This window comes from Aegilops tauschii, chromosome 3 (assembly GCF_002575655.3).
Source record: "Aegilops tauschii subsp. strangulata cultivar AL8/78 chromosome 3, Aet v6.0, whole genome shotgun sequence".
In the NCBI taxonomy this organism is placed as follows: domain Eukaryota; kingdom Viridiplantae; phylum Streptophyta; class Magnoliopsida; order Poales; family Poaceae; genus Aegilops; species Aegilops tauschii.
In genome coordinates this window covers 18,197,676-18,269,764 of record NC_053037.3, presented here as the reverse complement: position 1 = coordinate 18,269,764, position 72,089 = coordinate 18,197,676, and the positions used below count along the sequence as shown (strand labels likewise).

At 42.3% G+C, this 72,089-nt stretch overlaps 5 protein-coding genes across 5 annotated transcripts; all 5 read left to right on the top strand.

Moving 5' to 3' along the window:
• Positions 1–22,007: 22,007 nt before the first annotated feature.
• On the top strand, positions 22,008–24,364 carry LOC109738382 (uncharacterized). The gene has a single exon (XM_020297481.4). The coding sequence runs from the start codon at positions 23,647–23,649 to the stop codon at positions 24,079–24,081; it is 435 nt and encodes a 144-aa protein (XP_020153070.1). The 5' UTR covers positions 22,008–23,646; the 3' UTR covers positions 24,082–24,364.
• A 5,715-nt stretch (positions 24,365–30,079) lies between these two features.
• LOC109738381 (16.9 kDa class I heat shock protein 1-like) lies at positions 30,080–30,817 on the top strand. The gene has a single exon (XM_020297480.4). It carries the CDS (start codon positions 30,188–30,190, stop codon positions 30,644–30,646), a length of 459 nt encoding a protein of 152 aa, XP_020153069.1. The 5' UTR covers positions 30,080–30,187; the 3' UTR covers positions 30,647–30,817.
• Positions 30,818–48,163: 17,346 nt separating this feature from the next.
• Positions 48,164–48,907, top strand: LOC109738375 (16.9 kDa class I heat shock protein 1). Its single transcript, XM_020297470.4, has one exon. It carries the CDS (start codon positions 48,265–48,267, stop codon positions 48,718–48,720), a length of 456 nt encoding a protein of 151 aa, XP_020153059.1. The 5' UTR covers positions 48,164–48,264; the 3' UTR covers positions 48,721–48,907.
• Positions 48,908–54,798: 5,891 nt separating this feature from the next.
• Positions 54,799–55,580, top strand: LOC109738376 (16.9 kDa class I heat shock protein 2). The gene has a single exon (XM_020297471.4). It carries the CDS (start codon positions 54,903–54,905, stop codon positions 55,356–55,358), a length of 456 nt encoding a protein of 151 aa, XP_020153060.1. The 5' UTR covers positions 54,799–54,902; the 3' UTR covers positions 55,359–55,580.
• A 14,326-nt stretch (positions 55,581–69,906) lies between these two features.
• LOC109738378 (16.9 kDa class I heat shock protein 1) lies at positions 69,907–70,685 on the top strand. Its single transcript, XM_020297472.4, has one exon. It carries the CDS (start codon positions 70,017–70,019, stop codon positions 70,470–70,472), a length of 456 nt encoding a protein of 151 aa, XP_020153061.1. The 5' UTR covers positions 69,907–70,016; the 3' UTR covers positions 70,473–70,685.
• The last annotated feature ends 1,404 nt before the right edge of the window (positions 70,686–72,089 follow it).

The following is a 72,089-nucleotide window of genomic DNA, read 5'->3' as shown; positions in this document are numbered from 1 at the left end:
CTAGGTGGGCCTTCGTCTTTGGCTGAGCTCGACGCTTTCACGGTAATTACATGTCGCACCAACATATATATATAGAATATTCCATTTTCATTGCCTTTCGGATGTTTTACGCCACAGATATATGTGTTTGCGGGCCAAAGAAACCCCGTGCACCATACTCTACTTGATCAAAGGCCAGAAGATGGACGTGGGAAAGGGGATGATAATGGACCCCTTGCAACCCACGTTCCACAACCAGCCGATCCCCGCTGGGCACTTCAGGGTTAGCTTGTCCAGTGTGAAATCGGGGCACAAGGATTTGCCTCCTCCAGTACAACATGTGGGAGAGGACGACGAGACCCCGCCGCGGATTGGAAGCTACAGGGGTTGGGTGCTGCTATGGCCGAAGAATCTTATTCGTCTGGAGCCGGCCGAGAGCACACCAATAACCACACATCAACAAGCATGTGCGGAGACCACCACCCCGCCTACGCAATTACCAGCTCCTGTAGTGCCGGGTGAGAGCGGCGGACGACATGATGAAGGGGGTGCAATAGTATTGGCTGATGTAATTTGTCCTGTAGAACAGAGAATGGATGATGAGACGGAGGTCGACCCTATGGGTTTCCTCAATACAAACGTGTATGGCTGTGACATAGATATGATGAGTCAACCATATGATGAATCGGGCTATCAGCATGCCAATGAGGATATGGATGATATGCCCGGGCAGGAAGGTCGTAGCAGGGATTGCAAAAAGTCTCTCTTCATGAAATTCTCATAGGACACGCCTGAAGATGCCGCCTCAACACATGCTCAACTAGCCGGGTGCGAGGGTCGTACAGTACTTAGCCCGGGAACACTGGGGCAGGGGTTAAGGAAGAGTATGAAAGGTGTGCCCAAGAAAAAGGAGAGGAAGAGATCGGGGAAGATAGCTGCCTCCAAACAAGCCAGGGCACATAGCAGCCGGACGATGGATTCTTAAGAGCATGTACCTGTGAAAGGTGCGTCCATGTTCCATCTCACGGGCGAGCCGATGCTACCGCCGAAACCGCTGGAGGCACTATCAGGGCATCTCAGGAGACTGCACGACCATGTGCTGTCGACTGAGAAAAGCCTACTAGCCTCAAAGGATCCAGGATATCCGACATACGCGGCTCGTGTGCCTGAGGGGAAGTGCTACGTCGACACACGGCCTGTGGAGGTGTTCTTCCTGCGGTTTGACCATATCTTTGAGATGTTTCTGACAAGGCGGCTCGATTTTACAATCATTCGCCTTTTTGTGTTACATATGAGCTCCGTCATGAAGAGAGAAGAAGTCTCGCAAATCTCTGTGCCGGATCCGTACTACATGCACGAGTCTTTCTTGAGTCTCGGCGACCTTGAGCGTGAAACTGCTAGGGACTACCTCCAAAACTTCATGGTACAGAATAAGGACCAGGAAATTGTCCTCCTGCCTTATCATCCAAAGTAAGTCAGTTCCGGACAACCCTTTCGTACATTTCAATCATTCCTTCTCGCTCATATGGAGAATTGAAAGTGCGTTATATCGACTAGAGGGGGGTGAATAGGCGATTTTTATAAATTCTTCACTGAGGAATTTGTGCGTGAGGAAATTCCTTAGCGAAGAACTACTTGCAGCGGAATAAGTACTCAAAAGTATGCATAGCAGAACACAAGCATAGTCATCATGATGAAATGAAAACAAGCACAGAGTACAGAAAGCGTGAACACAGGGTGAAGACAAATAGACTGAGGAAATTGAGAAAGTCTTCAGTCAAAGTCTTCAAACACAGATATGAACAATTGCTCAACACAGGAATGACGAAATGAAAGAGTTGAGGAAATAGAACCAGTTGGCTTGGTGAAGACAATGATTTGGTAGACCAGTTCCAACTGCTGTCTCAGTTGTACGTCTGGTTGGAGCGGCTAGGTATTTAAACCTGAGGACACCCAGTCCCGGACACACAGTCCTCACCGTATTCTCCTTGAACTAAGGTCACACAGACCTCGTCCAATCACTCGTGGTAAGTCTTCAGGTGACTTCCGAACCTTCACAAACTCGGTCACTCGGCGATCCATAATTTCCTCTTGGATGCTCTAGACCATGACGCCTAACCGTCTGGAAGAAGCACAGTCTTCAAAGGTAACAAGCGTCGGATCCACACAGGATCAATCTCTTCAGTGATGCTCAATCACTTTGGGTTTGTAGGTGTTTGGGTTTGGGGTTTTTCCTCACTTGATGATTTTTGCTCAAAGTCGGAGGATGGGATGCTCTCAAATGACAAGTGTCAGTTTCTCTCGGAGCAGCCTACCAGCTAGTGGTTGTAGGGGGCGGCTATTTATAGCCTAGGGAGCAGCCCGCATGATAAGACATAAATGCCCTTCAATGATATGACTGTTAGGTGGGTAGATATTTTGGGACAGCTGGCGCATAGCACAGCAACGGTCGGAAATTTGAGGTTCAAATTCCTCAGGGCTATCATGTTCCTCACTGTGTAGGCAATCCGCACTGGCGAATTCCTAACTCCTCAGTCAGAACAAATTCCTCAGAGACCAGAAGAACTTCGTCTCTGTCACTGAAGAATATGACTGAACTGTATGAGATTTCCAATGGCTTCACTCGAAGGGATTGGTAGGTGTAGGATTTTGAGTTGAGCATCACATGGAAAATTTTCCTTAGTATTTCCTCGACCCCCTTTAACAGTATGGTGTTTCCTATGACTCAAGAAAGAGAAAATGAAACTACGAAAACAAAAGTCTTCACGCTTCATATTCTTCAAATGAATACCAAGTCTTCAAGGTCACACCAATTTCTTCACTTTCAAAGTCTTCAGAAAGTCTTCAGAAATCCAAAGTCTTCAGTCGAAGAACTTCATTTTTAGGGGTCGACTTTCACTGTAATTATCAAACTCCTCATAGACTTATAGATCTGTGTACACTCACAAACGCATTAGTCCCTTAACCTATAAGTCTTCAATACACCAAAATCACTAAGGGGCACTAGATGCACTTACAATCTCCCCCTTTTTGGTGATTGATGACAATATAGGTTAAGTTTTCAATGGGGGTAAACATATGAAGTGTAAATACTGATATTGAGGAATTTGATTGCAAGATATAGAAGAACTCCCCCTGAAATGTGCATAGTGAGGAATTTGCTTTTGAAGCAATGCACACTTGAAGAGTTGAATCATGGAGATCTCCCCCTATATCTTGTAATTCATACACGCATTTGACATAATATATGAAGAATTTGAAATGCATGATGAAATATGGTGACTGATGTAATTCAGCATGCGTGCAATAACATTAACGAGGAATGCAGAAGAAACAGCAAAAGTATCAGGTCACCATAGAGTTTAAGTTTACAACTCGATCCAGCAAAGTCTTCGAAAGAACGAGAGTTGCAACTTAAAAAAACGCCCATTTAAGATAGACCCACTTGAAGACTAACTCAAATTTCTCCCCCTTTGTCATCAAATGACCAAAAGGGTCGAAAATGAGGACTAACGCCCCTGAAGAATATCAAGGTGATGAAGGAGCGTAAGCGTTGTTGGGGTCGGTTGTTGGAGTAGGGCCTGCCGCAGTGTCGTCCAAATCTTCATGTTCATCAGTGTCACGTGATGAAGAATAGGAGCTGGCCACCAAGGAAGGAACCTTGACCTTCTTGTACTTCTTCGGAGGAGGTGCAGCCCAGTCAAGATCGTCCTTGAGACCCATTGTCTTCAGATCTTCTTCACTATAGACTTGAGACAGAACAGCCTAGGTGCGGTTGAGGATTTCATGAAGGTAGTAGTGGTTTTTCTTCACTGCATTGTGGGTAGCAGTCATGTTGTGAAGAATTGAACCAAACTGACGCTTGACCCATTTATGATTGCGATCAACCTTCTGGTGAAGACTGAGGAGAAGCTCACGGTCAGTCATCACCCTGGGTGTTGTGCCTTGAGGATTTTGCTTGGGTGCGTTGGCGGCAGAGTCATGAGTGGCAGAGTCATCATTGGTGGAGTAGGATGCAGCCTTGCGAAATTGTCCATCTAATGGACGAGTGCCTTCATCAATTACAGCAGTAGGCTTGCCCTTTTCATCAGCTGAGGAAAATGTCCGTTTGAGGACTTCAATTGGGGGCAAGTAGCTGCAATGGTTCAGTGTATCAGCTTTATAGTTGAGTGAAGACCTTGTCCGGATGAATCTCATAATCCAAGGTGCATAAGGCTTCAACTCAAATGGTGACATGGCGACATTAGCCAGAGTCCTCATGAAGAAATCATGGAAGTTGATGGGAATGCCATGAATGATATTGAAAAGCAGATTCTTCATGATGCCAACGACTTCTTCTTCATTTGAGTCGTGGCCCTTGATTGGACTCAATGTCTTCGTCAGAATGCGATAGACAGTCTGAGGCACATACAACAATTCCTTCACAAGGAATTTTGTTCTTGAGGTCTGACCTGGCTTCAAAGGCTTCATCAGCACTTGCATGTAGTGATCGGTTAGCTCAGGTTCATTATAGACGCAACAAGCACCTTCAAGGGGCGGACTGAGAGGTAAGGCACGAAGCAATTCAGTAGTTGGTGCCTTGTAGTGAGTGTCTTCAGACATCCAGTCCAGCACCCATGAATTCACATCTTCAGAATTTCCTGTGATGTGCAGCGTTGCATAGAATTGAAGAATAAGTTCTTCATTCCAATCACAGATGTCAGTGCAGAAATTTAACAGTCCAGCATCGTGAAGAACACTGAGGACTGGCACGAAGCATGACAGAGATTCCATATCCACGTGAGGAATGTGCTCATGATCGAAGACTTTGTCTTTGTCGAACAACACTGAGGAATAGAAATTTTCCTGGCTGGCAGTCCAGAAACGCCTCTTCCTTATGCGAGCAAAGTCATAAGGGTTTTAATCAGTGAAGAATACACGCTCGCCAAAGAAGGCATCAGTCTTGAATTTTTGCTTCCTGGAGAATGGATCCTTTGGTTTGGGCAAAGGAGTGTCAGTGAGTTGCATCACAACCTCAGGAATCGCAATCTCAGGTTCTTCAGGCTGAGGAATTTCTGGTTCCTCTTTAGTGGCAGCCTGGTTCTTGAATTCTTCATTTTCAGTTTCTTCAGCACTAGCGGCTGGAATGTCTTCATGAGCTTCATCAGATCCCATTTGAACTGTAGTGACTAGGGACTGAGGAATTTGCTGTAGTGGAGTGAAGAGTGGAGAATTGGGGTGCTGATTTTCCCAAAAGTCATTATTCATCACAGGTGTGGTACAACCAATGTCCACATCTTCATCTACAATTTCTTCAACGCCGGCCTCTTCAGCAGTAAACTGAGGCACAGGCGAGGAAACAACTGGGGTTGAAGGGATTTCATCCACTTCAATTTCTTCATCCATCTGCTCTGACGTAGGAGCAGAAGGAGTTTCTTCATCAGATCCGCTAGGGATCACATATTCTTCACCAAAAGGAACAAGGTCCTTTGATGGCATGGTTGAGATTGGAACAACATCAATTGGGTTTGCAAAAGAGTTGGTCATAGGCTTCATTTTCTTCTGAGCAGAAGAATCTGAAGAAGCTGATGCTTTCCTTTTCTTCACTGTTGCACGCTTTGCAGCCTTGGTCTTCTTCACATCTGATGCAGATGGAAGGATTGGAGTTGGAGTAGGCACAGGTGGAGAAGAGGAATTTGGTGCAGTTTCTTCAGGCACAACTGATGCAGTTGCCCTGACCTCTTCATTTTCTTCAGGCGCACCACAAGTAGGTGCCCTGGGAATTTCATCAGCGGCTGGAATGCAGTCATCAGCCCTGGAACTCACATTATCTTCAGCAGCCTGATTGTCATCAGCGGTACTGGCATGTTCTTCAGTTTGCTGAGCAGATGCTTCAGCCGGAGTGACTTCAATATGCACAGGGGCAGTGGCACTTGAAGTGAGTGTCTTCGTCAGATTGACGAACCTGACCTTGGCTCCTTTCCAATCAGCATAGTAAGCGTTAAAATCATCGCTGAGGACTTTGATTTCAGACTGGAGCTTTACGAGTTCATCAGTTGTCATAGAGACAACGCTGTTCTTCAGAAACTTCTCCTTCCTGTACTGTGCTTTCTTGAGTTGCCTGGCCTTCTCATATTTCCATTTTTCTTCACTGATGAAATGGGTCAGCAGGTGAGTTTGGCCAGGTGTCAACTTGAAATCAGGCATAGGAGTGTTTGGGTCCTTGTGCCAGAGATCAATATAGTCGAGGATCAGCTTTGGATCCAAAAGCAGTGGCACTTCTGTGCCCTTGGCTCTAGCGGCCCTGACTTGCCTGTCTCTGATGATTTCAGCAAGTTCTTCGTCATCAGCTTCGTCTTCATCAGACGGTACTTGGAAGGCGACCTGCTTCTTCTGAGGACTTGGGCGAGAGCCTCGTCCAGCAGTTGTCTTTGTCTTCAGCAGAGAGGGTCCTGTTGAAGACTTTGGTGCAGCTGAGGAACTAGCTGAAGCTCCTGAGGCAATAGAGATGCCTGTAGTCCTTTAGCACGTGGCGAGATGCACAGGTGCTGAGGATTTTGTCGGAGCAGCTGAGGACTTTGGAGGAGCAGGAGCGGCTTGAGGAATTTGCCGTGAGGGCTGAGCTGAGGAAATTGGCCGTGAGGGCATTGAAGAAGAGGCACTTGGCTTGTGTGCAGGCTTCTTTGCCATGGATTTCTTCGGCCGTACAGAGGCCTCAGCAGCAGCAGCAGTGGAATCTTCGTTGAATTTCCTCACTGCATCTTTTGCCTGTTTGGCCAACTTGGCCTGGCGCTTGGCCCATTCTTCAGGAAAATCCTCACCGCCCTTTATGCTAGTGGGATCTGCCTCTTGGCCAGGTGCCAATGGAGGTCTTGAGCATGGAGGAGTAATAGCGAATTTCTTCATGTATTTTGGAGTCACATACCTGTACTCCCTCCACTCTTTTGCCCATCTCCTTTCTATCCTCTGAATGCGCACCTTGCGCTGATTTTTATCTTCCTCAGGGGGTGTGCAGTACCCAGCATAAATGTCCTCAGGGATTTCAAAGGCAGTATTGACCTCAGGCCTCTTTCCTCCTTTCTGTGGCCTCTTTTCATTAGCCATTTTCTTTAGTTGAGGAATTTGAACAATTGAACTCTCTGAAGAAGTATGCAACTTTTCTTCAAGGAACGCTGCAAATGAGTTAAGTTGATGAGAACCTAGTGATTCAGCAGCGGACATGAGTACCTGTGAACAGAGTATAGTTGCGAGGAATTTGGAGAGGTCATATGCGTTCTCAGAAGGTTTTTCAATAAGAACAAGTTTGAGGAATTTGACCAGATGAGTCTTGAAGAATTTCACTAAGCGTTCTTTGTCTTAGGTTCCAGAGTTGTATAGATCGAAGATCCACACAATTGAGGAATCTTGAAGAAAAGTGATGCTTAGAGAAACGAATCAAGAGCAGATGACATGTGAGGTGTTTAGTGTGTGAGGATTTGAAGAAAAAAACACCTTTGAAGATTTTGTAGTAAACATTTGAATCAAAGTGGGCAGTAAAAGTAACTTTTAATTACCCTGAACGAAGAACACGACGAACTGGGATGTGGAGAAGTGAAGCTCGTCTGTGCAGATCTTCCACGCCCTAACTTGGCAGAGGAAGACGGCTACGGCGGCGGCTGAGTGAAGATTTCCGCGGCCGGCGTGAGTACGGCGGCGACGATGTCGAGGCAGTGAAGCTCTTCCTCACCGGCGACGATGATGTAGCGGCGGCGCTAGGGTTTGAGAAGCTCGAGCTTGGAGAGAGGTCGAGCGGAGTAAAAGAAGTGAGGAAGGGGAGATGGGGTATTTATAGCCACGGTGAAAAACGGTTCGCCCGAAGAAATTGGACGAACGTGCCCCTGACCCTTCTCATTCGCATGACATGTGTCACCCACGTACTGAGAAGTGGAGATCGTGTTAGATCATGGGTAAATAGATAAGTATATCGTGGGAAGCGGAACGGTTTGAGTGGCAAAGCCGAAAATTTGGATAAGATAAGTTAAAAGTTCCGTTCGCAAATTCTTCAGCTGACAAGGACACAGTGAAGATTTTGAACGAGTTTCAAATAGAACGCACATGAAGAATTTGTGAATAGATTGGGTTGAGTATAGCATAGAGGGGGAAGGGTCCGATCACATTCACTTAGCAGAAAAACCAACTTGAAGAATTATCCATAAGTGAATGCTGTAGAGGACATAAACTCATATATATATATAGCCAATGAAGAAAAACGATGGAAACAGTGAAGATTTTGCAAAGTTGAAGAATATGAACAACTGAGGAATTTCAAAACTGAGGAAAACTCAAATTGAAGATTTTCAACTTTTGTGGTGGCGTGACCCACCGTATAAGAATGATGATTTCAGACACCGCGTACAATTGTCGTAGGGTTCTGAGAATCAAATTCTTCATTAATTTCTTCACACTTGGAGTGTTATTCTTCATTGATTGAAGAAAAACGTTTCTTCATGTGTTGCACATCTAAGTCATCAATTTTGCATAAGTGTTAGGATGAGTGTCCTTTTCAAAGAACATTCGAAGATTCTAAGATATTTAGCTCACACCGCAACTTGCTAAATCTCTTCTCATCCAAGGGCTTTGTGAAGATATCGGCTAGCTGTTCTTCAGTCTTCACATGCTCAATAGAAATGTCGCCCTTCAACACATGATCGCGAAGAAAATGATGACGAACCTGAATGTGCTTTATCTTTGAGTGCTAAACTGGGTTGTGAGCAATCTTGATGGCACTCTCATTGTCACAGAAGAGAGGCACATTCTTCACGTTGACGCCGTAGTCCTTGAGAGTTTGCTTCATCCACAGCAATTGAGCACAGCAAGAACCAGCAGCAATGTACTCAGCTTCAGCAGTAGACAGTGATACGCAGTTCTGTTTCTTCGAGGACCAACAGACCAAAGATCGTCCGAGGAAATGACATGTACCAGATGTTGACTTGCGATCCACACGATCACCAGCATAGTCAGAGTCAGAATATCCAACGAGATCAAAAGCCGAGCCCTTGGGGTACCATAATCCTAGTGTTGGTGTGTGAGCTAGATATCGAAGAATATGCTTCACAGCCTTATGGTGTGATTCCTTCGGTGTAGCTTGAAATCGGGCACACATGCAAACACTAAGCATAATATCTAGCCTAGATGCACATAAGTATAATAAAGAACCAATCATGGAGCGGTATACCTTTTGATCGAAGTCAATACCATTTTCATCAGTGCACAGATGGCCATTTGTGGGCATAGGAATTTTGACGCCTTTGCAATCTTGCATGCCGAATTTCCTCAGTACATCCTTGAGGTATTTCTCCTGAGATATGAATATGCCATTGCGCTGTTGACGAATTTGAAGACCTAAGAAGAATTTCAACTCTCCCATCATAGACATTTGATATTCTTCACTCATCATATAGGCAAATTCATCACTATAACGTTGGTCAGTACAGCCAAAGATGATGTCATCAACATATATTTGGCATACAAACAATTCTTCATCATATGATTTAGTGAAAAGAGTAGGGTCGAGTGAACCGGGTTTGAAGCCTTTCTTCATGAGGAATTCCTTCAAAGTATCATACCACGCCCGAGGGGCCTGCTTGAGGCCATAGAGGGCCTTATTTAGTCTGAAGACTTTGTCAGGATGCTTAGGATCTTCAAAACCTGGGGGTGAGCAACGTATAATTCTTCCTCAAGCTTACCATTGGGGAATGCACTTTTCACATCCATTTGATATAAAGTGATATCATGATGGTTAGCATAAGCAAGTAATATGCGAATAGCTTCAAGTCTAGCAACAGGTGCAAAAGTTTCATCGAAATCAATTCCTTCAACCTGTGTGTAGCCTTGAGCTACTAGCCGTGCCTTATTCCTAACCACAAGGCCATTTTCATCTTGCTTGTTGCGGTAGATCCACTTTGTGCCAATGATATTGTGTTTGCGAGGATCTGGACGATTGACCAGTTCCCAAACGTTGTTGAGCTCGAACTGATGTAATTCTTCTTGCATGGCCTGAATCCACTCAGGCTCCAGAAATGCTTCATCTACCTTAGTGGGCTCTGAGATAGAGACAAAAGCATAGTGCCCACAAAATTTAGATAAATGTGAAGCTTTTGAGCGTGTGAGAGGACCTGGTGCTTCAATGTCATCGATGATCTTCTCAACTTGCACTTCTTTTGCAACGCGAGGATGAGTAGGTTGTCGTCGAGGAATTTGATCAGCATTTTCTTCAGCAATTTCTTCAGGTGCATTAGCTCGACGTTCTTCACGTTCTGGAATGAATTCTTCAGCAGATTCTTCGGTAGGAATGACATCCTCAGTAGCCTTGAACTTGATAGTTTCCTCAGGTGCTGGTTCATCTATCACAGAGGGTAGGTGCTCTCTTTGCGAGCCATTAGTTTCATCGAACCGCACATCTACAGTTTCAACAACCTTGTGAAAAACGGTGTTGAAGACTCTGTAGGTGTGCGAGTCCTTTCCGTAACCAAGCATAAAACCTTCATGTGCTTTCGGTGCAAATTTAGCATTGTGATGAGGATCTCTAATCCAACATTTAGCACCGAGGACTTTGAAATAACTCACATTGGGTTTCTTGTCAGTGAGGAGTTCATAGGCAGTCTTCTTGAAGAATTTGTGAAGATATACCCTGTTGATGATGTGGCACGCAGTATAAATTGCCTCAATCCAGAAGTGACGAGGCGTCTTGTACTCATCAAGCATAGCGCGAGCCATCTCAACAAGAGTTCTGTTCTTGCGCTCCACGACGCCATTTTGCTGAGGAGTGTAAGGAGCAGATAACTCATGAGTAATACCAAGTTCATCAAGATAGTCATCAAGACCAGTATTCTTGAACTCAGTTCCATTGTCACTTCTGATGTGCTTGATCTTCACACCAAAGTTGGTTGAAGCCCTCGAGGAAAATCGTTTGAAGACTTCCTGCACTTCATGTTTGTAAGTAACAATTTGTACCCATGTGTAACGAGAGTAATCATCAACAATAACAAGCCCATAGAGAGATGTGTCATTTGTGACAGCTGAGTAATGGTTAGGACCAAAGAGGTCCATGTGAAGCAATTCGAATGGTCGAGTAGTGGTCATGATAGTCTTTGCTGGATGCTTAGCCTTGGTCATCTTTCCAGCTTCACAAGCTCCACATAGGTGATCCTTGAGGAATTTGACATTCTCAATGCCAATGACATGCTTCTTCTTCGCAAGCGTGTGCAAATTCCTCATGCCTGCACGACCAAGTGGTCGATGCCATAGCCATCCTTCTGAAGCTTTTGCAAGTAGGCACACGGCTGGTTGCGGTCCTGTAGAGAAATCAACAATATACAAGTCTCCTCTCCTAAAGCCTTCGAAGACTTTGGAATTGTCAGCTTCCATAACCACAACACAACGATACTTGCCAAAGACAACTACCATATCAAGATCACAAAGCATTGAGACAGACATGAGGTTGTATCCTAAGGACTCGACAAGCATGACTTTGTCCATGTGTCGATCCTTTGTGATCGCAACCTTACCTAGACCCAATACCTGACTTTTGCCTTTGTCAGCGAAGATGATATGCTTCAGATGCGATGGTGATAAGGGAGCATCAATCAATAGATTCTTGTCACCAGTCATGTGATTTGTACATCCACTATCGAGGACCCACTCAGTGGCTTTGGTTGATCATCCTGCAGATGAATTAGTGCAGCTTACGAACTTCATATACTTCATCAGTGAAGAATATGACATCAATTCATCAGATCAATTTCCTCAAGCAATAGAACAGATAAAGCAGTATGAGGACGTGAGAAATGAAAGTTCATTTCATCATGATTAGCCTGCGTCCTTTCAGGCATACTTCAGGTCTCCAGCAAATTCTTCAGACGTTCAAGTACGTCTGGAGACCTGACCCTGCAGAAGAGATTAGTTCTTTTTCCTCACCACCCACATCTGAAGGGGTGGCAAAGAGTTCATCACTCTGCGAGCTCCATAAGAGAAAGGTGGCATAGAAGCCAATCCATTTCGTTTCACATAAGAGGAGTTAGAGTAAGCATATGAATAAGCAGAGAAATTCTTCGAGGACTTATGAACATAATGATTAGAAGAATAATGCTCGTATTCATAGCCCTTGGCTCTTCCCTGCGAAACAGAGTTGTTAGCACGATGATGTTCATATGAGGACTTTGATCCTCTTAAGGAATTTGATCCATGTGAGGAATGTGGTCCGTATGAGGACTTGGATCCATATGAAGAATTTGGTCCATATGAAGAATTTGATCTGGGGTTCCTATTCCTCACAGGTGGTGTCATGAGGACATTCACCTGAAGACTTTCAAGGCATCTTTTGGGAACCCAGATTTTCTTCATAGGAGAACCGTTCCTGCAGTTAGTGCCAACATATCTAGCAAATACTTCACCATTCTGATTTTTGAACAGTTTATAGTTGGAGTCAAATGACTCATCAGAAGAATGAGAAAATTCACATGTAACGCCAGATAAATTAGATGGATCAACTGGAGGTCCCTTTGCAGCAACCCATGAGGTTTTGGGGTACTGCTCAGGCTTCCAATATGTACCATCAGCATTGAGTTTCCTCTCAAAGGCAATACCCTCTTTCCTAGGGTTCCTATTGAGGATCTGCTTTTTAAGCACATCACAAAGAGTCTGATGCCCTTTGAGGCTTTTGTACATGCCTGTCATGTACAATTCCTTCAGCCCTGTATCGTCAGTGATACTAGCAATGTCCTCAGATGAGGAATTAGTGATAGCAGAGACAGTTGAAGAATTTGTAGCATTAGGAGCATTTGAACATTCAGGTGAAGAATTAGCAGATTCACGTTCAATGCATTTCAAACATGGAGGAACAAATTCTTCCTGAGTAGCGGTGATTTGTTGAGCAAGTAATGAATCGCGCTCCTTCTGAAGATCTTCATAACTCACTTTTAGCTTCTCTAGATCTTGCTTTCTTTGAAGAGATTCATAAGAAAGCTTCTCATGATCAGACAAAAGAGTGTTATGATGACCTTGAAGGTTGTCATACCTAGTCTGAAGTCTCTGAAGATTTTCAGTCAAGGTTTTAGTGCGATCCATTTCTTCACCCAACATATCATCACTCTTGTCTAGCATGTTTTGAACCTTTTCAAGGGCCCTTTGTTGTGTCACAGCAATCTTAGCAAGTTTAGAATAGCTAGGCTTAAGGTTTTCATCAGATTCATTTTCACTTGATTCAGATGAGGCATATTTGAGTACCTTGGCACCCTTTGCCATGAAGCAATAGGTGGGAGCGTAGTCATCATTGCCTTCATCGGCCTTGTTGGTGAGGTCATTTTCTTCAGAGTTGAAGATAGACTTGCTGACGAATGCAGTAGCGAGGGCTAGGCTCGCCACACCGGATTCGGAATCCTCAGATGCCTCCTCTTCCTCATTTTCTTCAGATTCAGCCTCAGAGTCCATTTCCTTGCCAATGAATGCCCGAGCCTTCTTGGAGCTACTCTTCTTGTGAGACGAAGAGTTTGAGGATTTTGATGATGAAGATTTTGAGAATTTCTTCTTTTTCTTCGTATCATCAGAACTGTAATCTTTGTATTTCTTCTTCTTTGATTCCTTTTCCCACTGAGGACAATCTTGAATGTAGTGTCCTGGTTTCTTGCATTTGTGACAAAGCCTCTTCTTGTAGTCACTGGATGAGGAATCATTGCTCCTTGAGGGTCTTCCAAAGCGACCACGTCTTGAGAGCTTCTGGAATTTCTTCACAAGCAGCGCTAGATCATGGCTCAGTTCTTCAGGATCACCAAGACTGCTTTTAGAGTCTTCATCTTCAGACTCAGAAACTGCCTTGGCCTTCAGTGCACGTGATCTGCCATAGCTTGAACCATAGAGATCTCTCTTTTCAGCAAGCTGGAACTCATGAGTGTTTAGCCTTTCGAGGATATCAGCGGGATCAAGTGACTTGTAATCAACATGCTCTTGTATTATCAAGGCCAGAGTATCAAATGAGGAATCAAGCGATCTCAGCAGTTTCTTCACCACCTCATGGTCGGTGATGTCAGTGGCACCAAGTGCTTGAAGCTCATTTGAGATGTTAGTGAGGCGATCGAAGGTTTGTTGAACATTCTCATTGTCGAGTCTTTTGAAGCGGTTGAAGAGATTGCGAAAAACATCAACTCGAGAGTCACGCTGTGTTGAGACTCCTTCATTTACTTTGGATAGCCTATCCCAGATAAGCTTAGCAGTTTCCAAAGCACTCACTCTTCCATACTGTCCTTTGCTCAGATGGCCACATATGATATTCTTCGCTTGAGAATCGAGTTGCTTGAATCTCTTCACATCGGCAGCGTTCAGTGAGGGTGAGACAGAGGGAACACCCTGTTCCACAACATACCAGAGATCGTTATCAATTGCCTCAAGATGCATTCGCATCTTATTCTTCCAGTAGGGGTAGTCCGTCCCATCGAAGGTAGGACACCCAGCAGAGACCTTGATCATACCTGCGGTCGACATAACTAAAACTCCAGGCGGTTAAACCAAAATCACACAGAACAAGGGAGTACCTTGCTCTGATACCAATTGAAAGTGTGTTATATCGACTAGAGGGGGTGAATAGGCGATTTTTATAAATTCTTCACTGAGGAATTTGTGGGTGAGGAAATTCCTTAGCGAAGAACTACTTGCAGCGGAATAAGTACTCAAAAGTATGAATAGCAGAACACAAGCATAGTCATCATGATGAAATGAAAACAAGCACAGAGTACAGAAAACGTGAACACAGGATGAAGACAAAGTGACTGAGGAAATTGAACTGAGGAAATTGAGAAAGTCTCCAGTCAAATTTTTCAAACACAGATATGAACAATTGCACAACACAGGAATGAGGAAATGAAAGAGTTGAGGAAATAGAACCAGTTGGCTTGGTGAAGACAATGATTTGGTAGACCAGTTCCAACTGTTGTCTCAGTTGTACGTCTGGTTGGAGCGGCTAGGTATTTAAACCTGAGGACACCCAGTCCCGGACACACAGTCCTCACCGTATTCTCCTTGAACTAAGGTCACACAGACCTCATCCAATCACTCGTGGTAAGTCTTCAGGTGACTTCCGAACCTTCACAAACTCGGTCACTCGGCGATCCACAATTTCCTCTTGGATGCTCTAGACCATGACGCCTAACCATCTGGAAGAAGCACAGTCTTCAAAGGTAACAAGCGTCGGATCCACGCAGGATCAATCTCTTCAGTGATGCTCAATCACTTTGGGTGTGTAGGTGTTTGGGTTTGGGGTTTTTCCTCACTTGATGATTTTCGCTCAAAGTCCTCGGAGGATGGGATGCTCTCAAATGACAAGTGTCAGTTTCTCTCGGAGCAGCCTACCAGCTAGTGGTTGTAGGGGGCGGCTATTTATAGCCTAGGGAGCAGCCCGCATGATAAGACATAAATGCCCTTCAATGATATGACCGTTAGGTGGGTAGATATTTTGGGATAGCTGGCGCATAGCACAGCAACGGTCGGAAATTTGAGGTTCAAATTCCTCAGGGCTATCATGTTCCTCACTGTGTAGGCAATCCGCACTGGCGAATTCCTAACTCCTCAGTCAGAACAAATTCCTCAGAGACCAGAAGAACTTCGTCTCTGTCACTGAAGAATATGACTGAACTGTATGAGATTTCCAATGGCTTCACTCGAAGGGATTGGTAGGTGTAGGATTTTGAGTTGAGCATCACATGGAAAATTTTCCTTAGTATTTCCTCGACCCCTTTTAACAGTACGGTGTTTCCTATGACTCAAGAAGGAGAAAATGAAACTACGAAAACAAAAGTCTTCACACTTCATATTCCTCAAATGAGTACCAAGTCTTCAAGGTCACACCAATTTCTTCACTTTCAAAGTCTTCAGAAATCCAAAGTCTTCAGTCGAAGAACTTCATTTTTAGGGGTCGACTTTCACTGTAATTATCAAACTCCTCATAGACTTATAGATATGTGTACACTCACAAACGCATTAGTCCCTTAACCTATAAGTCTTCAATACACCAAAATCACTAAGGGGCACTAGATGCACTTACAAGAATAATTTGAGGTGTCTTTTCCCCGCAGCAACGGGCGCACCGTCCTTATCGTTCTTTACCCGCGAGTCTCCCACGCCGTGTATTTCGACCCTTCCAGAGACTACGAGAAAAAGGACTACACCCACATAATGAATATTCTAGATGATGCTCTCCAAGGCTTCAGCATTAGAGGTGGCCACATGCAGATCAAGAAACAAAGGAACAAGAAGATGGGTTTCGCACATAAAACTAACTTCTCCTGCATCCATGTCCCAAAACCAACCAAGAAGGATGGATTCTACATCATCCATCTCATGATTGAGTTCAGCACGAATCACCAAAAGCTTCGCGTGACAAGCAGAAATGATGATCATATCCACAAGTGGCTAGAATCTCATGGAGAAGCGGATTATAAACTTAGTTCTTTCACATCCAAAGGGACATTGCGACGATCATCATGAAAGAAGTCGTCGATGAGAAGGGGATCTTCCACAACGGCCCTATATCGCGAGCTGATGTCCGAACTCGCATAGGCATGCAACGTCTAGACCTCACGCCGTTCAAGAAGCTAGGGTCCATCCTCGATGATACGGAAGGATGGAACTTCTAGTGATTTACGATGCCGATGATGATGATATGTGTCGGTTGAACTTGTATACTTTTTGTAGCGATGAAACTTTGTGATGTCCACGGTCCCTGGCGAACTTGCGTAACGCTACTTTGTTAGTTTGCCTACGATGACCTGCGTACCTCTACTTAATTAGTTTGCGTACTGTATGTTGCATCTAGTTGCTAACCCTTTCTTTTTCGTGTTGCTCTAGTATATTTTGTTGCATATGATTGTACATCCTCTTGATGAAGATGCATCTCTAACAGGTACCTAGTTTCTTGATGGCGAAGTGCTATGTCGTGTACGAAGGGAAGGTTCCGGGAGTGTATGACGAGTGGCATGAGTGTCAGGCGCAAGTGCAGGGGGTCTCAGGTGCCAGCCATAAAGGCTTCAAAAGCAGACAAGAAGCACAAGCTAGTTACTTAAGGTTCAGGCGAGCGCGAGAGAGGACTCATGACCGCCGCCTCATGTACTGCATAGTTCCACTATCACTCATAGTGATAGCACTTCTCGTGTATATCATTGTTTAGATGGATGACGTTGTAGTTGCAAGTATTCGAGACTTGCATGTATCGCTATTTTTGAGATGATGAGACTATTTGTATGTATATTCTATGATTACATTTGTGGTCTCGCAGCGATTTGTATGTGCATGATGATGACATTTGTATGTGCTAAAGATTCGTGTATAAAGCCTGTTCAAATACAAAACAAATATGCAGAAAAAAAAACAAAAGCTACTAAAATTAGCAGTAGCGAGTGGAGGAAAGTTAGCAGCAGCGTGACAATAGCAGTAGCGCGTTCGGCCAAAGAGCGCTAGAGCTATTAGCAGTAGCGAGCTTCCACGCAGCACGCTGCTGCTGCTATGGGTTAGCTGTAGCGCCCTATTAGTAGCGCCGGCGCCCGCGCTACTGGTAGGCTAAAAACCCGCGCTGCTGCTAGGCTTTTCCCTAGTAGTGTCCCCATATGGAAGTATCTAGCAAGTGCCCTCAATGAGAAAGCAAGATATCAATACATGGAGATACAAGTGTTTCAATAGTTGGATGCCCTTTAACACAAATAAAATTCTCTTGTGTTGCCAACAATCCTAACAAGGGTGTGAATCCTTGCTAGTCTTGCTAGTTGAAGAAGCCTATCAAAAGACAATGTGTGTTAAATATTTTTTCGTATTTTCGGAATAAAATAAAAATGAAAATAAAATAGTGTGGAAATGTCGTGGGAAGGTGATTCCTATGGTGGAAATTAGACCGGAGTTCATAGGTTCACCAAGTGTAACTCTCGCATGCATATAAATGTGAATGGTCACTTTCTCATGTGTAAAACTGCAATATGAAACACTCATGTTCATGCCAGACAAGTGCAAGTTGTGAGAATTTATATAGGCAGCACGTCCATAATACTAAAGATCGAGACATTCTCATGCATCTTTATCAAAATAACCCGTCCATAGACCGAGATAATCTGCATCATTTGGGCATATAAACATGGGTGAAAGGACGTGGATGTCTCCTAGAGAAGGGGGGTTGAATAGACTGTTTAAAAATAATTATGGTTTAGGCTTGAACAAATGCGGAATAAAACTAACGTTTAATTTGTCAAGCACAAAATCTAAATATACTTGGCTCAACTATGTGCACCAACAACTTATTCTAAGTAAGATAAACAATTATGTGATAGCAAGATATATAACATGAAGCACTATGACTATCACAAAGTAAGTGCATACACTACAAAAAAACACTTCTGTGATGATAGGCGTTTGTCACAGTAGGTCACATTTTCTGTCATGCATGTACATCCATGACAATTTTATGACAGAATCAAGATAATTATACATGTGCTGTCCCGGAAGTGTTTCATGACAATACTCCATTTATTGTCACGGAAGTGTTCACTTTAATGATGATAGATGGCGCGTCATGAAAGTGTTTTCGTCAAGAGTAACTGACACGTGGCATCCACCGTAAAGGGCCGTCATTAAGCTATCGGGTGATGGTTTTTGATCTGATACCCGTTAATAGCCACGATCAATGACGATTTTCCACTTGTCAAATTCTCATTCGCCAAACGGAACCACGTGCCAGCTCTGCGTTGCGACAGATGTCATCCATCCAATGGACAAGGTGCACCTATGAAACACCGACACGTGGCATGGCCCAATAGTGGCCCATTTAAGTTAAACAGGCCGGCCCACTTGACTTGGTCAAAAGTTAGTGGGACGACCCATTGAAAGCATGTTAACGACATGTTTCCATATGGCCCTTTTACAACCTGGGTACACACGACCCGTTGTGGCCTGTCTGAATTCAACCCATTAGGGTCATGTGAGTCGTTCAATATGATTCCAGCCCGTTGACACTTTTGGCCCGTCTGTGGCCCGTAACATCTTTCGGCGCATATTAGGTCTTTTGTATCTCTTGACTCATTAATGGCCCGTGGTGATTCTGACCCATAAATATGACTAAATCAGTAAATGGCTATGGACCCATTAACGACCCATGATCCAGTTGGTCCGTTCCCAGCCCATGTGATCTTTCGGCCTGTTAAGGGCCCATAATTCCTTGGGCTCATTTTCGGCCCTCGGTTACTTTTGGTACGTTGCCGACCAGTTTTGCTACCGGGCCAAATCCGGCTTGTGGTTACATTCGGCCCATTTGTGGCACATCAATCCATTGGACTATTTCTCCCTCGTAGTGTATTTTGGTCCATTAACGGCTTGTTCTGCCTGTTGATAGTATTAAGCATGTGATGTCTTCCGGCCTGTTAACGATCTGTTTTGTTCTGGGCCCATAAACGGATTGTTCCGCTTTTAGCCTGTTTATGGCTCATATTGAGGTCCGGGTGTGGCCCATGTATAAGACGACCCATGTGTGGCCCATGGATCCTACGTCCCGTAGCAGGACCATGGTTGCAACGGTCTGTATGTGGGCCATGGTTATTGCAGCCACTAGCAAACCGAGAAAAAGAACACTAGTGGCTATAAGCAAATAAATAGACAAGACTATAAGGAAATAAATAAGCACGCAACTAATGCTAGGCTATTACGGCTATTGCAGATATTACAGGCATCAAAGTTCTCCACCAGTGTAAATATAGGCAACAACAAAGGAGCATATTACATACGTGGGTGTCATGGCCACCAGTGCAAATAAACGCAGCAATAAAACAAGTGAATTGAAAGCACTTTAGAAGAGCTCAAGAAACATTATCATGGGTACCCATCCGCTGGCAATAAGTTTAGCATAGTAACAACATGAAATGAACATATATCAATATACTAATGGTCACTGTATTGTCTATATCATCCTCTTATATTTTATCAAATCAAGATAGAGACACAGTTTAAATTATATTTGTCTAAGACAAAGCAGTATAGATAAAATATAAGTGTGGAAAACTACACAACACAAGCAACACTTCTAATGTGCATGATATGAGAAGATAACTGTTTATACAATTGAAACTGAAATCAACATCGACCAAGAAATTACAACAGGAGAGAAATACTCCCTCCATCCTATAATATAAGACATTTTTGCAGTACAATTTGATCTGAAAAAGGTTTTATATTATGGAACAGATGTAGTAGAAATTTTGCTTGGTCATGATCATCCTCGATGAAAAATTCCCAAAACTAAAGCCCTAGTCATATCAATCCCCAGCCCAGATAGGTTATTTAGAAAGCAATCTTATCGGGACATGGAGTACGTGCTCCCGAGCTCAAAATGCACCCTGATGAACTATAAAGTCAAAAAAAAAAGAATTCAAAAAATTCTAAACTTTTTGTGGTAAATTTTGCAAATATTTTGTATTGTTGCAAAATTTCAGCATTTGATGACATTCGTGGAAATCGTGTCAAAAAAATCACGACTTCCATGGATGTCACCTCGTGCTGACATTTTGCAAGCATACAAAAGATTTGTTAAAGTTTACCAAAAAAATTCAAAAATTTTACTATTTTTTTATTTTACTGTTTATCAGGGTGCATTTGGGCTCACGATTAGAATAGAACTTTCGATCTTTCCAAAGGAATTGTCGAAGGAGAGGAAGGGGCCAAGCCTGCCCCTCGCTCGTCGTCCAGCCATGAGCCTTCGCTCGCCGCCACACCTATATGGCTGCAACTCCCTGCGCCGCGCACTTGCGAGAAACGAAGAGAGTTCGATCTTATTTTCTCGGGAGCGACGAACTGGAGGGTACCCCTTTGCTGGGCCCTCCAACTGTCACTCGGGAGCTCCTCCTGCGCTGACATGTGGTTCGCCCGGCCGCCGCTATGTGTAACGCGCAGGTGCATGCACCCATGGAATCTCATTTTTTTTAATGTATGCACGTGTTTTGGGGGTTTTCGCTTTTGGGGGGTTTTCTGGGATTTAAAATTTTGCTTAGTTTTTCCTAAGTTGTTGTGATTTTTTTTATTTTTTTACCATAAAGCACATATGTGCTTTATCCTGAGGCATATCTATGCTTTTTCGTGAAGCACGCGTGTGCTTCTCAAAAGTAAAAAAAGCATAGTTGTGCTTCATGGAAAAGCACAACTATGCGAAGCACAACTATGCTTTGGCCTTTCCATGACTGTGCTTTTTAAAAAGTGAAAAGAATGGGTGTGTTTTCACGAGAAGTGCTTCTCGAAAGTGAAAAGTACAGTTGTGCTTCTGGTAAAATCACAGTTGTGCTTTTCAGGTGGCACAACTATGCTTGCCGGTAAGTGAAAAACACAACCGTACTTAAGGTGAAGCACAACTGTGCTTCTCAAAAAATGAAAAGCATAGTTGTGCTTTAAAAAGAAAGGTGAAAAACACAATTTTGCTTCCGTTGTTTGGTTTTCCTGTTTTTCCTGATTATATTTTTGTTTTTTTGTTCTTAGTTTTATTGATTACCTTTTTTGGAAAGAAAAAGTTTGTCAAAACTTATCAACATATTGTCTAGTTTTGAATCTCGACACAGGAAACCGAACAGTGGAAATGGTTCATGATTTGGACATAAGTTCAAGAGGTAAAACATTTCGAATAAAATGAATCTAACAAAAAATCCCAAAACTCTTAGTTGTGACAAGTGTCACCCATGCTGCACGCCAATTGTCACCGCGAGAGAAGGTGTGAGTGACCTTTGCACTCTAATTAGTGATCTCAAATTTTCTCTTGTGTACAACTTTTTTAGGCTAAATTCAGTCCACTTTATTCATTTAGAGAAATGTGGCCACTTTAGGCTAAATACAATCTTGACCGGGTAATCAACGTGAATGCTATATCTCGCTTATAGCGAGAATAGCATCCATCTGCCCCAAAGGCGCGTGAATATAGGGCCGGCCCATTAGCTTAGGTCGTCCACTCGCGCTCAGGTCGCTCCCTCACTCAGTTCCACAGACTAGCATTTTTCTGTTTTTTTTATTTTTTTATTGGGGTTTCTTTTGTTTCTTCACCTTTTTTCTTTGATTTTCTGTTCTTATTGTTTTTGATTGGGTTTCTTTGTTTCTTTCATGACTTTCATTGGGTTTTTTCTGCTTTCTTTGTTTCTTTCATGGCTTTCACTTTTCAATGATGTTTTACTTTTATTTTTTAATGCCACTTTTTCCATACACATTCAATGTTTTTCGTATACATCAGGAACATTTTTTGTATACATGTTTGCATTTTTCAAATACGTGATTAATATTTTTTATAACTACTTTTTTCTATACATAGTGAATATTTTTTGTACAGATCAGGAACTTTTTTATATAGATGGAAACATTTTTCGAATACATGATTAATATTTTTTTATGCCTACTTGTTCCATAAACGTACCTCCGACCCATTTTAGTTCTCCCTGAAATGGATGTATCTAGACGTATTTCAGTGCTAGATACATCCGTTTGAGTGACAACTAATTTGGATCGGAGGGCGTATATTTTTTGTATACACCAGGAACATTTTAGATATACATGTTAATTTGTTTTCATATAAATAACTAACATTTTTTAAACCTATATTTTTATGTCTACCTTTTCCATACATATTCTGCATTTTTCGTACATATACCATGAATATTTTTATATAGATGTTTCACATTTTTACAGTATAACATTTTAAAAACTTATATTTTTTATGTCTACTTTTTTCATACAAATCATACATTTTTTATATAGATTAGGCACATTTTATATATACTCCCTCCGTACCAAAATATAAGACGTTTGTGCAGTTTGATTTGTACTGCAAATACGTCGTATATTTTGGAGGTAGTACATGTTTAATTCTTTTTCAAATATATGATTATTATGATTCATTTGTGTATACACGTTTAACATTTTTCTAATGCGCGATTGCTTTTTCAGGTTTTGTATATAAAGTGATGATAGATATATTCAACCGAAACACAAGCAAAGCTAAAATGATAAAAACAAACGCCGAATGCAAAAATGTGAACAAAAAAAAACATTGAAGGCTTGTCCATCGATCAAATCCCCTCCTCGCCAGGATAATCTATCTACACACATGGAAGCTAGTGTTGTCCTATTCTAACTGGGATCCGAAGGCGACGCACACAATACTCATACAATACACCCGGTCCATACATCACACCTGGTCTTTGGTCTCTTGTGTCGCCGAAATTCTCGCGTCTTTTAGCGCCGCGTTAGGTGGTGGCGCCCGACGGCGACAGTCGGGGCTCCTTTTTCTTTTTGTCCGTTGGGCAGACCACCTCCCGCGCCCAGCTCTCGGGGCCTCCAAATGGCGACCCGCCCTGCATTGCGGCCTGAGCACGTAAGCAAAACAACTCCAAGAATGTGCCGCGCCATAGACAATTCCCCTGCGACAAAGCTTTTATAGGCGCCCTAGAGAGCGAGTCCAGTCCAAGGCCGCCATTATTTCTGGATCCTCCCCTGAATCCCAGGTCCCAGGTCGGTCGTCTCTCCCTCCAAAGCGACGAGCTAGCTGCGGCGCCGACTGGACAAGAATACTATGAGAGACTGAGAGGTATATAGTCCGACGGCCATATCCCGGTGAGGCAGAGACGTAGAGAGAGGGAGCGGTGGTAGGAGATAGTCGGAGGGATGGCTGCGGGGACGCTGCAGATCAGGCCGAAGGCGAAGAGCCTGTGGCTGCTGGTGCGCCGGCTGCTCTGCCGCGGCAACAAGCTGCACAGACCGCCCGCGGGCGCCGGGGACCAGCAGGGAGACGGCTGCGGGGAGAAGAGGAGCCTCCTCGGCCGGAGCGGCTCGCTGGAGGAGCTCCTGGGGCCAGACGTCGCCGGCGCCGTCCGCCGCAGCGCCAGGAAGGACGTCCAGGTCGTCCAGCACGCGCTGCTGCCGCCTGAGCGGCAACGGCAGGATCATGCGGACGCGGCGGAGGCTCGCCCGGCGGACGAGCCGCTGGCCGCCAGCGCCGCGGCCGTGCAGCAGTACCGGAGGTTCATGTTCGGCGGGTTCCGGCGGCGGCTGATGATGCGGAGACAGTGGCGGCCCATGCTCGTCGCCATCCCGGAGTGACCCGCCGTACGTCCATCGTTCGTATCGACGTCGCGTCCCGTCCGGTGGTGGAATCCGGCTGCCATGTTCGTGCGGATATGTGGGTGTAGCTTTTCGTGCTGTCGAGTTGTTCCGGCCCTGCCTTTGTTCGTTTCTTGCTGCGATCGCGTAGAGGTTGATGCTGCTGCTGTGGTGGTCCATGTGTTAGCGATGTTGGCACATAACTTTCGACATTGTTATTCTTGGAAGCATCTTGAACAAATCTCTGCTCAGCAGCCATGGAATAAGTTTGAGAGCGACTACACGACGACATGGATTGGTCTTTTTTTCTTTGAGCTCGGTCGCTTTGCTGTCCGCCTACCGATCTTGATCCTAGGGCTCCGCAGCCTTCTCCCTCCTCTTCCATACCTTGCTTCTCCTCCGCATGCGCCGGCGATGGCTCGTCGGTCCCCATGCCGCGGGCTCGCCGGGGACGGCGCCACGGCCGGCCGCGTTTGTATGTGCCTCATCTGTACAAGTTTTGCAGGTTTGTATGTGAGCAAATCACAAGTAGTGCATCAGCTAGCGGTGAGAGCAGGCCAACGGTAATGTGATGTGCAGCTCGCTCGGCCTTTGATAAAGGAGAAAAGAAATCCGGTGATTCGCCTTGGCTTTCAATGGGCTCGAGGGATTTCAAACCGCGGATTTGAAAAACGATGTGACTTGCTTGGCTCCTTGTTGGCAACCTCTGCCTATAGTCCTCGTGCTTTAAAGCTACCACACCAAAAGTTTGCCATCGGCTATGCTTTTTAGCACGGGAACGGACGAACAAGCTAGAAGTATGGGTAGCGTCTGTTTGGATTTGGTTCCGAATTGGTAGAGCTTCGACTGCCCTTCTCCCTGAACGAGACAATTACGATTTCGGACAATTACGTCTGTCTGGATCTCATTTTTGTTTCTCAAAAACAAAAAGACATGGACTTCTCTTTTTTTTTTTTTTAGGGCTAGACATGGACTTCTCTTGCTCGCTTGTTTTAGAGCCAGGAGCGGGAATATTCCTCATCAAAGCCCAAAAGTAAAAAATATAATCTTGAATTACAGAAAGAAACACGACAAATAAAACAACAAAAAATATAAAATATTCTTGAATTACAGAAAGAAAAACGAAAAATAAAACAACAACAAAATTCTGAAACCCAAAAGTAAAAAAAATGAGGAATGAAAATAAAAAATACCGCATGCAGAACCTTCTAGAAGGTCCCAAAAGCGGAATACTCACCTACAGTGCAGTCTCAAATTGGATATACGGGCGCTGATGGCATTTCCTATTCGGTGCTTAAGGCGAGGATCGCCTCAAGAGCTGGTACCAACTGGCCAACCTTTAAGCTGTACTTAGTAGCATTCTTTATTCTTCAAATACAATACTAATCAGCGTGAACCTGTTTTTGTTCTTTTTGGCCTGTTTTCTTCTTTTGTTTCTTCTTCATTTCAAAAACTCGTTAACATTTTATTAAATTCGAGATTTTTAATATATATATATATATATATATATATATATATATATGAACTATTTTTAAATTCGGTGAACTTGCCTTTGAAAACCAATGCATTGTTCAGTTTTTGAACTTTTTTATCTAAAAAATCGATGATATCTTTTCAAAACAATTTTTTTTCAGAATCGATGAACTTTTTTACAAAATTTGATGTATTTTTGTTCAAAGTCGGTAAAATTTTATTCCAAAATCAATGAACTTTTTTTTCCTAAATCGATAATTTTTTTCACAATTTGATGAACTTTTTATCCAAATCAATGAAATTTTTCCAAATCTGTGAAGTTTTTTTCAGTTTCCTGAAATTCATGAACTTTTTCAAATCCATATACGTTTTTAAAATCATGGGATTTTTTAGATTTGCCGAACCTTTTTTAAACTCATGGGCTTCAAATCACTAGCTCACCTAGCACGGATCGCTAGCTTCACTGTCTACTACAATTTCTGTTTTTTTTTTTTGCTCTTTTTAGGGCCTCTTTTGCCTTTTATGACTACACACAGAATGTTTGTAAAGTACAAAAATTGTTAGCAGGCACATAAAATGTGTTCACTGGAAAAATGGCCACAAAACGAAACAACTGCCATTTTTTTAAAAGTCACGGTACTCAACATTTCTTTACGGATTCTAAAAATGCTTGTAGGTTTGAATAAATGTTCATGAATTTTTGAAATCTCTACATTCAAAAATTGTTTGTGGATTCAAAACATGTTATTGAACCCTACAAAATGATGTTATCTGATTCAAATTATGTTCACGAATTGAAAAAAATGTACGCAGATTCAAAACATGTTCAAATATTTAAAAATGTTCATGAATTCAACAAATATTCCTGGAATCAAAAAACGTTTAAGGTTGCAAAAATTGCTTGTGACTGCAAAAACTTTCATGAACTGAGATTCTTCTCATTTATTTAAAAACTGTTCACTGTTTAAAAATTGTTTATAAATCCAAATAAATGTTTGAAGTTTAAAAAAACCACGAGTGAAAACACTTTCATTTTCTTAATTTTTTCATGGATTTATCAAATCATTAACTGATTCAATGTTCATTAATTCAAAAAAATGTTCTTGAATTTATAAAATTTCTGCTTCAAAAAATCATTATTTTTTATAAAAGGTTCACAAATTCAGAAAACTATTCGGGAACTAGAAATTATTCATGAATTTTAAAAATGTTCACAAAATTAAATCAAATTCACCAATTCAAAAATTGTTAATGGATTGAAACATTGTTCAAGAATACCAAAAATGTGCTAAAAATATTAGCATATTCAAAAAGTGTTCAAGAATTAAAAAAATCACAAATTCATAGTTTACTGGAAAACAATCTTTGAATTAATAATTGTTAAGTATTTAAAAAAAGGTCGTGTAAATCCAGAAAATAGAAGAAAGAAATAAAACTAAAAACCAATGAAAATGTCAACAAAAGTATAAATAAAACGAAAAATAAGCGGAAAACACACAAAAAAATGGAAATCACAAAGAAACAAAAAAACAAAAGATAAAAACTAGTGGAAAACACAAGGAAAAGGAAAAAAACAGTAGAAAAAACATATCGAAGCTTTCGAAAACCAATGTGGAAAGTTTCCGAAATCATTGTAAATCCAGAAAAAACAAAAAACCAATGAAAATGTGAACAAAAGGATAAAGAAAAACAAAAAATTAGTAAAAAGACAAAGAAGAAACTGAAGAAAACAGAAAAACAAATGGAAATCACAAAGAAACAAAAAAAACAGAAAAAGAAACTAGTGGAAAACACACAAAAAAAGTAAAAATGAAATAGTAGAAAAAACATATGGAAGCTTTCCAAAACAGATGTGGAAAGTTTCCAAAATCGTTCCCACCTAGAATGAACGATTTGTCGTCTCAAACAATGGATTCGCGGTTTCAAGATGGACTTCTCATTTCTCTTGCCTAGCAAGTGAGAGCAATGATACGTACCCCTAAAAGCGATACATATCATACGCAGGACGCCATTAGAGGGTATGTGCATGCATGCGCCGGAACTTTTGGAACCATTCTGTGGATCCACATAATGACCTCAAATTCAAAGCTAAAAAGAGGACTCTGGTTTTTTTTTTGGTTTTGTTCAGCTGGTTTTTACTAGGTTTAATATTTTCTGTTTTCTTTTTCTTCCACTTCCTCTTTTTCCTTTTTCCTGTTTTTCCTATTAAAATGCGTGATTTTTTTAAAAATTCACAATTTTTTCAAATCTGCATTTTTTTCTAACTTTCTAGTGAACTTTTTTTCTAACCCACGAACAAATTTCAATATTTTGCCACTTTTTTCTGAAATCCATCATTTTTCGAAATCGATGAACTTTGTTAAATCAGTGAAATTTTTATACAATCAATGAACTCTTTTTAAACCCGAGTTTTATTTTAAAAATTGATGAACTTTTGAAAAATCTTTTTTTAATCCGTGAACTTTTCCAAATTCATGATTGTTTTGCAAAATATGTGAACTTTTTGAATATTTTGAAAAGTCGGTGGCCAACTGCGAGCGGTGAAAGATTCAATGGTCAACTGATATCCGAGCAAGGAGAGTTGAACAAGCGAGCGATTTTTTTTTGTCGGTGATCGAGCGAAGCGATTGGTTGTGCTAAATGGGTCGTCCCGAATAACCTTGCACGTGAGCGTCGCCTAGCAAAACTGGAACATAAGGCACCAATTAGGAGCTCTCAAGAGATACATAGCGGTAACCCCTTTAGAGGTAGCGATGGCTACACGGCAGTAGGTCAGGGCAACCAACCAAGCCCAGGTGGAGATTAGCGGCTAAGGATGTAAATAATACAAATAATTTCTGCTCTGAGTCTGCACGAGAAGCAAATCTATGTCTTCACGAGAAGCAAATTTGTGCCTCTCGAAAAAAACATTTTTTTCCTTTTTCGAGAGGCGCGGCTATGCCTCTTGCGGAAGCAAATATGTGCCTCTCATGAAAAAATGGCGTGTTTTTTCTTTTTCCGAGAGGCCCAACAAATTGTGCCTCTCACGGTAGCAAAAAAACGTGTTTTTTTTTCCTTTTTACGAGTGATTCCACGAAAAGTAATTTGTGCCCCTCGGAGCAAAAAAAATTTCACACAAAATATTTGCTTTGAATTTTTTTGTCCAAAACCTAATTAAAACTGGGAGAAAATCGAAATGCCGAAAAAATTCATCTAAGAGCCAAAAACACATAAATAAAAATAAAAAATAAAATAAAATCCAGAGGGAGAACCCAACATGTGACACGTGGCCGTGAATGAGAGCGCACCAAATGGCGCTTCGGGCCCACAAAAGTGACCCTTGCAGGGCTCCCAAGGAGTACTCGTTGATTAGTTGCTCTCGGAAGAGAGTTTGCGCTATTTTATAAGGGATTCTCTTCTACATACTATTGAAACTTGAGAAGAGGAGTACGTAGTACACGTGCTGTCACACCCCTACAATACTATAGTGTAGTTAGTTGTAAATAGTTGCATTAGAAGCATCCATGCAACATGTTTAAATTCAAAAAAACTGAATTGAAGGAAATTAAAAGCCTCAAACTTTAATAAAAAGGGCAAAACCCCAAAAGTATCATTCAATGTTTCCAAAATATTCTTATTAAATCTTTGATATTTCTGGCAAGAGTTATGACTCCAACCAAATTTTGTAAGCATTTTTAAGAATTGTATTTGGACCTTGAATTTAAATCACTATTGTATTTGGATCTTTCCTCTAGCATTATATGGAGATTTCCGAAGAAAAAATGGCGATGCGAGCGCCACACGGCCACGCCGAGGCCTGCACATCAGCACAACTTTGATGAAAACCATTTTGAGAGACCAAAACCACACAGTATTTAGAATTGAAGGGCATAGTTACACGATTCAAGTGTTTCGAGACCAACTTTTCTGCTAGGAACAACTCTCCGCCGAGGATGACATTTGCGGAGTGAGAGTGCAAGTTGCTTCTGCGTGCGACCAAAGTCGCTACAATAACGCTCTATTTCGGTAGTGAAAATTATATTGGTTTTACAATTTTAGCTATCATCGCTTTTAATCAAGCGGTCTGTACACACTACTATTGCTTTAGTTAACCCTGGACAAAAGATTTGACTGTATCTTATATCAGGTTCATCAAGAAGTCATGTAATTGGATCGTAATTTTGGTCTGTGATTGACGTTCTTCTCGGTTGTCTCAAGCTCAGTCGTATGCTCGGTGCGCTCCTGAGGCATCTCGAGTTCTCCATGTCGTATCCTAGAAAAGGCTCCATCACATTCCAGAGTACTCGCTGAGGTGCTGCTGGAGTTGTACAGAGAAAGATACTCCTTCTCTAGATAATGCTAGAGTACTGGATAAGGCCCACTAACAGCAAAGGAGGAGAGTGCTCTAGAACACGGTAGCACCTTCATGGGCCGAAAATAGAAACAAGGAGAAGCTCGTGGAGCCAAACGCTCATCAATTGCAGAGTGCTCGAGATGCTTCAAGAGCAGCACCTGCGACGCTATAAGTACCTCGCCTCCCGTCGCCCTCCATCCCAACTCAGATCAGTTTCAAGCAAAAGCAGACAGCATCCTATTCCTACCTACGATCCACAGAATTTTCCGAGCGCACAAGCCGAAGCAATCAACACCGACGATGTCGATCGTGCGGCGGAGCAACGTGTTCGACCCCTTCGCCGACCTCTGGGCGGACCCCTTCGACGCCTTCCGCTCCATCGTCCCGGCGATCTCAGGCGGCAGCAGCAGCGAGACGGCCGCGTTCGCCAGTGCTCGCGTGGACTGGAAGGAGACCCCCGAGGCGCACGTCTTCAAGGCCGACCTCCCCGGCGTGAAGAAGGAGGAGGTCAAGGTGGAGGTGGAGGACGGCAACGTGCTCGTCGTCAGCGGCGAGCGGAGCAGGGAGAAGGAGGACAAGAACGACAAGTGGCACCGCGTGGAGCGCAGCAGCGGCAAGTTCGCGAGGCGCTTCCGGCTGCCGGAGGACGCCAAGGTGGAGGAGGTGAAGGCCGGGCTGGAGAACGGCGTGCTCACCGTCACCGTGCCAAAGGCCCACGTCAAGAAGCCTGAGGTGAAGGCCATCGAGATATCCGGCTGAGCATTGGAGCCAGTTTGATTGACGTGTATGCTACAGTGTGTCTTGTTCTTGCCGATCGAGTCTGGCGAGACAACTATGTATTGTGTTTCTTTTGCCAGTCGTTTATGTACTTGAGTAATCACCTACAGATTTGGTGATGAATAAGTGAGAAATAAACAAAATTTGACCTTTTTTGCTTCCAGTTCGGATGGGCAGGATCAAGAGAAAAATGGCTTTCCCGCTCTTTTCATTTTCTCAAGCAGCTGGAAAGATACATTGTTCTGAAAGAAAAATTCATTGGGGTATCTGAAAATGGCAAGCGGGAACTGGTCACCACTGAAAACTTGGTCACGGCCTGTCCTTTTCTACAGAAACTGTGCACAGATTATGAAGAAATATAGTGTTTATCAGATTTTGACACGATCAAGAACTTATTTAAGATGACCTTAAATGGAGAAGTGACCTACATCAAAGAGTTCTGTATTGTTGATGGGTCACACCTGATCTTATCTCAAAGGCCGAAGTTGTATTCGAAACACTATTCGGCTCATTATGGAAAAATGCTCCAAGACTGCCACGTATCCCGTCGAAACGATCAATTTTGATATAAAAATCATTCCAATCCAAGTTCGTATGCAAAAGTTAGAGCAGCTTTGTCAGGAGGCAGAAAATGGCGCGTCCCTCCTGATACCTTGTATGATGGGTAGCGCGAATAATAGCCTGTTTTACGCGAGGTAGCGCGAATAATAGCCTGTTTTGTGCGAGCGACTTGACTCTCAAGATGACCTCTAATCAAAAAACATTCAAGATGAAAGTTGTTCGCCTCGTCGAAACGGTCTTTCGGATTCGTTTTTATCCGAGGTCGTTTACTACCACAAAAAGGACTCGCAAGGTGCAGCAATTTTAAGCCGAACAGTTCTGAAAAGTTCGGACAAAACCAATCCGAATTTGACTAGGGTTTTGGACGTGAATCCAAGCCTTTTCCTTGTACGGGAAGTCCAGCCACCTCTTATATACCTAAGGGGTGACGGCCGATTGAACAACACACAAGCGACAAAATCATCTACCACTTTTTACCTTTACTTTTATCCTCTTCCTTGTTCTTCTTCTTCCTCGTTATTCGTTCGTTCTTCTTCATTGTAGGGCGGCGAACCTCGAGGCCCTAGGGGCGGCCAGGCCGACCTAGGGTAGCCCATAGCCGCCGCGCGCCCTGGTGGGGTCCCTCCCGGGCGTGTGGGGTCTCGGGTGTACAAAAGCGCCCGCCGGATTGCTTGCGTACCGCGCTTTCGGACGGGTCTCCTTCGTCGTGAGCTGCGGTGCATCACCCCCGGCGTCGAGGGTACCCGGTGACGTGTTCGTGTGTGTGAACACACTTTTTGGCGACTCCCCTGGGGATGAAGCTTTGAACGGTCTCCAGCCCGTTCTTGCTACGAAGAGATCGTTATCTAGGTTTTGCAATCTACAAAGGTAATATGAATACCCAATTCCCTATTATAGATGCAAATAATTCATATGGTGTTACTAGATCGTTCAATGAGTATACTCTATCGGCCAGCCCTAGTTTGTTCAATCATGCATCTAATTATGTGCATAGGCCGATTCAAAGTAATTTACATGCTTCAACTTCTTATGATACTAGTAACATGCACCATATGTATCCCAACTCTCATGCATTGGCAACCACACAAATCGTTATGCCGATGAACAACATGGTGAGTTTGGTTAATAAATTTAAAACACCTCATGTTAGAATTTCCAATGCCATGCAAGAAAGTGTTTCACCCTTTTATTCATCGGCAAGTAATGTGCAATATACTAATCCAACCATACCGATGAACGAGAGAATTGGCCATACTACTACTAGCTATTCAGTCAGTTACTCTCAACCATCATATGCTACACCTAATGACAATAATTTTTCAGCATCATACACAACTGTAGATGTTCATAATTCGGCTTCCGACCTTCCTGGTCATAGCCGAATAAATGTAAATTTACAGGAGCGGTTGTGCCCAATATTGTAGAAGATGAGGTAGTAGTGGCTTCATTGAAGAGTTTAGCCCAAAAATAAGAGGATTAGTGCTCTTTGCCTTGAACAACATGAAAAGGGGTTATTTCCTGATTAGGCCGCAATAAAAGCTAGAGTTTTGCAAGAAGATGAATCTTTGCCAATTGATAAAATCGGCGAGCAAAAATATGGTTTTACAACAATGCATATGCCTTCACCTAGTACTACATCATATTATACACCCCTACACTATTGCAAAATTTTGGCAACACCCATGTGTCATTTTCGAAAGAATCTAAAAGCATTGAGGGGCAATCATATCCGGAGTGGGCTGAAATTGAGAAAAAGCTTAAAGCCAACTTTGCCGCTCGCTGCCAGAAACAAATAGAAAAAGAATTGGCTCAGATAAAAGAAGCATTGCCAATTGGTAGTATCAATGAAAAGAAGAATGATTCGGAACTTGAAAGTGCTTCGGTTGAAAAAGCCGAATCAAGTAGTATATATATTCTGAATCCATCAAATCCAAAGAGGCAAGCATTATTGAGAAAGGGCATGGCAAGCATAGCAAAACAACCATGCTTGATTTTTCTGAAGTTAATGGAACCTACTTCCTGCCCTATGAGCTCCGTGCCGTAGAAATTGACAAGCCTCAAGGACAAGAGCAAGTAGCCAAACAAAGTTCGGCTGATAAGGATCTTCAAGGTAATGATGCACAGAATAAAGAAAATGATGATGAAAAGGCATTGGAGAGTCATCCAAAGACGAAGCTAGATATTGTTCAAGTCACACCACCATCATGCTCTCCCAACGTATTTGAAGAGGTATGCATAGCGAGTAATTTACCTATTTTCAGATTTGGTCGCAACTTCATTATTGATGCATATATAAGAAATATTCTCATAAGTAATTTCGAAAGACCAATGAAGAAGGGTAATTTACTTGTTAGCAATAAAATTGTTATGGAACATATCGGTCAACCCATTGCGCCATTTATAAAGACCGATAATGACTTATTGTTACAGCCAAAGCTTTCCCCGTTGCTTTATCTAAAGTTCATATCTAGTTGGGTAGCTTTTCTTATTTCGTACTTGGCTTGCACTTGGTCTCAACTGAGACATGTATGTTCTAAATATCTTCATTTCAGAAATTTAAAGGCAATGTTAAATTCTATTGAGAAAATCGATGCTAATATAATATCTTATCCAAAGACATCAGAGATAGAGTGGAAAACACAATGCATAGCCGAATGGGGAGATTCCAAATCTGAACCATTCGTTTGCTTATCTCCAAAGCCGTTCACACAGCAAGATCGGCTAGAAAACAAGAAGTATACCTTCAATTCAAGCATGTGTGATCAAATATTTGATTTGTTGCTGAAAAATAATTACATTACAATTCTTGATCACCATGTTAAGCCATCAATGCAAGGACGAATGTATTGTAAGTTGCATGATTCGTCCAAGCATAATTTTGAGGATTGCAACATGTTTCGTCAAATAGTTAAATTGGCTATTGAAAAAGGACGATTGAAGTTTGTTGAAACACCAAGAGATGACCAGTCTATTCCGATTGGTCCCGATGGCAAAAAGTTTTTGCATCGGCTGCTTCAAGCCGATCTATTTAAAGAGAAGGTAAAAACTGCAGGCGATGGGATCAAGCTTTCAAGTAAAGAAGTTGTTGAAGAGCATAATGAACATAATCTTGAGGGCGAGAATTCCATCGAAGCTACAATGGAGACGCCAAGGACAGGGGGGCAGCAAGCATATCCAATGATTGACGAAAGCAAACCAGAAGAAAACAAAGGCCGAAATAAGCGCAAGTGTAAGAGATCAAAAATCACCTTCGCTGAACTATTGGATAAATATCAAAAGAAGAGTGAAGGGAAGGATACTTATCGGCCAAATCATGCAAAGAAACCAAGATCACCCCCAAAGCGCAAATATGAGGATTGGTATTGGCAAACTGAGAATTTTAACGCAACATATTCATATCCTTATTTTGGGATGCCAATGCCAATGCCGTGGATGCCTCCTTATGCTCATGTAAATCCATATCCATCATGGGACAAGTATGATACAAGGGCACATTCTCCATCTTATTTTAGACCATCTCACCAATACTATGCAGCTCCAAGAAGATCAACATTTGAAAAATCACACGTCAAAGACCGTTTCAATCATAAGGAATCGGTCCAAAGCTCATGGAAGAAGAAAGAGGTGGTCAAGAGTTTACCGCGTGAAAAGAGATGGTCGTAAGTGTGCTACTTCAGATTTGATCTCAGATAACAAAGAGCCAATTAAAGTGTTGACATTGGCTACTAAAGGCAATGAGGCAAGTCAATCAAGTGTCAAATCTAAAGAGAAGAAGTTGAGAGTGGGCAAGGTAAAAGAAGAATTGCCATTACTTCAAACAAAATCACAGCTGGGGTGCTCACTCGGCTTATCATATTGGCAAAAGAAGAAATTACAAAAACTTAGTGCACAAGAACTTGAAGAAAGAAACATGGCATGGGTTCCTAAAGGAAGTACTCAAAATAATAATTATGTGAAAGAATCCATTACACAACGTGCGGCAAAGATGAAGAAGGAAAAGAGTGAAAACTATGAAGGACCAAGCCGAAGGTTTCAACATCTTCGGTCCACACATTATCCATATTCTTCAACTATGCCGTTGATACCTATGCCATGGAATTCGTCATCAGGTATGATTGGTTACCCTCAATGGGCTTATTTTAATTCATGGATGCAATATAATTTCTTACATCATGAAAGGGTATTGCCAAATCACTATACATTTGATTAGCTACAAGTTTGTTGCTGATCCAAAGGGCCGAAATACTTGATTTGTCATTTTATTTGTTTACATTATTTTCTCCAGGCCTGCTTTGGCTAAATCGACGGAGGCTTAGCTTATTATGTTTCGGGCGTTTAGCTAGCTTAGAGAATAAAGAAATCTATCTCTAAAGGGGGAGCGGTACGACTATTTTAGGTGGTCTGTCTGTATTTCGGTTTTGGGATGGTGCGAATCCATCTATCCACCATTCTTTTATCTTTCAGTAGTGTCAACCGGCTAGGTAGTTTGCGCGCAGGCAAAACTTCTTCATGAAAGGTCAAAAATAGACTTGGATTTCAAGTTTACATGGTAATGGCCGATATTTATCTATCGTCCTAAGATTATGTCAATGCATGGCCGGTGTAGTACTCTAACATCATCCTTAGTTCGAATGGAGAGCGAGATAAGGTACGTGCTCATGGAAATTTATATTTATATTTGAATGGAGTTAAGACATCATGACTGATGTCATTGAATACATGATGCATAGACCAATTCATAGTTATAGAATTGGCTGGGGGCTTATACTTTGTTTGGATATGATTTGGCTTATGCGTCTTTGAGATCTATAAGAGGCCAAACCATAGCTGATTTTATTATTGAACATCGGATTAATGACATGCATAGTATTGATATTATATATCCTTGTCTCTCTAGTACTATGGAGATTATGTTTTGACGGTTCAACTCGTAGCAATGGCCAAAGTGTTGGTGTTGTTTATATATCTCCTTATGGTACTATTTGTGAAGCCTCATGCCTCTTAGAATATTTTTATGCACGATTAATCAAGGCCGAATATGCATTGTTATTCGGATTGACTCTTTTACTTGCTATAGGTACTATACATATTGAGGCTTTCGGTGATTCGTTATGAGTAGTGCAACAAATACCCAAGGGTTATCAATGTTTTGACGAATCACTTATAGTTTATTTTGGGGTATGTCTAGATGCAAAATTTACCTCGGGTTGCATTAGAATTGTTCATATATTTAGACATGACAATTGGAGAGAGCTGGCATAGCAAGCATCCGGCTACCATGTCCGTCATGGTGTATTGCACATCTATCAATGGCCGATGCTTATTCTTGCCAACATAGGTAAGGCCGAATTGGAGATCACCACCTCGGCCACTAATGAAACTTTTATGCAGGTAAAGTAAGGATTGGAGGAAGTTCATTCTTGATTATCTGCAAAATCTTAGCGAAAGGGTGAATAATATGGTTCGAATGATGGCTTTGAGATACATATCTATGGAACCTTATCATCGAATTGTTATATAAGTTGAGAAGTTTTCACCCAAGTTGCATCAAGAGGTTCAAACAAGCAACGACCCACATATGACTAAGCAAAGACATGGCCGATAAATAACTATCGCCCTTAGCATAAACATGGCCGATACATAATTATCGCCCTGAGAAATATAAATGGCCGATGGAGTGTTGGCATCGTCCTTAGAACAAATACATTGCAAATTATTTTTTGGCACGCAAGTTTTGCCGAAAAACAGGGGGGCATGTGTTGACAACAGATTGTGGCACGATCAAGAACTTATTTAAGATGACCTCAAATATAGAAGTGATCTACATCAAAGATTTCCGTATTGTTGATATTAACATCTTTGAAGTTTGGGTCATCGCCATCCGATCTCATCTCAAAGGCCGAAGTTGTGTTCGAAATACTGAGATTTTGTATACAGAACACTATTCGGCTCATTACGCCCTCAAAACTGCCTCGTATGGAAAATGATCTACATGGATTGTCTTCGCCTCGTCGAAACGATCAATTTTGATATAAAAATCGTTCCAATTCAAGTTCGTATGCAAAAGTTAGAGTCATCGGAATGCAGCTCTGTAAGTAGGTAGAAAATGGCACGCCCCACCAGACACCCTGTCTGATGGGTAGTGCGAATAATAGCCTGTTTTGCGCGAGGTAGCGTGAATAATAGCCTGTTTTGCGCGAGCGATTTGACCCTCAAAATGACCTCTGATCAAAAAACGTTCAACATGAAAGTTGTTCGCCTCGTCAAAACGGTCAAGATTGCTTTTGGTTTCGTTTTCATCCGAGGTCGTTTACTACCACAAAAAGGACCCGTAAGGTGCAGACGGTTTCGAACAGTTTTGGAAAGTTCGGACAAAACCAATCCGAATTTGACTAGGGTTTTGGACGTGAATCCAAGCATTTTCCTTGCATGGGAAGTCCAGCCGCCTCTTACATACCTAAGGGGTGACGGCCCATTGAACAACACACAATCGACAAAATCATCTACCACTTTTTACCTTTACTTTTATCCTCTTCCTTGTTCTTGTTCTTCTTTGTTCTTCGTTCGTTCTTCTTCATTGTAGGGCGGCGAACCTTAAGGCCCTAGGGGCGGTCAGGCCGACCTAGGGCAGCTCATAGCCGCCGCACGCCCTGACGTTGTCCCTTCCGGGCATGTGGGGTTTCAGGTCTACAAAAGCGCCCGCCGGATTGCTTGCGTACCGCGCTTCCGGACGGGTCTCCTTCGACTGAGTTGCGGTGCATCACCCTCGGCGTTGGAGGTACACGGTGATGTGTTCGTGTGCGAACAGGTGATCGATATGTTGAATGTTACTTCTGTCTTACCTTCAACTTTCATTAATTGTGGCTCTACATTGATCAATACCCTGAATGTGGATCCAACATGTTTGGCACGGTGTGGTCAGTTTCAACACAGATTCTACGATTTGGACTTTGCTGCTGCAGGCGGAACGAGAGACCTAAGTACACCTCCCAACGACTCTGTGTTTTTCTTTGTTAAAGAAATAAATCAGGCATGAGACAGATGGACCAATAGTTGACTTTAAATTTGCCAAAAGAACTCTTAACTATGTTTTCTTTTCAGAGCTCTCTGATATTGCCTAGTTTTGCCAATAACTTTTTTTAGGATGCCAATAGCATATTATCCAAGCATGAAAAAGCCAACAATCAGATAATTTTTATGTTTTCTTGATTTATTAGATATTCTCTCTAGTATTTTATATATGCTTTAAAAAGAACCGGTGAGATTTATGAAGAAAAAATAGCAATGTTGGAGCCATGAGATAGGACTAAACATCGATAAAACTTTTGTCAAAACCACTCCAAGACCACCAAAGCCACACAGTATTTAGAATTGAAGGGCATAATTACATGATTCAAGTATCTGTGAGACCAACTTTTCTTTTAGGATCCCCGAAAAAAACCTTTTCTTCTAGAATGATTCGGTCGAAGATGGCATGCGCAGAGTGAGGGTGCAAGTTGCTTCCACGTGCGACCCATGTCGCTATAGTTCTACTTTATTTTGACAGTGCAGACAGATATTATTGATTTATTTTGGTTTACTTTCTAAATCCTTTTTAAAGAACTATTGCTCTTGTTGCTTTGCTATGAACCACGAATCATCGTAGTGGAGCAGATTGTGAGGATGGGTTACTTGATACCTCCCATGTGGTGTGTGTTCTTAACCTGGATCATCTTAATCCAGGTTAATTAATATAAACTCTCGCCCCCTCCCACGCAAAAAAGGTGTAGTTTGTGCATATTTGAAGACATTGAAGGGCTCGGCGAAAGGGTTGAACAAGTTGCTCCACCTAGTGTTTACTATTTGAGGCTCAAAGTGTTGTAGAAATGAACAACGCACTCACACGGCGATTACTATTAGGCCGGCCTAGCACATGTCTAGATCACCCGGTTCTCGACCGGCCTTTTCCTTTTTCTCTACCATTTTTATCGTTTTCCTTTTATTTATTTTCAAAATATGTTCATGGTTTTGAAAAAAATCGTTTTTATCATCTTAATCCTTTATTTTTTTCACAATTTCAAACAACCTTCGTGTAGTATAAACAATTTGAAAATTTTGCACAATTTTAAATGTCCATGTTTAAAACGAATATTCAAAAATTGTTCACATTTTCTTAAATCACTTTTTCCAAAAAAGTGTCCACAAAACATTTTTAATTTTTCCAACAAATGTTCACTTTTTAAAATGATTGCTTTTCATATTTTTTGAAACCGACAGAAAAATAAGACTATAACCGATTCACAATAGTTCCACACAAATGGGTTGGCCCAATGAGGAACGCCCGTATGCGAACCAGTGACACCTTGCGACCATAGGAGCTATGTCTTTATTGCAAGGTTGTCAGAATCACAATTCTGTTTTACGATTCTACGACTTTACGATCCAAAGTAACCCTCTGATTCTACGATTTTAGTCTTTAGAATCTACGTTTCTACGATCCTGATAGTGAAGATTCTACGATTTGCGATCCTACCATCAGAGCTCTGATCCGATTCAGAATCACGATTCTGACAACCTTGCTTTATTGCGAGACCAACCTTCATCTCAACTAAACACACATGGCGATGTGCTCGCCTTAGCAGGTCAGCCTAGTAGATCATGCTATAGAACCATCTTGTCCGACTTGTTTTTTTCTGTGTTTTTATTTATCTATTTTCTTCGGTTTTTCTTATTTTGTGTATTATGTGTCATGTTGTGGGCCTCAGAGAAACGCAAAGTGTAAGTGCATCTAGTGCCACCGCTAATTGGTTTTGTAGTATTGACGACAAACATGGTTGAGGGACTAATGTGTTTGTTAGAATTGCAGGATAACACAGGTAGTAGTCCCTCATTGATTCGGTTTACCTACCAGAGATCACCCCTAAAATGTATGAAGACATTGAAGACAAGGGTGGTTCGTGACACGTTGAAGATAATGACATGTGAAGACATTCACTTGAAGACTATGGAGTGCGAAGACATAGTTTCCTTCGTAGTTTCATTTTCTTCTTTATTGAGTCATAGGAATCACCGTACTGTTAAGTGGGGTCCAAGTGAACAAAGCCACATGACTGAAGTGATGCTCAACCAAAATCCTATGTCCTCGAGCGAAGACAATAAGAGCAAATCTTATTCAGAGTTGGATGAGTCAGCCTTGCTTGTAGTCCAAGCCAAGCTACCCATGTGTTTGAAGACCGTTGGACACGTGTCTGTTCCTTAGTGACCCAGGGTCATTTCGGTCATATCATGTCGGGTTGCCTCCTAGCTATAAGTAGCCCACCCCTACATCAAAATTGGTGGTTGCTCAGAGTTAGTGCACGGCTTTTGTCATTTGAGAGCAACCCACCTCCGAAGCCTTTGAGAGAGAGAGATCCTTGCGAGGACAAAGCCCAAAACATCCAGTCAAAAGAGTGTTAGGCATCACTCAAGTCTTTCTGTCTGCGTGCCCTGAAGACTTGTTATACTTGAGGACTGTGCATCCCCCAACCGGTTAGGCATCACGTTCTGAGGATCCAAGAGTCATTGTGGATCGCCAGTGAATGGAGTCTGTGAAGGTTTGGAATCCTACCTTGAAGACTTACCAGAGTGATTGGGCGAGGATTGGGTGTCCTTAGCTCAAGGGGAATAAGGTGAAGACACGGTCTTCTGAGTTCAATCTCAGCCTCCCTAACTAGACGTACAGTTGTCACAGCAACTGGAACTGATCTACCAAATCCTTGTCTTCACCAAGATACTGGTTCTATCCTCTACTTTCTTTACATTTCAGTTTGTCTTCGTGAAGTTATTGCCTGCCTGCCTGATCTGTTTGACTTCACTGTGCAAAGACTATTACCTGTTTGGCTTCATACTGTCTTCCATTCTAATCCATACTACCTAGCTGCTGTTAGTCTTCGTGTTTTCACTATATTGCTTACTTGACTATGGCTTGTCTAGTGTAGTTCATCTTCCGCTGCATATCATATATGTTCATTCCAACAGTTTGTCTTCAAAGACCTCGTGTTTTGAAGACTTTCATAAAACTCGCCTATTCACCCCCTCCCCCTCTAGTCGATAACTAGCACTTTCACAAAGTTTCAACAAAGTACACTACCCTTATCAAGGACATGTACAATATTGTTATGAAAAGTGCTCGAACAAGTGATGGCAACACTGATGACTTCCCAATTAAAATAGGACCGCACCAAGGGTCAGCTTTGAGCCTTTATCTTTTTTGCTTTGGTGACATCTGACGTTACAAGGGATATAAAAGGAGATATCTAATGGTGTATGCTATTTTGCGGATGATGTGGTGCTAGTCCATGATGGTCGGATGAGGGTTAAATAGAAAGTTAGAGCTATGGAGGCAAACCCTAGAATCGAAAGGTTTAGCCTCAGTAGAACTAAAACTGAGTACATGAGGTGCGGTTTCAGTACTACTAGGCACGAAGAGGAGGAAGTAAGCCTTGATGTGCAGGCGGTACCTTAGAAGGACACCTTTTAATATTTGGGGTCAATGCTGCAGAATGATGGTGATATTGATGAAAGCGTGTGCCATCAAATCAAAATTAGATGGATGAAGTGGCGCAAGCTTCTGGCGTTCTCTGTGACAAGAGAGTGTCACAGGTAAAAGTTAAGTTCTACAGGACGATGATTCGACTCGCAATATTGTATAGCGCTGAGTGTTGGACGACTAAGAGGCTATATGTTCAACAATTAGGTGTAGCGGAGATGCATGTGTGAACACACAAGAAAGGATCGGATCCGGAATGATGACATACGCAATAGAGTTGGGGTAGCATTGACTGAAGAGAAACTTGTCCAACATCGTCTGAGATGGTTTGCGTAAATTTAGCATAGGCCTTCAGAAACTTCAGTGCATAGTGGACGGCTAATGCGTGCTAGAAATATCAAAAGAGGTCGGGCTAGACTAAAGTTGACATGGAAGTAGTTCGTAAATAAGATGTAAAAGACTAGAATTTCACTAAAGAACTACCATTGTGGAAATTAGCTATCCACATACCAGAACCATGAGTTGGCTTCGAGATATTATGAGGTCTTATGGTTTTCAGCTCCAGCCTACCCAACTTATTTAGGGCTAAAGACGTTCTTGTATGTGTGTTTCTCTATGGGTTTAAATTGATTTTTAATTCAGTTTTCTTTTGGATTGTTTCTATTCATTCCCCCTTTTCTTTTATTGGGTTCTTAGGTTATTTCATATTTTTCAAATACACATTAACTTTTATTTAAATACATGTTGAACATTTTTCATATGCAGGTTTAACATTTCCAGATGCACATTGAAAACGCAAAATTGAGTGCATCATTCAGAATTTTTTGAATACACATTGAACTTTTTAGCTTTTAAAGATACATGTTCAACATTTTCTGAACACATGTGAACACGTTTTGAATACACAGTGAATATCGTTTAACAAACATAATACAATCATAAATGTCCTGATTTTTTTTAAAACATGCAAAATATTTCTTCAGCGTTGGAACATTTTTGAAATGTCATGAACCATCTTTTGAATGGGACCATTGTCTTATATTGTATGCACATTTTCTACAAATATCACAAACACATTTATGAAACGATGAAATATGTTTATATATCACGAACATTGTATTTGAATGCTATATCACGAACAGTTTTTTTACAATGCATGATTTTTTTAAATGCCCGATCAACACTTTTCATAATTCAACTATTTATTTGAAATATATGTATTTAAAATATTTTAAAATACAAAAAAGTGAAAAAAATAACTTACCTGCCTACTTGCGTGGTTGAGACACATTCTTCCGTGCGCACATACTTATGAGCCCGGACCATTTAAGAAGCGTAGCTGCCAGCGGACCTACCATCTACCCGCGGATGAGAGGTAGCCACACACCCCTTGCCGCAGTTTGCGGCAAAATAGGAGATCTGGCTTGGGACCCAAAATCCTATTCGGCGCTTTCTGCGCGCAGTTTACGTGCATTTTGTTAACTTGCGCAAAGGCGTTCGGAAATGGTCCAGGCTCCAGAAGCTTCCTGGCAATTTTTGATGTTTTAGTTTTTTCTGGATCATTTTTCTACTTATTTTCTTTTTTCCTTTTCTATGTTTCAAATGCATGGAACTTGTCTCAGTTTGATTTTTTTTCCATTTGGAAAACTTCTTTTAAATTCGTGAACTTCTTTTTCAAATATCAATGAACTTTTTCTCAAATTCATGAACCTTTTCAAATTCATTAACCTTCTCAAAAATTTGTTTTTTTGTGTGAACTTTTCTTTCGTAAATTGCTGAACTTTTATCGATGATGATTCTTTTAACAGTATTATAACTAACCGGTTTTTCCCTACCAGACCAACTGTAGACAAAACGAAAAAAAAAAACTATTGGCAAAGCGAGAAAGCGGCTAGCGCGAAGTTGGGCCACGTCCCGCTTGGGCTTAAGGCGGTGAAGATGAGGACTCACTCGGGAGGCTAGCATACACGTACTTCCTAGCACTTTGGGTAGGCCTAGTGCGGAAGTGTGTGCACTTGTGTATTCATTCGGTTAGGATTCCTTTTTAAAACCAAATTCAGGAAAAATATATAATCATGAATTTCAAAATATATTCATGATTCAGAAAAATTGTTCGCCAATTTGTAAATAATATGATTTTGAAAATTGTTTGTGAATTTGAGAACTTATTTGTGAATTTTCAAAAGGTTTGATAACCCATTAAATTTTCAGAAACTTTTAGAATTTTTTTATTTCACAAAATGTTTGCGAATTTCTAAAAAACCAAAATTAAAATTGTTCATGAACTTATAAAAATGTTCATGAATATTTCATGTTGTTCAAGGATATCAAAAGAAATGCGAACTGTGACTAAAAAGATATGAAATAAAATACTATTCATGAATTTGAATAATATTTATGATTTAAAAATTGTAAAATACTGAAAATATATTTGCAAAAAAATGTTGCTGAGTTCATAAAATATTCGTGAATTGTAGAAAATGCTATTAATTTTAAAATAAAAAATGAAAAAAATATGAAAATGAAACTGAATAAAAAATAGAAGAAAGAAAAATAGGTAAAGAGAAAAACTATGGAAAAATGGCTGGCCCATATAACGTCGCGTTTACCCGCTAGGATTGGCCCTCTGGCTCCTCCTTAACGTGTACCCCTTGCACTCTCGCCTCCCCTGGTAGCGATAAGTGGCGACTGCATGTGTGAGACTTGTCGCAACCAGACATTTTTGGTAAAAAAAAATTGACAGTACGGGAGCCACCGGTGGGTTTGTGTTCTTTTTTCATATATAGATTTTTTTCAAAGAGTTTTATCTACTGAATCTACGTCCAAATCATGAACCATTTTCAAGATTGTGTTTCTTACGTCAAGATCTTCAAAATTAGATCCCATGTTAATATGTTTTGATAAGAACTTTTTGGGCAAATTTGTGCTTCTAACTAGTAGTAACTTGTGCTTCCAAATCGTACTGAACTATAGTTGCAACTTGCAAGTGAACTAGCTTGTGCTTCCGCAAGGTGAAACATAACCGTGCTCATTTTGAAGAAGCACACGCTCTTGCCAGACGTAAAACCCAAAAATAATGAAACAGGAAAAAATGAGAATGGAGAAAAGAAATCCAAATAAATAATAAAAATTAATAACATGAAAAACAAAAAACTGGAAAAATAAAAAGTACTCCCCCCCATCCCGAAATTCATGTCGCGCGCGCAGTACAGTGGTTGCTTTGCAAAAAACACCTTGTAATTTGAAAACAGTAGCAAATAGGTCCTTGAATCCTTCTGCTTCCTCCGTCCGGCGCCTGCGCGTCGCCAAGGGCCAGCGCCGAGGGATTCCGTCGCCGTGCTGGAGATTTCGGCGCTCGCAGCCCACCCACCTCCACCTACCCGCCACCAGTTGCCCGCCGATTCCGCCGTCCACCGCGCCGCGACCACCAGGCGAGCTGATCCTCGATCCGCAAGGACCTGCCGGCGCCCAGCTGCGCAATTCCGCCACTTCGCTGAGTTTCCGCCCACCTGCGCGACCAGCCACTGCGGCGCCGCCCAGCTGCACCGCCGCCAACCTCCGTGATTCCGCCGCGATCCTTCCCCGCGCCCCGTCTCTCCTGCTGGGAGACTACAATCGCCGACCTAGTCTCTCCTTCCCCGCTGGCTCTGCTGCTGAGGTAGCCCTTCCCCGCCGGCTCCTTCCTCGCCGACGACGCCTACTACTGCTGCTGCCCCCGCCACCACCGGCGCCTATTTTTGCTGCTGCTTCGACCACCTACAGCTGGTACTCCTGCAAAATTGGTAATGTTACCTTTGGAAACATTCAATCAGTAAATGACAAGATTTTGTTAACTTGGAAACATTCAATCATGTTAATTATGGAAACATTCAATCAGGAAATGGGATTTTGTTAATTTTGGAAACATTTAATCATGTTAATTCTGGAAACATTAAACCATGTTAATTTAACATTCAATCAATCAAGACTTTGGCAACTGGAATTATTACGGCATGGATTATGGACTCTCACATTTTTTTGAGGGAATTATGGACTCTCACCTGATCATCATCTATGGTCCTCCAGCTGAAATGTTCAGGTTTGGACTTGTAGCTGTACTTTGCAATTTAGGACATGGAAATGATCAACAATAGAAAAATAGAACAACACAGAGCTCTAGACCAATATGTGTACCAACTTTTTTGGCAATAATTTTGTTGATCAACAAGGTCTGAAGAACTTGTACAGTACTGTTCCTAATTTTATTCACACATGATAAGTCCAGGTCATAAAAATTTCATGATGTTCCTTACTGCTCCACAATCAGGACAATTAACAAGATTACTCCATGATGTGAACAATTAGACAATTAGACTGACAGTACATAGGGACAATTATCAGGATTACTCCATGATGTTCCTTAGTGCTCCACAATCTGGAGATCAATTAACAGTAAGGGAAATTCAGTTAAACCGAGGCCTTGAGTAAAATCAGTTAAAGATGCATTAACAACAAGGCCTTGAGTAAATTTAGACTTCCTCACAGCATGTTCTGATCCACTAATAGCAAGTCTAAACTTGGTAAATCTGGTCAACAAGATTACTCTAGAATTGATGGAGCTATGGTTTACTCATAATTTTCTCGTTTATGTACAATAACAACAGAAGCTATGGCGTAGTCATACTTTTGGCACTTGGGAGGATGAGGGCCTCAGAATTCAATCAGAGAGACAGGAAAGGAGGGCAACCGGATAAGGAGGAAAGACTCACACTACACCATGCACACACACACAACACAGGATGTCAAGATGACCCAACTTTTTTTATGTCATGGCTTTGATGAATGATGCCCCCCACAATTCATGATCAAAAAAGAGAAAGCATGGAACTTACAAAATGAACAAGCACTGAACATTTCTGAACCTGCAATCCCACTGAACGTTTCTGAACCACTGAGCACGAGGAGGAGCCGTCATCATCGATGGGCCAGACCTGCAGAGCCACAATGTACTCCATGATTCAGTAACCCCGTTAACTGAACTGCAACTAAATGAAGGCTTATCTAGGGAAAGGGGGAGGAATTCTCATCTTGTCATCATGAACCTATCCAGTACCTACAATGACTTGCAGTCAAGATTGAATGTTTTACAATCATAATTTTCTTAATATCATTGCTCTTGATTGCATGTTTCAAAAACAGAATTCAGAGTAGTTCAAACAAGATCCACTCCACTGTCAAAATTTAGTTAACTGTTTCAAGCTGAGACTAGTTCACTGAAACCTGTTCACACCATTTAAAATGATTTGTCAATTAAACAATTTAAAATAAAAAAAACTACAGTAGATCAGGACTCAAGCTGAGACTAGTTCACTGAAAGAAAAAGAAAATGCACAAGATCAATACTCAAGCTGAGACTAGTTTCTGATTTACTCATGATTGACATGTCAAAGTGCTTTGGTTTGCAACCAATGAGGAAGCCCACACTACTATCCTGGAAGATGCAGCTATTACTCATTTCACAGTAGGTTGACAATATGCAAATGATTTCCTAGGGGTTTCAGACCTGCTATGTGCTTATGTATTGAAATGCAATGGCATGATGGAACGCCAGGCACACCACATGAGCTGAAATCAGTGCATAGCAATGGAACTTGAATTGAGTTTCAAAACAAAACAAAGCTTTAGTCTGAATCTCTGGAGCTGCGGCGTGGCGGGGCCGCCGGCCCAAGATGACGCGGAAGGGACGGGGTGGGGCTGCGGGGGAAGGGATGAGGTCGACGGAGGCTGGTCGGCGGGGAGGTGATCCACGACGCGCAAGGGAACCAGGTAGTGGCAAAAATCGAACCTTGCCGCTTGCTCTGTTTTGGCAGGGGAACGAGGCGCTGGCGTGGGGGGACGAGGCGGCGACGTGGTGCGGCGGAGAGGTGGGTGGGGGAGCATGGTGGCATTGGGCGTGGGACGGATGGGGAGGCAGCGCCGTCGCCGGCGTGGGGGAGCGATGGAGAAAGCGAGGAAGGAGACGGGTGGACTGCGGGTTTGGTCGGGAAAATTCGAAGGACTAAAATGCAAAAAACGCCCTTGCGACAAGAATTACGGAACGGAGGGAGTAAAAACAAACCCGAAAGAAACCGTTTCAATGAAAAAAAAAAGCCCAACACGAGTCGCGTAGCGACTTTGGAACGCTCCACGCTAGAAAAGTGCCCTCGGCGGAGGTTGTCGTTAGTTGCTCACCGAAGTTGTCTGGTTTCCAGGTGCTGGTACAATTATTAACAAGAAATAGAGAGAAGGCCCACTAACGGCAAGTAGGAGACTCTAGAAGACGGTAGGCCCTTCAAGGGCTGATAACCGAAGGAAGAAAGCAAACTCTTGCCCATTGGAGAGTTCTCGAGATGCTTCAAGACCAGCAGCCGACGACGCTATAAGTACCTGGCCTCAGCCCTATCGCCCTCCATCCAACTCAAATCAGTGTCAAGCAAAAGCACACAACATCCTAGTCCTACCTACGATCTACAGAATTTTCCGAGCGCACAAGCCGAAGCAATCAACACCGACGATGTCGATCGTGCGGCGGAGCAACGTGTTCGACCCCTTCGCCGACCTCTGGGCGGACCCCTTCGACGCCTTCCGCTCCATCGTCCCGGCGATCTCTGGCGGCAGCAGCGAGACGGCCGCGTTCGCCAATGCTCGCGTGGACTGGAAGGAGACCCCCGAGGCGCACGTCTTCAAGGCCGACCTCCCCGGCGTGAAGAAGGAGGAGGTCAAGGTGGAGGTGGAGGACGGCAACGTGCTCGTCGTCAGCGGCGAGCGCACCAAGGAGAAGGAGGACAAGAACGACAAGTGGCACCGTGTGGAGCGCAGCAGCGGCAAGTTCGTGAGGCGGTTCCGCCTGCCGGAGGACGCCAAGGTGGAGGAGGTGAAGGCCGGGCTGGAGAACGGCGTGCTCACCGTCACCGTGCCCAAGGCCGAGGTCAAGAAGCCCGAGGTGAAAGCCATCGAGATCTCCGGCTGAGCATTGGAGCCAGTTTGGTTGATGTGTGTGCGAGGTCTGCAACCTGAAAGTATGCTACAGTTCTTGCTGATCGAGTCTGGCGAGGCAACTATGAACAATGTATTGCGTTTCTTTCCCCAGTCGTTTATATACTTGTGTAATCACCTACAGATTTGGTGATGAATAAACCGGTCGGCTTTTGAGTGCAGTGCGCATTTTGCACACACAAAATTTGACCTTTTCGCTTCTTGTTCGGATGGACAAGATCAAGAGAAAAATGGCTTTCCTGCTCTTTTCCTTTTCTCAAGCAGCTGAAAAGTATCATTTGTTCTGAAGGGAAAATTCATTGGCTGTCCGAAAACTTGGTCACGGACAGGCTTTGTTTTCTATAGAAACTTATGCTTAAGAATTGAGTAAGAAAACTGTGCACAGGAATAATCGTGGCTCTACAATGATCAACACCATGAATGCGGATCCAACATGTTTGGCGCTGTGTGGCCGGTTTCTAGTTTCAACAGAAATTCTATTTCGATTGGGACTTTCCTGCTGCAGGCGGAAGGAGAGACCTAAGTAGACCTACCAACGATTATTGTGTTTTTCCTTCTTTGTTAAAGAAACAATTTTTCCTTCTTTGTTAAAGAAACAAATCAGGCCTTGATGAATAGATTGAAAATTTTCTCGCAAAAAAAAAACAAATCAGGCATGGAACCGATGGACCAATAGTTGACTTTAAATTTGCCAAAAGAACTCTTAACTATGTTTATTTTTCAGAGCTCTCTGATATTGTCTAGTTTTGCCAATAACATTTTTTTTTCAGGATGCCAATATCATATCATCCAAGCATGAAAAAGCCAACAATCAGATAATTTTTATTTAATTTTTACGTCTTCTTGATTTATTAGATATTCTCTCTAGTATTTTATATGCTTTAAAAAGAACAAGTGGAGATTTCTGAAGAAAAAATAGCAGTGTTGGAGCCATGCGATCGACTTGAACATCGACAAAACTTTTGTTAAAACCACTCCAAGACCACCAAAACCACACGGTATTTAAAATTGAAGGGCATAATTACATGATTCAAGTGTTTGTGAGACCAACTTTTCTTCTAGGATCCCCGAAAAAAGCTTTTCTTCTAGATCGATTTGGTCGAAGATGGCATGCGCAAAATGAGGGTGCAAGTTGCTTCGGCATGCGACCCATGTCACTATAGTTCTACTTTATTTTGATGGTGCGGACAGATATTATTGGTTTATTTTGGTTTACTTTCTAAATCCTTTCTAAAGAACTGTTGCTCTTTTTCCTTTGCCAGGAACCACGAAATCATCGTAGTGGAGCAGATTGTGAGGATGGGTTGCTAGATACCTCCAATGTGGTGCGTGTTCTTAACCTGGATCATCTTAATACAGGTTAATTGATATAAAACCCTCGCCCCCTCCCGTGTAGAAAAGGTGTAGTTTGTGCATATTTGAAGACATTGAAGGGCTCGGCGAAGGGGTTGAACAAGTTGCTCCACCTAGTGTTTACTATTAGGCCGGCCTAGCACACGTCTAGAGCACCCGGTTCTCGACCGGGCTTTTCCTTGTTCTCTAGCATTTTTGGCGTTTTCCTTTTATTTATTTTCGAAAAATGTTCATGGTTTTTAAAAAATTTAAAAAAAATTATATTTTTGAAAATATATTATTTACTTTTATAAATATCGGTCACGTTCTTTAAATACATTTTTTTGCACAATTTAAAACAACCTTCGCGTAGTAAAACAAAATTTGGAAAAATTTCACAAGTTTAAAATGTCCATGTTTAAAAAGAATACTTGAAAATTGTTCACATTTTCTTAAATCATTTTTTACCAAAAAAGTGTACACAAAACATTTTTAGGTATTCAACAAATGTCCACATTTACAATAATTGTTTTTCAATTTTTTAAACCGACAGAAAAACCATACTGGAACCGATTCACTATAGTTCCACGCAAATGGGTTGGCCCAATGAGGAACGCCCCTATGCGAAACAGTGACACCTTGCGATCATAGGAGCCATGTCTTTATTGCGAGACTAAGCTTTATGTCACCTAAAACACATGGCGATGTGCTCACCTTAGCAGGTCAGCCTAGTAGATCAGTCTATAGAACCATCTTGTCCGAATTTTTTCTGTGTCTATCTATTTTCTCTGGTTTTTCTTATTTTTGTGTAGTCATGTTGTGGGCCTCGGAGAAACATAAAGTTCCAACAAAATACATTACCTTCATCAAGGACATGTACAATAAATGCTATGAAAAGTGTTCGAACAAGTGATGATAACACTGATGACTTCCCAATTGATATAGGACTGCACCAAAGGCCAGTTTTGAGCCTTTATCTTTTTTGCTTTAGTAACGTATGAGGTTACAAGGGATATACAAGAAGATATCTCATGGTGTATGCTATTTTGCGGATGATGTGATGCTAGTCCATGATAGTCGGACGAGGGTTAAATAGAAAGTTAGACCTATGGAGGCAAACCTTGGAATCGAAAGGTTGAGCCTCAGTAGAAATAAACCGAGTACATGAGGTGCGATTTCAGTACTACTAGAACGAGGAGGAGGATGTAAACCTTGATAGGCAGGTGGTACCTCAGAAGGACACCTTTTAATATTTGGGGTCAATCCTGCAAAAGGATGGTGATATTGATAAAAATGTGTGCCATCAAATCAAAGTCAGATGAATGAACTGGCGCAAGCTTCTGACGTTCTCTGTGACAAGAGAGTGTCACAGGTAAAAGTTAGGTTCTATAGGGCGACGATTCAACAAGCAATGTTGTATGACGCTGAGTGTTGGACGACTAAAAGGCTACATGTTCAACAGTTAGGTGTAGCGGAGATACACATGTGAACACATAAGAAAGAATCGGATCCAGAATGATGACACATGCAATAGAGTTGGGATAGCACCGACAGAAGAGAAACTTGTCCAATATCGTCTTAGATGATTTGCGCAAATTTAACATACGCCTTCAAAAGATCCAGTGCATAGTAGACAGCTAAAGCGTGCTGGAAATATCAAAAGAGGTCGGGCTAGAAAAAACCTGACATGAAAGTAGTCCGCAAATAGAGATTTAAAAGACTAGAATATCACTAAACGACTACCCATGTGAAAATTAGCTATCCACATACCAGAACCATGAGTTGATTTCGAGATATTATAAGGTGTTATGGTTTTCAGCTCTAGCCTACCCAATTTACTTAGGACTAAAGACGTCCTTGTATGTGTGTTTCTCTACAGGTTTACTTCGATTTTTCTTTCAATTTTCTTTTGGACTTTTTTCAATTCATTCCCCCTTTTCTTCTGTAGGGTTCTTAGTTTTCTTTCTTATTTTTCAAATACACATTAACTTTTATTTAAATACATGTTGAACATTTTTCATATGCAGGCTTAACATTTCCAGATGCACATTGAAAAAACAAAATCGAGTACATCATTCAGAATTTTTTGAATAGACATTAAACTTTTTAGTTTTTAAAGATACATGTTCAACATTTTCTGAACACATGTGAACACTTTTGAATACACAGTGAATATTGTTTAACAAACATTATAAAATCATAAATGTCCTGATTTTTTTCTAAAACATGCAAAATATTTCTTAAGCATTAGAACATTTTTTAAATGTCATGAACGTTTTTTTCAATAGGGACCATTATCTTATATTGTATGATCATTTTCTAAAATATCACAAATATAAATTTTGAAACGATGAAATATGTTTAGAAATCACGAACATTTATTCGAAAGCTATCACGGACTTTTTTTACAATGCATGATTTTTTTAAATGCGCTATCAACACTTTTTGTAATTCAAGTAAATTTTTTAATATATGTATTTAAAATACTTCAAAATACAAAAAAGTGAAAAAATAGCTTACCTGCCTACGTGTGTGGTTGACACACATTCTTACATGCGCGCGTAATTATGAGCCTGGACCATTTAAGAAGCAGACGTTAGAATAGTCCAGGCTCCAGAAGCTTCCCGGGCGTTTTTTGATGTTTTAGTTTTTTCCGGATCATTTTTTCATTCTTTTTGTATTTATTTCCTTTTTCTTTTTCCATTTTTCAAATGCATGGAACTTTTCTCAATTTGATTTTCTTTCATTTTGAAAACTTCTTTTAAACTCGTGAACTTCTTTTGAAATATCAATGAACTTTTTTCAAATTCGTGAACCTTTTCAAATTCATCAACCTTTTCAAAATTTGGAATTTTTTCTTTTTTGTGCACTTTTCTTTAGTAAATCTGTGAACTTATATCGATGATGAGTTTTTTCAACAGTATTATGACCAATCGGTTTTTATCTACCAGACCAACTGTAGAAAAAACGAAAAAAGATCTACTGGGCAAAGCGAGCGAGCAGCTAGCGCGAAGTTGGGACACGTTCGGCTTGGGCTTAAGGCGGTGAAGATGAGGACTCACTCGGGACCGCCTAGTCACCGCCTAGTCAAACGTGTACCTCCAAGCGCTTTGGGTCGGCCTAGTGCGGAAGTGTGTGCACTTGTGTATTAATTCTCTTAGGATTCCTTTTTAAACAAAATTATGGAAAAATATATAATCATGAATTTCAAAATATATTCATGATTCAGAATAATTGTTCGTGAATTTGTAAAAAATATGATTTCGATTTTTGTTTTGTGAATTTGAGAAATTATTTGTGAATTTTCAAAAGATTTGACAACTCATTAAATTTTCCTAAATTTCAAAAAAATGTTTTCAATTGCAGAAAATGTGTTCGTATTTTTAAAAATACAAATTTAAAAATGTTCATGTACTTATAAAAGTGTTCATGAATATTTCAAGTTGTTCAAGGATATCAAAAGAAATGTGAACCGTGACTAAGAAAAGTGAACTAAAATACTATTCATGAATTTGAATAACATTTATGACTTAAAAAATGGTAAAATACTTAAAATATATTTCTGAAACAATGATGCAGAGTTCATAAAATATTCGTGAATTCTAGAAAATATTATTGATTTTAAAATAAAAAAATGAAAAATATATGAAACTGAAACTGAATGAAAAAACAAAAGAAAGAAAAAGGTAAAGAGAAGAACTATGGAAAAATGGCTGGCCCATATAACATCGCGTTTGCCCGCTAGGATTGGCCCTCCGACTCCTCCTTACACGGCACCTCTAGTTCTCCAAAATCAGTAGTTAACGGGTAACCCTTGCACTATCGCCTCCCCTGGTGGCGATAAGTGGTGACTGCACGTGCGAGACTTGTCGCAACCAGACAGTTTTGGTCAGAATTTTTTGTGACAGTATGGAGGCGCCGGTGGGTTTGTGTTCTTCTTTTATAGATATTTTTTCAAAGAGTTTTATCTGCTGAATCTACGTCCAAAACATGAACCATTTTCAACATTGTATTTCTCACGTCAAGATCTTCGAAATTAGATCTCATGTTGATATGTTTCGACAAGAACTTTTTGGGCAAATTTGTGCTTCTAACTAGTAGTAACTTGTGCTTCCAAATTGTACTAAACTGTAGTTTCAACTTGCAAGTGCTTGTGCGTCCGCAAGGTGAAACACAACCGTGCTCATTTTGAAGAAGCACACGCGCTTGCCAGACGTAAAACCCAAAAAAAATGAAACAAGAAAAAATGAGAACAGTGAAAAGAATTCAAAATAAAAAATAAGTAAATAATAAAAAACGCAAACCAAAAACAGAAAAGTTTTATAGGAAACCCGAAGAAAAACCATTTCAATGAGAAAACGCCCAACACGGTTCACGTAGCGACTTTGAAACGCTCCACGCTAGAAAAGTGCCGTCGGCGGAGGTTACCCTTAGTTTCTCTGGTTTCCATGTCCTCTTCTAGAGACGGCCCCGCAACACATTCTAGAATAGTGGCCCAGGTGCTGGTACAATTATTAACAAGAAATAGAGAGAAGGCCCACTAACGGCAAGTAGGAGACTCTAGAAGACGGTAGGCCCTTCAAGGGCTGATAACCGAAGGAAGAAAGAATGGCTCACAGCCTGGCTGGAAACCGAAGGAGAACCAAACTCCCGTCGATTTGAGAGTTCTCGAGATGCTTCAAGACCAGCAGCCGACGACGCTATAAGTAGCTGGCCTCAGTCCCATCGCCCGCCATCCCAAACTCAAGCCAGCGTCAAGCAAAATCCTACGTACGATCCGATACAGAATTTCCCCCCGAGCTACAAACCGAAGCAACACCGAGAATGTCGATCGTGAGGCGGAGCAACGTGTTCGACCCCTTCGCGGACCTCTGGGCGGACCCCTTCGACACCTTCCGCTCCATCGTCCCGGCGATCTCAGGCGGCAACAGCGAGACGGCCGCGTTCGCCAACGCCCGGATGGATTGGAAGGAGACCCCCGAGGCGCACGTCTTCAAGGCCGACCTCCCCGGCGTGAAGAAGGAGGAGGTCAAGGTGGAGGTGGAGGACGGCAACGTGCTGGTCGTCAGCGGCGAGCGCACAAAGGAGAAGGAGGACAAGAACGACAAGTGGCACCGCGTGGAGCGCAGCAGCGGCAAGTTCGTCAGGCGCTTCCGCCTCCCCGAGGACGCCAAGGTGGAGGACGTGAAGGCCGGGCTGGAGAACGGGGTGCTCACCGTCACCGTGCCCAAGGCCCAGGTCAAGAAGCCCGAGGTGAAGGCCATCCAGATCTCCGGCTGAGTGCATGCGTCTCGACGTATGGTCATCAAGGATGGAGCCAGTTTGGTTGATGCGTGTGCGAGGTCTGCAACCTGAATGTATGCTACAGTTGTGTCTTTGTTCTTGCCGATCGAGTCTGGCGAGGCATCTCTGTACTGCGTTTCTTTCGCTGGTCGTTTCTGTTTTTGTGTAATCGCCAACAGATTTGATGATGAATAAATGAGAAATAAGCCGTTCCGATTTTGGGTGCAGTGCAGATTTTGCATACACAAATTTGACCTTTCTTTGCTTGTACTAGTTCGGATGGACAGTTTTCTCAAGTAGCTGAAAAGATTCATTGTACACAAGGAAAGATTCACTGAAAATGGCAGCCTGGCAAGCAGGTACTAGGTCTGCTTAAAGAATAATCGATACACGAATCCGTCTCACATTCAGCTTTCATTAATCGTGGGTCTACACTGATCAATACCCTGAATGCCCTGATTGTTGATTGTGTGACTTCTATCTCACCTTCAGTTTTCTTCTTTCTTGAGACATACTTTCAGTTTTCTTTTATCTTTTTTCTTTGAAAAGTACATCTTTTTTTAGTACACACCCATATCATCACACATGTTTAACTCAAACGTGACATATCATCTAATGAAGTTCAAACTTAAGACTTATTTGCCAAGAGCTACGCTCGGCAAAGATTAAGCAAACTTTAGTCCCACCTCGCCCAGGGATAGGCAACAAGACGTGTTTAAATAGTCCCACCTTCCCTGAGACCGCTTGTAAACCGCACCATCTCCGAGCTAGTCTCTGGGTATCGAGAGGGAAGATGTCCGATTAGTGCACTAAGGGCAGGTCATGTTGCTCCGTTGACCTTGAAACTTCTCGCGCTCTCAAAGGAGGCCATCGCATGACACATGCCACACCCTCGCATTTTTCGATCCGCGTGCAATATTCGAGAAATTTATTACTCTGCTAGAGTTTCATGCCGGAAGTTGCAGGTCTGCAAAGGCGGCACATGAAATCATGCCCAGAAGCGGCATTGAAAATCCTTTGTGATCTCCTTGCGGCATGCGTAGGCCTTGTGCAGACGAGGTAGGGGCAATGCCCTGCCACCAGGGGCGAAAGTACCTTGGTGGCATGTCCAGTCCAACCGTTTAAATCCTCGGAAAATCGTACGATGCCGGAATTCCTCGAGAGCTGGCATGCTGCCATCACATGGCCCAGGGTGGTAAAAGTTTAGGTGCATTTCGGATATGCCTCCCCTGGTGCCGCTTGTAAACCCACCATTTGCGATCTAGTCTCAGGGTATCGAGAGGTAATGTGTTTGGTTTGTGCAGGAAGTGTGGGTCATGTTGCTCCATTGGCCTCGGAACTTCTCGTGCTCTCAAATGAAGCCATCGCATGACATGTGCCAGTCCCCAGCATTTTTCCTACCCGCGTGCAATATTTGAGACATTTATTGCTCTGCTAGGGTTTCATCACCGGTATTTGCAGACCTGCAAGGTGGCACATGAAATCATGCCCGGAAGCGGTATGGAAAATTCTTTGTGATGTCCTTGCGGCATGCGCAAGGTTAGATGAAAGAGGCACAAGTGATGCTAACTAATCATATTACCGAGAGTAGCACTCGGTACAGATGTCATTTCCGAGATTTGCCCTCGGCAAAAAGGAAAACCTAGATCTAGTTGCGGACCTTTTTCGAGAGTACCTCTCGGTAACAGAAAACCTAGATCTAGGTTTGACTTCCTTTTTCGAGTGCCCCACCGACAGGCTCTCTGTAAAGGTAGCGTGGAGAAACTTAAATTAATTCCCCGTTGGTTTCATTTTACTTTGTGCCTCTCTCTTCTCGCTGCTCCCCCTCACCGACCGGCGCCCCCGCACCCCGCGGCCGTCCCCCGACCGGCCGGCGCCCCCCACTCCGTGGCCGCCTCCCTCCCCCCCGACTGACCGACGCCCCCCACCCTGCGGCCGTCCCCCGACCGGTCGGCGCCCCCCACACCGATCTCCTCCCTCCGGTCTACTTGGTGAGCTCCCCCTCTCCATGTGTGGATGTATGTATAGACTATAGATGGATATTTGGATGCATACATAGATGCATAAATAGATGGATAGATGGATGCATAGATAGATGGATGACTAGATGTATGGATTGATAGATGTATGGATGCTATGTAGATAATTTTTGATGTTGTTGTATGCATGGATGTTATGTGTGGATGTATGTATGGATTTTGTTGTTGTTTATGTCTATTAGTTTTTGTAGTAGCTTTTTGCATTAGTTTTTATGTAGTAGTTTTATCTAGTAGTGGTACTAGTAGTTTTGGTAGTAGTTCCCCGTAGTAGTTTCTTATAGTAGTTTTTATGTACTAGTGTTTATCTTGAGCGAGTGACGACCATATTTGACAGATGCGAGATATTTTCAGAGGAATGGTACCGATTGTTCTCGTAGGGGGTCACGCTTCCTCTGTTCCTCCTCTGTGATATTTTCAAAGCAGGAGGAACAGAGGAAGAGCGACCATCACCGACAGTCGATGAGAGTCATTCTTAGAGGAAGAAAATTGACTTTTGATGATGACGGTCGATCTTGGTGAGCTCTTCCTGTTATATCTTGATAACGCACGATGGACTCCCCCAGCTCGACCATCATCGAAAGTCAAAATATCCGTGAGAGAGTGTCCACCATATATACAACCACCAGAGAGAGTGTCGATGAGAGTTGTTCTTGGAGGAAGAAAATTGACTTTTGCCGATGGCGGTCAATTTGGGCGAGTTCTTCCTGTGATATACATTTGTCATGCACGATGGACTTGCCCAGCTTGACCATCACCGAAAATCGAAATACCCGTGAGAGAGTGTTCACCATAGATACCACCACCAGAGAGAGTGTCCACCATATATACGTGAGAGGGATAAGAGTTGTTCTTGGAGGAAAAAAATCGAATTTTGCCGATGGCGGTCGAACTGTGCGAGTTCGTCCTGTGATATACATATGTCACGCACGACGGACTCGCCCAGCTCAACCATCACCGAAAGTCGAAATATCTGTGAGAGAGTGTACATCATGATTAATTTGCTTAGAAGTAATCTTTGATATTTTAATCTTATGTTATTTTTCATTGTGTGATGAAAGGTGCTAGCACCGATCGATTTTGCTGCTATGGCTTCGTCTGAAGACGCAGCTTTAATATAGGGTCGACTCCGCGTTCAAGGAGAAGCGCGCCGAGGACCACTTGGAGGCACTCATTGAGAAGAACCCACAACTGATCGTAATAAAGTAATTTGCGGATCTCGCCAAGAAGAATCCGCCAGCTAAGGAGAGGAGGGCCCCACCACGTAAGGAGTGTGACCATCTGGTTCCATTGAGTCCACCGACCATCATTCCCGACGACGCTTGGTCCTCCACTATGGTGAATGTCCCCGCGTGCTCTGACTCCACGATAATTGGTTTCACAGACTACACCTCGGAGTAGTCAACCTAGATAGTTTGACGTTGATTTAGTGATATAGTCATGTAGCTGCTGATATGGACTTGGATTGCCACTTGCTATGGTTTTGATTGTATGAGTGATGAATGCTTACGTGGATTATGTATGATGTGATATTTTAACCTTGCATTCCTTCTCTGCCTCTTTTCTCTTTCTTTGTAGACGATGTGGTGTGCGGTGTACAGATGTAGGTGTCCAGGAATCTACGATTCATTGTTTGAATGCAATGAACAAGTGCTTCACTATGAAGGCAGCTCCCATGACTCGTTCAATAGCAGAGAGAAGGCAGAGTATCATTACAAACAGTATATGCTTAACCAGAAGAGAAAATCTGAAGTAGGCAATGGTGCAAGCCAGAAACGGTTTATTGGGTTCAGTGGATGGAAGAACTTGACAATTCTCCTTCAGCTCGTCATAATTTTGGTGTTGCTTTTATCATGTGGTCGCATGTAGACATGCATTGACCACTTTGTTATTTAGTAAGTAGGCACTTGTACCAAAGAGCTACTTTGTGATTTGAAATGAAGCTTGTGTGAATTATTGATATAATGTTTATGTGAGTTTTGTTGTTAGACTTTGTGACTTCAAATGCAAGTTTTTTGTATTGTATATCTATTTTTGCTGCAGTGGTTCGAGGGAAAAGCGGAAGAAACGGAACTAGGAACGAATCTTTACTGAGTGCAGCTCTCGGCAAAATGGCATGCACTGGGAGCATCTAGCAGTTGGCTGTGACAGTTATGCCGAGCATGGCTCTCGGCAAAGAAATGACGGAACCAGCAACCGTGAAGTCACTTTATTTTGCCGAGAGGCACAATTTGGCTCTCGGCAAACTCTTTGCCGAGTGCCCGTTTTCTGGCTCTCGGCAAATTTCTGTTTGCCTGAGAGGTGTACGCCTGGTAGGCTTTGCCGAGTACAACTCTCGACAAAGCCTTTGCCGAGGGTTTAGGCTGTTTGCCGAGTGTTTCTGGCACTCGATGTAGGTGGCGATTCCAGTAGTGCCCCCCCCCCCCCCGAGTCACGGGTGGCGGCTGGGCGTGACGCGAGGAGGTGTTGGATTGCCGTGGGGCCCGGTGGCACAATGTCCACCGTGCTCGATGGTGGTGGCTCTACCTGGCAGCCATGTGGCGGCTGCAGAGCGGCGGCCTCTTTAGGCGGTGACGTGCGAGACAACCCCGACCAGATCAGGCGGATCTCGCGTCGGCGGCCCGTCGTCATGCAGCAGGGGTTGCGTGCGGCTTGGGTCACGGGCGACCAGCTCTGCCGTGGCTGGCGGTGGTTTATATGCGCGTCCAGGTGGGCTATTGGCGAGTGGCGATGGCTTGCTCTGCCAGGCGGCGCGAGTTGTGGGCGGCTTAGGTCACAGGCGGCAACCCTATAGTGCTAGGTGGTGGCATCGGCGTGGTGGGGGACAACCATGATCTTCTCCTATGTTCGTCCGATGACTCGATCTGGCAGTGGGAGGCGAGCTCAGTCGGTGGGTGGCAGTGGCTAATGCTCTGGGCATCTTCGGCGGCCCGATGGTGGGGGCAAATCGGCGAGGGAGGGTGGGGGCCCCCTGGCCATCTTGTTGCTAAAATTGGAAAAAACCAGGTTGGTCGTGGCAGAGGTTCGGGTCTTCGGTGGTTGGGGTGGCTGCAGTTGGTGGTCGTGTCCACTTCCCCTGCCCTGTAAGGACCGGTTGAGCCCTGACCTCACCAAGGAGCTGACTTTGGGGCTCTTGGTGATGCCTTCTGCCACTTCATCGCTTGTTGGTGTCCGGGTGCGATGTTAGCACGCGGAGGAGAGATATGGGATGTCGGGGCGGCGACCCTAGTGGTGGGAGCCATGGTGCTCGCGGGCGGGGAGCTCGCAGCTTAGGTGTGGACCAACAATCATGGCCATGTAGGCGGCGTGGTGGTCGGTATTTTAGGCGATCGTTCGTGGTCTTGGGGGCTGGGAGGCGGGCCGGGGACTAATTCCTGTCTAGCTTGGACCGGACTGACGGCGGCGGCATTCGAGGATGTCCATTAAGACAGCATCATGGCTACTCTCCTTCTTTCGTTGTGATCCTTTGGATTGAGGGACAGCGGCGCTCTGGTGCTGTTACCTTACTGAAGGCATCGTTTTGGAGTCCACGGCTCGTCTTACACAGCTCCATTTGTAGCTATTTTTGGCACCATGCACCCTCCATGCAAGCTACATCTACTTGTGAACTGCGTTGGGATTTTCGCGAAGAGGAGAGAATGATGCAGTACAGTAGAGATAAGTATTTCCCTTAGTTAAGAACCAAGGTTATCAATCAAGTAGGAGAACCAAGCAACACCTCGTTAGCAGCACCTGCACACAAACAATAAATCCTTGCAACCCGAACAAGGGGTTGTCAATCTCTCGACGGTTACGAGCAAGATTAAATTGCATGGTATTTGATAAATAGATCAGATAAAATTACAAAATAAAATAAATAAAGCAAAAACACAGCAAGGTATTTTTGGTTTTAATATATGATAAAAGATAGACCCGGGGGCCATTTCACTAGAGGCTTCTCTCTTGAAAATAGCATACAGTGGGTAAACAAATTACTATTGGGCAATTGATAGAAAAGCAAATAATTATGACGATATCCAAGGCAATAATCATGTATATAGGCATCACGTCCGAGACAAGTAGACCGACTCCTGCCTGCATGTACTACTATTAATCCACACGTCGACCGCTATCCAGCATGCATCTAGAGTATTAAGTTCATAAAGAACGGGGTAAAGACTTAAGCAAGATAACATGATGTAGATAAGATAAACTCACGTATGAATAGACCCCATCTTTTTACCCTTAATAGCAATGATACAATATGTGTAATGTCTCCTTCTGTCACTAGGATTGAGCACCGCAAGATCAAACCCATTACAAAGCACGTCTCGCATTGCAAGAAAAATCAATCTAGTTGGCGAAACTAAATCAATAGATCAGAGAGAAATATGATGCTATAACAATCATGCATAAAAGAATTCAGAGAAAAGTTAAATAATATTCATGGATAGATCTGATCATAAACTTACAATTCGTTGGATCCCAAAAAACACATCGCAAAAAGTGATTACACCGGATAGAACTCCAAGAACATCGAGCGGAACATTATGTTGAAGATTAAATAGAGAGAAGAAGTCATCTAGCTACTAACTATGGACCCGTAGGTCTGTGGTAAACTACTCACGCATCATCGAAGGGCAGCAAGGATGATGTAGAGCCCCTCCATAATCGAATCCCCCTCCGGCAGAGTGCCGTAAAAGGCCTTTAGATGGAGTCTCGTGGTTCTGGAACTTGCGGCGGCGAAAAAAGTATTTCTTGGACTCCTTTGTTGGTTTCACGATTTTAGAGAATTTATAGATGCGAAGTTGGGTCAAACGGAGCCACGAGGGCTCCACAAGCCACCAGGGAGCGCCCTACCCCCGTGGGCGCGCCCTGGTGCCTTGTGGGCCACTGCTCCATCTCTCCGTCCCCTCCGAAGCTTTCAGGGTCTCTTATGTCCAGAAAAAAATCTCTAAAATGTTTCATGGCATTTGGACTTCGTTTGGTACTGATATTCTAAAAAACAAAAAACAAGCAAAAAACAACAACTGACACTAGGCACTAAGTTCATAGGTTAGTCCCTAAAAATGATATATAATTGCTTGAAAGTGTATATAAAACATCTAAGGTTAATACTATAATAGCATGGAATAATAAAAAATTATAGATACGTTGGAGACATATCAGCTAACAAACACACCCTAAGGAAAGTCAGAAAGGAAGAAAGTCTCGCATCAACTAGGCGGATCAACGAGCAATGTAGAGGACCATCAATCGATATCAATGCAAGGAGTAGTGATTTCCATGCAATGGATGCACTAAGAGCTATAAAGTGTATGAAACCTCAACGGAAACATAATGGGTGTGCATCCAACTTGCTTGCTTATGAAGACCTCGGGCATTTGAGGAAGCCCATCATCGAAATATACAAGCTAAGTTCTACAATAAAAAATTCGCACTACTATATGAAAGTGATAGCTCAGAAGACTCTCTATATAAAGAACATGATGCTATTCTGAAGCAGAAGTGTGGTAAAAGGTTATTAACATTGCTCGTTTTCTCTTTTCTCGCATTTTTTTCTTGTTCTTGTTCTTTTTATTTTTTTTCTCTTTTTCTTTCTTCTTTTTTTATCCAGAGTCTCATCCCGACTTGTGGGGGAATCATAGTCCCCATCATCCTTTCCTCATTGGGACAATGCTCTAATAATGATGATCATCACACTTTTATTTACTTACAACTCGATATTATAACTTGATAACTGAAACAACATGACTCTATATGAATGTCTCTGGCAGTGTACCAGGATGTGCAATGATATAGCGTAATATGTATAACAATGATGAACGATGGCTATGCCACAAATATCATCTCAACTCTATATGATCATGCAAAGCAATATGATGATGAACAGACAAGTCATGTGATGGAACGGTGGAAGTTGCATGGCAATATATCTCTGATGGCTATGCAAATGCATAATAGGTAGGTATGGTGGATGTTTTGAGGCAGATATAAGGAGGCATATGTGTGATAGAGCGTATCATATCACTGTATACTAGTATAACACAACAATTATCACCAAGTTAGAATGCCGCATCAAGACTTTGGAACCTCCCTGGCCGACACCGGCAATACTTTCATTTTTCTCATCTAAAACTCCAAGAGAAACTTGATAATTGGCAAACAATATTTCAACAAATTGATAAGCAAAGTGAGACATGCGAGTCTTTGCATTCAAAATATGATTAAGGCCCTGTTTGTTTGGACTTTTGCTTCTGCTTTTGTAGGCTTTCTACTTTGGCAAAAAGCCAAAAAAAAAACTCCTAAATAAGTGATTTTTTGCTTATACCATCATATAAGAATATTGATTCATAAGACAAAAGCTGAAGCAAAAAACCCCTATTTAAGAGCTTTTTTGTGATTTTTTTGTCAAAGTGGAAAAGCTGGAAAAGTAGTAGCAAAAGTCCAAATAAATAGGCTCTAAGAAGAAAGCTCTTAAATTAGGATCATACGAGGAGACCATATACAAAAGCATCATATGCAAGTTCCATAGCAGACAAGATCTTCACATGGAAAAACTACCTCCACATCACCAGTTCACCATATCAGGCATGTTTCCCACATAATATAAGACGACGCCGGACACCGCTCTCCGCCCGCTAGAGGCTGTCGTGCCCCGCTGGACACCGTACACCACCGATTTCCTCCTTGTGACTTAGGTTTGCATGCAACTGATTCCCTTCCAACAAAACACCTTTTTTAGGGGTTTTCAACAAAACACCTATGGACTTACCTTATCAGTTTACCAGGCCTAAAGGTCCAAGGCCCAAATAACCGATCGCCCTTCCTTCTGTCATTTTCCTCCCCCACAATGCAAGGTAGAGCAGGAGCTTTCATTCATGGTGGCGGCTGCGACTTCCAGTAGATAGATTCAAATACACAGAGTACAAATGAAAAAATGAAAGCAGAATGGTCGCCCTACCTCTCCCTATAAGTTCTGACACAGACTAAAACCAAAGAGACGTAGAACGGATAGAGGATTTGGGCCTCCCTATTTTTTGGGGGCCCTGTTTGGTCGCCCACCTCGCACACCCATGTCGACGGCCATGCGTAGTATGTGGTTGACACACATTCTTACGCGTGTGCCTGCTTATGAGTCTGGACCATTTAAGAAGCACAGATGCCAGCAGACCTCGCATCTAGCTGCGGATGAGAGGTAGCCACGCCCCGTTGTTGCAGCGTGCGGCAAAATAGGAGATCCCACTCGGGACCTAAAATCCTATTTGACGCCTTATGTGCATTTCGTTAACTCGCGCGGTGGTGCCAGAAGCGTTTTGAAATGGTCCAAATTCCAAAAGCTTCCCAGCCATTTTTTAATGTTTTAGGTTTTTTGATCATTCTTTTTCTATTTATTTTCTTTTTTATTATTCTTTATTTTTTCAAATGCATGGAACTTTTCTCAATTCGGAAAACCTTTCGTCAATTGGAAAACTTCTTTTAAATTCATGAACTTCTTTTTCCAATATCAATGATTTTTTCAAATTCATGAACCTTTCTCAAATTATCATGAACCTTTTCAAATTCGTCAACCTTTTCAAAATAATGAATTTTTTCTTTTTTCATGAACTTTCTTTTGCAAATCTATGAACTTTTTATCGATGAAATTTTTTCAATTGTATTATAACGACCTGTTTTTCCCTACCAGACCAACGGTAGAAAATAACGGAAAACTAGTAGGCGAAGCGAGCGAGAGGCTAGCGCAAAGTTGGGCCACGGCCCGCTTCCATGCGTGCGAGCGCCAGCTTTGCTAGCTGGCGCTTAAGGCGGTGAAGACGAGGACTTACACGGGACCTCCTAGTTACCACATATAGTGACCGAAGGCTAGCAAACGCGTACCTCCAAGCACTTTGGGTTGGCCTAGTGCAGAAGTGTGTGCACTTGTGTTTTCATCCTTTATGATTCATCTTTAAAAAAAAATCAGTAATATATTCATAAATTTTAAAAATATATTCGTGAATTCAAAAAAATTGTTCACGAATTTGTAACAAAAAACAATTTTGAAAATTGTTTGTGAATTATAGAAATTATTAATGGATTTTAAAAAAGGTTTGCTAATTCATGAAATTTTTACAAATTTTATTTGTTTCTTTATTTTCATAAAATGAGTGCAAATTAAAAAAGAAAATTTAAAAAGGTTCATGTTCTTGGAAAATGTTCGTGAAATAAAAATGTCCATGAATTTTAAAAATTGTTCAAGGATATCAAAAAATGTTGAGAACGAAAATACTGTTCATGGATTTGAATAATATATTTGATTTAAGAAATGGTAACATATTGAAAGCATATTTGTGAATTTGAAATGTTGTCGAGTTCATAAAATATTGGTGAATTCAAGAATTGTTTTGTTATTTCTATAGAAAAAATTGAAAAAAGCAAAAATTGAACTGAATGGAAAAACAGAAAAAAGGAAAAACGGCAAGGGAAAATTATGGAAAAAATACGGAGCCCATAATGGGCTGGCCCATATAACGTCGCGTTTGCCCTCTAGGATTGGCCCTCCGGCTCCTCACATGATCGTCACCTCAAGTTCTCCGGAATCAGTGGTTTAGGGGTACCCCTTGCACTCTCACCTCCCCCGGTGATGTGATAAGTGGCAACTGCATGTGTGAGAATTGTCGCAACCAGAGAGTTTTGGTCGGATTTCACTCCTCGTACGGGAGGCGCCGGTGGGTTTGTGTTCTTTTTTCATAGATTGGTTTTTTAAAGAGTTTTATCTATTGAACCGCACGTCTAAATCGCGAACCATTTTCACCATTGTGTTTCTCGCGTCAAGATCTTCAAAATTAGATTTCATGTCAGTTGGTTTCGATGAGAATTTTTTGGGCAAATTTGTGCTTTCAACTAGTAGTAACTTGTGCTTTCAAATTGTACTAAACTGTGCTTCCAAGTGAACTTGCTTGTGCTTTCGCAAGGTGAAACACAACCGTGTTCATTTTTTAAGAAGCATAAACTATTGGAGACGTAAAACCAAAAAACAAAGAAACAGAAAAAAAAGAAAATAGAGAAAACATGTAGAACCGAAAACAGAAAACCCAAAAAAGGGAAAACCAAAAACAGAAAAGTTTTACAAAAAAAGCCGAAGAAAAATCATTTCAATGGAAAAACGCCCAACACTTTGAAACTCTTCTAGAAACGGCCCCACAACACATTCTAGACTAGTCGCCCTCGCCCAGGTGCCAGTACAATTATTAACAAGAAATAGAGAGAAGGCCCACTAACGGCAAGTAGGAGACTCTAGAAGACGGTAGGCCCTTCAAGGGCTGATAACCGAAGGAAGAAAGAATGGCTCACAGCCTGGCTGGAAACCGAAGGAGAACCAAACTCCCGTCGATTTGAGAGTTCTCGAGATGCTTCAAGACCAGCAGCCGACGACGCTATAAGGCCCACTAATTTTTTTCTTTTATCCATCTTTTTTTCAAAATCGATGAGCTTTTTCACAATCAATGAACTTTTTTTAAACCCAAGATTTTATTTAACAAATCCGTGAAGATTTTTCAAATTTGTGAACTTTTGTAAAAAAAATGATGAACTCTTTTAAAATCTGTTTTTCAATGCATGAACCTTTTCAAGTTCGTGATGTTTTTTGCAAAATCTGTGAACTTTTTTAAAATTTTGAAAAGTCAGGGGTAAGCGGTTTTTCTTTGTCGCCGATCGATCGAAGCAATCGGTTTTTCTAAATGGGTCGGCACGTGAGCATCGCCTGGCAAAACTGGCACATAAGGCCCCAATGAGGAGCTCTCAAGAGATACATAGAGGTACCCTTTCGAGGTAGCGATGGCTACACGGCAGTAGGTCGGGGCAACCGACCAAGCCCAGGTGGAGATTGGCGGCTAGGGATGTAAATGACAAAAATAATTTTCTGCTTTGAGTCTGCACCAGAAGCAAATATATGTCTCCACCAGAAGCAAATTTGCGCCTCTTGCGGAATATATATTTTTTCCTTTCCCGAGAGGCACAACTGTGCCTCCCGTGGAAGCATATATGTGCCTCTTGCGGAAAAAAAGAAAACAGGTTATTTTTCCTTTTCCAAGAGGCACAGCAAATCAGTGTCTCAAGGAGAAGTATTATCTGTGCCTCTCACTGAAGAAAAAAGACACGTTTTTTTTTTCGAGAGGCACAACCGCGCCTCTCACGGAAGCAAATCTGTGCCTCCACGTGAAGTAAATCCGTGTCTCTCGTGGTAGCAAAAAAATGTGTTTTTTTTAGTGCCTCCACGAAAAGTAAATATGTGCCTCTTGCAGGAAAAAAACACATTTTTCGCGCAAAATATTGGTTTTTTGATTTATTTTTTGTCCAAAACCTAAGGAAAGAAGGGAAAATCGAAAAGCCAAAAAACCCGGAAAATGCCAACTACAAGCCGAAAATGCGTACAAAAAATAATGAAATAATAAATAATAAAACCCAGAGGGACCACCCAGTATGCGACATGTGGCGGTGACTGAGAGCACGCCAAATGGCGCTTCCAGCCCCCCAAAAATGTCCATTGCAGGGCTCCCCAAGGAGTACTCGTTGATTAGTTGCTCTCGAAAGGGAGTTCAGACCATTTTATAAGGGATTCTCTTCTACATGCCATTGAAGCTTGAGAAAAGGAGTAGTACACGTGCTATCACGGCCCTACAATATTATAGTGTAGTTAGTTGTAAATTGTTGCATTAGAAGCATCCATGCATCATGTTTAAATTTAGAAAAATTGAATTGAAGGAAATTAAAAGCCTCAAACTTTAATAAAAGGGCAAAAACCCAAAAATCTAATTCAATGTTTCCAAAATGTCTTATTAAATGTTTGATATTTCTGGCAAGAGTTATGACTCCAACCAAATTTTGTGAACGTTTTAAAGAATTGTATTTGGACCTTGAATTTAAATCACAATTGTATTTGGATCTTTTCTTTAGCATTATATGGATATTTCAGAAGAAAATATGGCGATGCAAGAGGCACGCGACCGCGACGAGGACTGCACATCAGCACAACTTTGATCAAAACCACTTCAAGAGACCAAAACCACATTTATTTAGAATTGAAGGGCACAGTTACACGATTCAAGTGTTTTGGGACCAAGTTTTCTGCTAGGAACAATTCTCCGTCGAGGATGACATTTGCGGAGTGAGAGTGGAAGTTGCTTCCGCATGTGATCCCAGTCGCTACAATTCCGCTTTATTTCGGTAGTGAAAATAATATTGGTTTTACATTTTTGACTATCATCGCTTTTAATCAAGCGGTCTGTACATATTACTATTGCTTAAGTTAAACCTGGACAAAAGATTTGACTCTATCTTATACCTGTAAGTTATACTCCATCCATTTCATAATGTAGTGCATATAGATTTCTTTAAAAAGTCAAACTTTGCATACTTTGACCAAATTTGTAGAGAAAATTATTTATATCTACAGTAGCTAAATATAAAATATGAAACTACATCTTATGATGGATCTAACGATATATGTTGGGAATTATAGATGTAAATATTTTTCTCCACAAACTTGATCAAAATTTGTGAGGTTTGACTTTTTAAAAAAAACTATACATACTACATTATGGAACGGAGGGAGTACGTGCTATGTACGTGACAGCTCAGATAATCAAACTACAACCAAAGATAGGCATATTGTTATTGTATTAATTATAACATGCAAATGGAATTGGGAGGCATATCCATGATGTATAAGATGCAAAAATAAAATAAAAAATCACTTCAAAAATATATTGAGCGTGTTTGGTCTAGGTATCTTTTCTGGCTATCATAAAGCTATTGTTCTATCTGCAAAGATAAATATGATTTATGAAAGTACATAGCCTTGAATACAAAGTAAAAGTGAATGATAGTTTGGATAGAAAAAGGAAATTAGGAGAGAATGAGTATGGAAGAGTCTAGAATAAAGTAGAAGCCTACTACAAGTTTTGTGCGAAATGTTCATGTGGCTTAAGCCCAACCATAGAATCTTCTAAATAGTACACGTACAGAATCTAGTGACGCAATGAAAAGATCCAACAGGTCAGCAACACTCGAATTTGCCATGTTTTTACCGTCGTATCGGCTTCATCCAATGATTGTTATTCCAAGTTATTCGTACACTATATAATGGAATAGATATAGATATCAGGTTTGTAAAAAAAACTCGTGTAATTGGATCATAGCTTTGGTCTGTGATTGGCGCTCTTCTCGGTTGGTCTCACCGTCTCAGTTCCGGTGTGAGTCGCTTGCTGGGTGCGCTCCTGAGGCATCTCGAGTTCTCCATGTCGTTTTCTAGAAAAGGCCCCATCACATTCCGGAGTACTCGCCGGGGTGCTGGATCTGTAAAAAGAAAAATAATGGAGAAGGCCCACTAACACCAAAGCAGGAGACTACTCTAGAACACGGTGGCACCTTCATGAGCCGAAAATAGAAACAAGGAGAAGCTCGTGGAGCCAAACGCTCATCAATTGCAGAGTGCTCGAGATGCTTCAAGAGCAGCACCTGCGACGCTATAAGTACCTGGCCTCCCGTCGCCCTTCATGCCAACTCGAATCAGTGTAAAGCAAAAGCACACAGCATCCTAGTCCTACCTACGATCTACAGAATTTTCCGAGCGCACAAGCCGAAGCAATCAACACCGACGATGTCGATCGTGCGGCGGAGCAACGTGTTCGACCCCTTCGCCGACCTCTGGGCGGACCCCTTCGACGCCTTCCGCTCCATCGTCCCGGCGATCTCTGGCGGCAGCAGCGAGACGGCCGCGTTCGCCAACGCTCGCGTGGACTGGAAGGAGACCCCCGAGGCGCACGTCTTCAAGGCCGACCTCCCCGGCGTGAAGAAGGAGGAGGTCAAGGTGGAGGTGGAGGACGGCAACGTGCTCGTCGTCAGCGGCGAGCGCACCAAGGAGAAGGAGGACAAGAACGACAAGTGGCACCGCGTGGAGCGCAGCAGCGGCAAGTTCGCGAGGCGCTTCCGGCTGCCGGAGGACTCCAAGGTGGAGGAGGTGAAGGCCGGGCTGGAGAACGGCGTGCTCACCGTCACCGTGCCCAAGGCTGAGGTCAAGAAGCCCGAGGTGAAGGCCATCGAGATCTCCGGCTGAGTGAGTATTCGGGTCGGAGCCAGCCTGGTTCATGTGTGTGCGAGTTCTGCAGCCTAAAAGTATGCTACAGTTGTGTCTTTGTTCTCGCCGAGTCTGGTGAGGCATTTGGTCTCTGTATTGCGTTTCTTTTCCCTGTTGCGTCTGTACTTGTGTAATCGCCAACAGATTTGGCGATGAATAAATGAGAAATAAATTGTTCTGATTTTGAGTGCAGTGCAGACTTTGCATACGCAAAATTTGACCATTGTTTTCGCTTGTGTTTCGGATGGACAGGATCAAGAGAAAAACATGGCAAACTTGGCCACTGACAGGCTTTCTTCTACAGAAATATCTGCTTACAGAATGGTCGATACACTGGATGTCTTCTGTCTCACATTCAGCTTTCCTTAAAAGTGTGTCTACACTGATCACTACCCTGAATGCCCTGAATGTTGATTGTGTGACTTCTATCTCACCTTCAGTTTTCTTTCTCCTTTCTTGAGAAATACCTTTAGTTTTCTTTGATCTTTTTCCTTTGAAAAATACTTTTTTTTGGTACACACACCCATATCATCACACATATTAACTCAAACGTGGCATATCATCTAATGAAGTCCAAACTTAGACTTATCCCGGCCAATGGGTTGGAAATCTTATCCCGGCCAATGGGTTGGAAATCTACTACTCCTTTCGTTTTTATTTAGTCTGTATATTAGCTTCAGTCAAAGTCAACCTTTGTAAACTTCAAGAAAATTTATAAACAAAAATATTAACATATACAATAACAAATCAATGTCATTAGATATATTATTGAATGTACTTTCACATAATATAAATTTATTATAGTAAATGTTTACTTTTTTCCATAAACTTGGTCAAACTTTACTAAGTTTGACTTGAGCCAACTCTAGTATATAGAGTAAATAAGAACGGAGGGAGTATCCAGTATTTTTTTTTAAGACAAACCTGCCCCCTCCCGCAAGCGTACTCGAGGGAAACCCTAGCGCGCCACCACTCGAGTGCCCCGGCCTTTCTCCCCCATCATCACCGCGACAAAGCCCGACCGACATTGGTGGCAGCAGGGATCTAACCCCTCTATTCGCGGTTGATGGCTGGCGCGGGACGCCGCAGTGCAAGGAGGCGTTGGACTGCGACAGGGCCTGGCGGCACAACGTCCATCGTCACTAGTAGAAAACGGAGTTTTATCACCGGTTCGTAAGGACCTTTAGTGCCGGTTCTGCAACCGGCACTAAAGAGTGGGGACTAAAGGTCCCCCTTTTAGTACCGGTTCGGCACGAACCGGCGCTAACGTGCCACCACGTGGCACGAGCCAGGCCCGGGTGCGTGGACATTAGTACCGGTTGGTAACACCAACCGGTACTAAATGTTTGGGTGTGTTTTGGTTTTAATTTTTATTTTTCCTTTAGTTTTGTGTTTTCAATTTAATTTAGTGATTGTTTTACATTATAATGAGTTGTTAAATTATTAGGTGAAAGTACCGCAGATTAGTTTCGACTGGATGCATGTGGATCCATCCAGTTGAAACTAATATGCGGTTTCTTTCATAAATGATATAATAACTCATCATCATCATCATCATCATATTAATATAAAAACTCTTGCATCATATCATCACCA

What these genes read in the sequence shown, in the direction of transcription:
- LOC109738376 (XM_020297471.4), top strand. Translation starts at nt 54,903, where the DNA reads ATGTCGATCGTGAGGCGGAGCAACGTGTTCGACCCCTTCGCGGACCTC.
- LOC109738378 (XM_020297472.4), top strand. Translation starts at nt 70,017, where the DNA reads ATGTCGATCGTGCGGCGGAGCAACGTGTTCGACCCCTTCGCCGACCTC.
- LOC109738382 (XM_020297481.4), top strand. Translation starts at nt 23,647, where the DNA reads ATGGCTGCGGGGACGCTGCAGATCAGGCCGAAGGCGAAGAGCCTGTGG.
- LOC109738375 (XM_020297470.4), top strand. Translation starts at nt 48,265, where the DNA reads ATGTCGATCGTGCGGCGGAGCAACGTGTTCGACCCCTTCGCCGACCTC.
- LOC109738381 (XM_020297480.4), top strand. Translation starts at nt 30,188, where the DNA reads ATGTCGATCGTGCGGCGGAGCAACGTGTTCGACCCCTTCGCCGACCTC.